The sequence below is a fragment of the Ranitomeya variabilis genome, chromosome 2 (assembly GCF_051348905.1).
Source record: "Ranitomeya variabilis isolate aRanVar5 chromosome 2, aRanVar5.hap1, whole genome shotgun sequence".
Taxonomy (NCBI): domain Eukaryota; kingdom Metazoa; phylum Chordata; class Amphibia; order Anura; family Dendrobatidae; genus Ranitomeya; species Ranitomeya variabilis.
The window spans coordinates 243,946,716-244,018,804 of record NC_135233.1 but is presented as its reverse complement, the minus strand read 5'-3'; the positions used below and the strand labels follow the sequence as shown (position 1 = coordinate 244,018,804).

The following is a 72,089-nucleotide window of genomic DNA, read 5'->3' as shown; positions in this document are numbered from 1 at the left end:
GACATGGCCGTTTTCCTCTGAAAAGTGATTGTAAAATTCATTGCAATGTTCTGTTTCAGATTTAAATCATTGGTTGCGTTGTTTTTAAATTGGTTTTAAATATGTCTATGTTTTCACATTTAAGATATAGGTGATTGGTGCACCTTGCTGACAGGAGGAGTAGCAGGAGGGGCAGTGCCTTTCAGCTAGCACTGATATGGACCCACCCTACTTCCTTTCAGTGTTTGGACCCGTTGAAGTGCTGAGGCACGAAACGATCGTTGTCCGCATTTTTTCTACACTCTCCGGCCGGCCTCACACTAGCGAGTTTTACGGACGTATGAGCGCATAAACTACGTCCGTAAAATACGCATTAAACATGGCCCAATGATTCCCTATGTCCCAGCTCCTATCTGCCGTATTTTACGGATCCGTAATATACGGTCTTGTACGGCCGTAGAAAATCGCAGCATGCTGCGTTTGTCACCGTGTTGCGCAAAAAAATCGCCAATGAAAGTCTATGGGTGCGTGAAAAATACGGATTACACACGGACCAGCAGTGTGACTTGCGAGAAATACGCCAGCCAACGCCAGGTGCAAGGAATTGAGCCAAGCCCTCAATCATGAATCCCAGACATGCTAATTAGCTGAAAACGCCACACAGACATCCCGGAAGTCTGGGGCTCGCCTCCACAGAGTTGCATGCATCATGGCCAGTCTAATTAATGTGGACATGCTCCTCATCCTGGTCCAAGAAAGGCCAGAAATATGGGACCAGCGGGATCCAAACTACTCCAACCGGGCCAGGAAAGAGGCAGCTTGGAGGGCCATCTGTGGCCTCCTATTCCCTGATTATGCCCAACGGCCACGTGCGGACCAGACAAGACTAAGTAAGTACACTCATGTATTCCCCAGATTTGACTTTACAAGATGCTTTCCCTACATGATGACTTGAAGAATCATTTTTAGATATCTGTGTCATTTATGTCCATTTTGTCAAATCCCAAAGCTGATTAACAAGGCCAAGTGTTTATGTACATAGGTAATCTTGATGTTGCGCGGATAAATATTTCTTGGTACTCATACCTCGCCCAGAGGGGTGTTGCCCCTTGTCTTTATTTGTCCTAAATTGTCACATTAGGCTAATTCTTGCAGAAGGCATTTTTATTTCACATTCACAATCCGACCTAATGTATGTTTGCAAGAACAGGGTTCTCTCCCCTCCCAGTCTGTGACTGTAAAGTTTCCAACTGTGACCGATATATAGACCACTGCATGTAACCCCTTTCACATCTGCTGCACCATGTAAATAATGGTGCAAGAAACCCCCCCCAAAAAAAAACAAACAAACAAAAAAAAATCAATGACAACTGTAAGAAGCTATGTTCCTACTGATCTTGCTCAATATTTTTGAACATGTAATTGCAGTGGATGATGTAATGACACGATGGCGCAGCATCCGGGACCAATACCGGCGTGAAAGACAGCAGCGGGCAAGAAGTGGGTCATCAGCCCCACTCAAGAAGCGGAAATATATCTACTATGACCGTCTTTCATTTTTGGATGTCAGTATGAATCTGAGGCAGTAAGTAATAACCTCTCCACACATTTTGATTGATAATCAATCTTATCTTGTTATTTTTACGGTTCTTACATTGCCAATTACATGTAAGGATGTGTAAATATAGTGCAAAATATAATGTAAACAAGGCTAAATTCAAAAAGGATCCTGGATGAGAGAGGACCCTGCCCGCCAAACATCACTACCTACTACAAGGGATGGATGAGAAGGTAGTAGGCGAGATTAGAAATGTTCATGCAGTGGTTTGTTAGTTGGTTTGTTACTGGATGTTCTGTGATTGTTTGAAGATGTGGGTCTTCCTGTTTTTGTTTGAGCTTGAAATGTTAGGCCACATTATGATGTGTTGTGATAGTGTTGTTAACCTTTGGTGTGATCCCACAGAAAAATCTGGTATATTCATGTGTGAATTTGAGATAAGAGTGGAGTAGATGTTGGTCTGATATGAGGTTGTGTGTATGTTTTTTGACACAATATAGCTCACAGATGTGTAATTAAACAATGGGCAAAAACTAATCCCTTTTTTTTTTGCTTTTTATTAACAGAACACAGTCTAACCTCACAGAGAGGGAGACCGGGTCGGAATCGGAGGCTCTGATCGATCCTGTAAGTGTTGATGAAGAGGTGGCAGGCCCATCTTTCCAAGCTTCAGCATCCATCCTTGAGGACCCATCAGCATCATCATCACAGCAGGCAGCAGCAAGTGAGGAAGATGCAGCAGCACCACCACCCTCAGCACCACATGATGCTGAAAGGCCTGAGGAACATGCCCAGAGCAGCAGCCCTCCACACCCACTGGTGTCATCCCCACAGGCAGCTGGGCCTTTACGGAGAGCCCGCCGAAGGAGAGAGCTGCAAGCAACAAGAAATGATGTTGACGCTGGGGTCCTCAATTATTTGGCCAGGGCAGCAACGGATGATGGAGAGGAGGCCTTTGCCCGCAGCCTTGCCCGTTACCTTAGACCCCTTCCCCGTGAGGTGAGGCTACGTGTGAGAGGGTGTATGCAAATCCTGATTGATTTAAGCACAGCTCCAAATAACCCCTATGAGGTGTTTGAATATCTTGAGCGAAGGCAGCTTTCCCAAACCAACCTCTTGCGCCTTCAATTCCCTCAACAGGAGCAAGATCAATCAGGATTTGCAGCACCTCCTCCACGTATGCCTCCACCTCAACCCCTCCCACCACCAAATATACAAAGGCCATCAGTCTACCAAATGGCAGCCTACAACCCCCAATCCCAATATGGCAACTTTTCCAGACCCAGTGATGTAGGCTGGTCCCAACCTGGGTTTGGACAACATGGCCATTTTGGGCTTGGGTATGATGCAAGCCAATATGTCCGTCAGCATGAGGCACAGAGACAATTGGCTTATGGACACCACCCAACTGGCCAATATGGACAAGGCCAGTATTCTGTGCCACAAGCCAGTGCATCCTCACAGGATGAAGTCACATTGGCCCAACAAAGGCCCCCTGACCAGGACCCAGAGCAGGCACCATCTCCCCCGCCAACTTACAGGGATTTGTAATGTATTGTTGTTTTGTGGCCTAATCTTTATATTTGTGAGCTGCCTACCATGGTTTTGTGTTATTTTTGGCACCATTTAACCTTTTCTGTTTTTTCTGGTTTTAAACTTCACCCTAAAAAAGGAAAACTAACATATGAAAAAAATATGTTAACAGGGAAACCAAAAAAGGCTGGTTCTTTAAGTAAAATGTTTTTGAAAAAGCTAAATGATGTTTTGGTCAAAATCATTATTGCATCACACACATATTCTAGAAACATAAACATAGGGTCAATAAGGAAACACAACACACACAGTACTTTTTCTGGGGCATAAAAAATTATATTTCACAAAGACATCAAGAAAATAAGAAAATTACAACTGAGAAACAGCATAATCTTGCCAGGGAGTAGAACCCTGAGGAGATACAAAATAATTTGTCAAAACATCCCTAACTTTGACTCCAGAAAGGGGACGGCGCGGAGGAGGGCCATGTGGTGTTGGCCTAATTACACTACGCAACATGTGTTCATCATTACCATCTGCAAAGCAATCATGTATGCGGGTAAAGTTGTGCAAAATGACTGATGCTTTGATAACTTCAGTGACGGTAGCCTCACTGAGCTGTATGGCAGTCTGGAGGACACGCCATTTTGCCACCAGAATACCAAATGCACACTCAACCAGTCTCCGCGCCCTAGAAAGGCGCAAATTAAATATCCTCCGACGGTGGTCCAGGTTGCGCCGGGGATAAGGCCTCATGAGGTGTCTGGTCAGTTGGAACGCCTCATCACCAACCAAAAAAAAAGGCATTGGTTCTGCAGTGGAGCCTGGGAGTGGTTGTGGTGGTGGGAGATGTAACTGGTTGTCACGTAGCCGCCGACCCATTATAGACGAATTGAATACCCTAGAGTCTCCAGTTCGGCCATAGGCCCCAATGTCTACAATTATAAACCTGTAGTTACTGTCAACTACAGCTAACAGTACTACAGAGAAAAACTGCTTATAGTTGTAGAATTGGGAGCCCGAGTTCGGCGGCTTACGTACCCGGATATGTTTCCCATCCACCGCTCCAATGCAGTTTGGGAAGTCACAATTCACCTGGAACCCATGGGCTATTTTGAGCCAATCAGCCTGTTTTGGCTCAGGCATCACAAGGTCCTTGAGTCTATCCCATATTTGCCGACATGTTAAACGCACATTGCCAGAAATGGTTGATTGGCCAATCAAAAACTCCAGGTGGAGTCCCGCAAATGACAATCCAGTGGCCAGGAATCTGAAAGAGAAACACATACCAAAAAATTACATATGGGTCAAGAGTGCACACAAAACATTTCTCATAAAAAAATCCCAAACAATGCTGGGACAAACCAAAATTACAAAGGGAGCTTAACTAAAATATTTTATGATCTTTGTCACATCTGCTTGTGACCTAATGTACACATATTCTGGGTCAAAAATAAAGGAAACAAACCCATAAATACAACAAAAGGTATGTGAGGATGTAGAATACATACCGTAATGTAAGGAGAAGACGTTCCTCGGCGGAGATGGCTTTGCGCATCATTGTGTCCTGAAATGTTATTCCTGGGCGTAATATCTCCAACAATCTGTCAAATGTTTGGATTGTCATGCGGCAGTAGAGATAGAACTTTTCTGGATGTGCCCGCAGAGCTGTATATAGCCGATGAAAATGGCCTTTAGTGAGGCGTTGGGTCAACAGAGGATGCACCCACATTCTTCTGCTCCTCCTTCGCGGATCCACAATCACAGGGTATGGCTGGCCAAACCGACGCGACAAGACCCAGTTAAACAAAACCCGCTGTGTTGGGGTGAACTGCAGGTGGTCAGACATGGTACAAATGTTAACCCAACACTCCAACAGATGGCAAACCACAAAATGACCATATGGGAGGGAGACACCTGTTGTAGGGGCCTTAAATAGGGTTGATGATGGTAATTTAAATCAAGTTCAGCCTCAAAAACCGTTAATTGTCCATTTTGTCAAGTTGCGTGAAAAAAACGCAATACGGTGGACATACGGATTACATACGCAACATTACCTGCGCAAAATACGCCACCACACCTTGCCTACGGAGTTCGTACGGATCACCGTATTTCGAAGCTTGAGGCGTATTACGGCCGTAAAAAACGGACCGTAATTTTATACGCTGAGTGTGAGGCCGGCCTCCCTGGCTGTTATTGTAATGTTGTCCGAATAAAGTTGTGACTTTTTACATACACGGGTAAGTGCACTTTTTTATCTTTCCATGGACTTACATTACAGGGTCTGCCTAAAGGGGTGCTGTCTGATACTACAGGGTCTGCCTATAGGGTGCTGCCTTATACTACAGTCTGCCTATAGAGTCTGCCTGTGGTTGCTGCCTTGTGCTATAGAGTCTGCTTATGGTTGCTGCCTTGTGCTAGAGTCTGCCTATGGGTGCTGCCTTGTGCTATAGAGTCTGACTATGGGGAGTGCATAATACAATATAGAATTTGCCTATGGGGAGTGCATTATACTATATGGAGGACTATCTGGTGCATTATACTAAATGGGGGCTTATGGGGAGTGCATTATACTATATAAAGGCCTATGGGGAGTGCATTATACTACACTTAGGACTATCTGGTGCATTATACTATATGGAGGCTATCTGAGGGGGCATCATACAGTGTGGAGATTAGTGAGGGGCCATCATACAGTGTTGGAGCCATCAAACAGTTTGGAGGCTACTAAGGGGTCAGTGTACTGTGTGGGTGGTACTATACAGTGAGGGGGCATTATACTGTGTATAAGAGAGCATCATGCTGTGTATAGGGGAGCTGTACAGGGGGGAGACTCGGGACATTATTAAATGTAAAGTGGGCACTATTGTTATAGGGGAACTCAGGTTACTGTGACTGTCAAAGGGCACACAGGGCAATATTACTTTCTAGGGGGCAAAATAAGAGCACTGTTTTCTAGGGCACTTACACCCGGGAATTACTATATTATAGAGGGTTGCTTTAGAATTTAGAAGGCACAGAGAACTACACAGCAGGTGCAGTAATAGGGACACATACGGCAGCAGCAGCTCAGTACTGGGGTATCAGCAGGATGAGGAGTTTGTGCAGGTTGGAGATAGATGGTGATGGCTGGAATATGAGACGTGAAATGTGTCTTTGTTGTAATCTCTGCAGACGAGTCCTGGCTGGAAGAAGTTGTCATGTCGGTCTGGGCCAGATGGGAAAGACGGGAAAAATGAACGATTCCATCAGAAAGAACTTCAGCGGTAAGACATTATCTGTAACTGTGCTGTGATTTGTTATATGTTCTATAGGACTGGTATTTACCACTGACCATATGGCGGTAATATCAATGTTGGTCGTTATATAGAGATTATCTTCAGTAACAGTGTGGTCATCTGCTGAGGTTCTCCTCCAGTATTAGGCCATGTGCACACGTTCAGGATTTTTCGCGTTTTTTTCGCGTTTTTTCGCTATAAAAACGTGATAAAAACACGAAAAAAACGCTTACATATGCCTCCTATTATTTACAGTGTATTCCGCATTTTTTGTGCAAATGTTGCGATTTTTTCCGCGAAAAAATCGCATTGCGGAAAAAAAAGCAACATGTTCATTAAAAATGCGGAATTGCGGGGATTCCGCACACCTAGGAGTCCATTGATCTGCTTACTTCCCGCACGGGGCTGTGCACACCATGCGGGAAGTAAGCAGATTATGTGCGGTTGGTACCCAGGGTGGAGGAGAGGAGACTCTCCTCCACGCACTGGGCACCATATAATTGGTCAAAAATAAAAGAATTAAAATAAAAAATAGTCCTATACTCACCCTCGATGTCTTCCCGCCTCACCGCTGCATGCTGCCGCTTCGGTTCCTATAGCTACTGTGCGGTGAAGGACCTGCCGATGACGTCACTGTCTTGTGATTGGTCGTGAGCGGTCATGTGACCGCTCACGTGACCGCTCACATGACCGCGACGTCATGGAAGGTCCTGCGCGCACACACCAGCTATAGGAAGAGGAACGGACGCCGCTGAGGAGATGTCTGGGTGAGTATAACCATTTTTTAAATTATTTTTAAACATTCTATCTTTTACTATAGATGCTGCATAAGCTGCATCTATAGTAAAAAGTTGGTCACACTTGTCAAACGCTATGTTTGACAAGTGTGACCAACCTGTCAGTCAGTTTTCCAAGTGATGCTACAGATCGCTTGGAAAACTTTAGCATTCTGCAAGCTAATTACGCTTGCAGAATGCTAAAAAAAACGTGAAAAAAACGGAAAAAAACCGCAAAAAAAAAATGCGGATTTCTTGCAGAAAATTTCCGGTTTTCTTCAGGAAATTTCTGCAAGAAATCCGGACGTGTGCACATACCCTTAGGGTGCGTCACCCAGTTGTAATCAAGGTTAGGGGTCCACTCAGAAGTTTCGTGTCCCCCCCCCCCAAACCAAAACCCTAGCTACGCCTCTGACTCCAGAATTGGTCTGCTCACCTCCCAGACGTTTACAGACTGTTGTAAAAATAAGAGTGGATGCGACACAATAGTGGACACTGCCTGGGCACAACTCTTTTTTGATGAGTTGCTGCCATCAATTTCTAAATGAGTTATTTTTTTTCAAATAAAATGAAAAATGTCTAATGTTCAACTTCTGATCTGTGCTTTATGTTCTGCTGTGAATAAATTATGGAGCTTTGAGATTTCCAAATCATTGCATTCTGGTTTTCTCTACACTTTATAGACCTACCCGACTTTGTTGGAATTGAGGTTGTAGATATCAGATTTTATAGAGAGATTTCAGGTACAAGGTAGATGTATTTTAGATGGATAGATTTTAGATGAATTGATATAGATAATTTCATTATCACTCCCCTCTCCTGTTTTATTTCCCATAGGAAGAGAAAATGATTCTGCGATGTATAAAGTGGAATTGTAAAGTGAAAATGATCATTAAACCATCATCTGAAAATGTTTATCGTGAAAGAGGAAGCAGAGATTTCCAAGAAGTTGCACAACAGTCCATAAGATCAATCACAACTGTGAGGACATGAAACAGACAACAAGCTAAACATAGGGCTTAAGGAACACATGTATCTATCTCTCTATATATAATTATAATATGTATATATATATATATATATATATATATATATATATATATACTAGATGGTGGCCCGATTCTATCGCATCGGGTATTCTAGAATATGTATGTATGTATGTATGTAGCAGCCACATAGTATATAGCACAGGCCACGTAGTATATATGAGCCACGTGGTATATAGAAGCCACGCAGTATATAACACTGCCCACGTAGCACAGTATATAACACAGGCCACGCAGTATATAACACAGCCCACGTAGTATATAGCAGCGTGGGCACCATATTCCTGTTAAAAAAAATAATAAAAATAATAAATAGTTATATACTCACCCTTCGTCGTCCAGCCAAGCTGTCCCGATGCGAGAGCGGCTGCCGCCAGCTTCCGTTCCCAGAGATGCATTGCGAAATTACCCAGATGACTTATCTGGGTGATTTCGCAATGCATCTCCGGGAACGGAAGCTGGCGGCAGCCGCGCACGCATCGGTGGACAACGGAAGGTAAGAATAGCAGTTTTTTTTTTTATTATTATTATTTTTAACACTAGATTTTTTTTACTATTGATGCTGCATAGGCAGCATCAATAGTAAAAAGTTAGTCACACAGGGTTAATAGCAGCGTTAATGGAGTGCGTTACCCGTGGCATAACGCGGTCCGTTAACACTGCCATTAACCCTGTGTGAGCGCTGACTGGAGGGGAGTATGGAGCGGGCGCCGGGCACTGACTGGACGGAAGTAGGGAAGGACTAATTCTCGGCCGGACTGTGCCCGTCGCTGATTGGTCGAGGCCTGGCGACCTCGACCAATCAGCGACGCGGGATTTCCGGGACAGACAGATTCTAACGCATCGGGTATTCTAGAATATTCATGTCCACGTAGTATATTGCACAGCGACGTAGTATATTGCCCAGCCACGTAGTATATTGCACAGCCCACGTAGTATATTGCCCAGTCACGTAGTGTATTTCCCAGCCACGTAGTACACTGCACAGCCCACGTAGTATATTGCCCAGTCACGTAGTGTATTGCCCAGTCACGTAGTATATTGCCCAGTCACGAAGTATATTGCCCAGTCACGTAGTGTATTGCCCAGTCACGTAGTATATAGCACAGCCACATAGTATATAGCACAGCCACATAGTATATTGCCCAGCCACGTAGTATATTGCCCAGTCACGTAGTATATTGCCTAGCCACGTAGTATATTGCCCAGCTACGTAGTATATTGCCCAGTCACGTAGTATATTGCCCAGTCACGTAGTATATTGCCCAGTCACGTAGTATATTGCCTAGCCACGTAGTATATTGCCTAGCCACGTAGTATATTGCCCAGCTACGTAGTATATTGCCCAGTCACGTAGTATATTGCCCAGTCACGTAGTATATTGCACAGCGACGGAGTATACAGCACAAAGCCACTTAGTATACAGAGCTAAAATAAAAAATAAACATAAACTCACCCTCCGTAGGCCCGTTGAAGTCCTGGCTCTGTGCGCGGTCAGGCGTCAGCTTCCGGTCCCAGGGTGTGATGACGTCGCAGTCACATGACCGTGACGTCATGGCAGGTCCTTCTCGTGCAGGACCTGTAATGACGTCGCGGTCACATGACCGTGACGACCGCAGGCGGCAGCTTCCGGTCCCAGGATGGTATGCCAGAAGGACCTTCCATGGCGTCACGGTCATGTGACCGCGACGTGATCACAGGCCCTGCGAGAAGGACCTTCCATGACGTCACGGTCATGTGACAGCGACGTCATGGAAGGTCCTTCTCGCAGGGCCTGTGATCACGTCGCGGTCACATGACCGTGACGTCATGGAAGGTCCTTCTGGCGTACCATCCTGGGACCGGAAGCTGCCGCTTGCATGGAGCAGTCACCGTAGCGACGCTAGGAGCGCGAAAGGCGGCGGATGGTGAGCATAGCAGGTTTGTTTTTTTTTATTATTATTTTTAACATGACATATTTTTACTATTGATTCTGCATAGGCAGCGTCAATAGTAAATAGTTGGGGACACACAGGGTTAATAGCAGCGGTAATGGAGTGCGTTACACTGCGGCCCGTTACCGCTGCCATTAACCCTTTGTGAGCGGTGACTGGAGGGGAAGGGGATTATGGAGCGGGCGCCGGGCAGTGATTGCTGGGGAGTAGGGGAGGGACTAATCGGACTGTGGCCGTCGCTGATTGGTCGCGGCAGCCATGACAGGCTGCTGCCGAAACCAATCAGCGACTTGGATTCCATGACAGACAGAGGCCTTGACCAATGAATATCCGGGACAGACAGACGGAAGTACCCCTTAGACAATTATATATATAGATATATATATATATATTATGTATGTGTATATATACATACACAGTGGCTTGCAAATGTATTCACCTCCTTGGCATTTTTCATGTTTTGATACCTCACAACCTGGAATTGTACTGTCTTTTTTAGGGTTTGCATCAGTTCATATAAAGACCATGCCTACAACTGTGAACATTTGATTTTTGCTTTATTGTGAAGCAAACAACAAATAGGACTAAATAACTGAAAACTTCAGCGTGCACAAGTATTCCCCCCCTAAAGTCAGTACCTTGTAGAGTCTCCTTTTGCAGAAATTACAGCTACAATTCACTTTGGGTAATTCTCTATTAGCTTTCCACTTCTTGCTACTGGGATTTTTTGCCCATTCCTCATGGCAAAACTGATCCCCTTCTTTCAAGTTAGATGGTTTTCTCTGGAGAACAGCAAACGTCAAGTTTGACCAGAGATTATCAATTGGATTAAGGTCTGGGCGTTGACTAGGCCACTCCAAAACATTTACACGTTTCCCCTTAAATCACTTGAGTGTTGCATTAGCAGTATGCTCTGGGTCATTGTCTTGTTCGAAGATAATCCTCACAGTCCCAGTCTCAAATCACTGATAGGCTGAAACAGGTTTTGCTCAAGAATATCCCTATATTTAGCACCCTCCATCTTCCCCTCGACTTGGACCATTTGCCTTGTCCATGCTGCCAAAAACCATACCCACAGCATAATGCTGCCACCACCATGTTTCACTGTGCGATGGTGTTCTTCGGTGATGAGCTGTGCTGGTTTGGCGCCAGACATAGCTTTAGCTTGGTGACCAAATAGTTCAATTTTGGTCTCATCTGACCACAGCGCCTTCCTCCATACATTTGGGGAGTGTCCAACATGTCTTTTAGCAAACTCAAGAAGAGCCTTACAATTTTTGTGCGTAAGTAAAGGCTTTTTACTGCTCACTTGTCCATAAAGGCCACCTCTATAGAGTGTATGACTTATTGTGGTCGTAGAGACAGATACTCCAGTCTCTGCTAGGGAACGCTGCAGCTCCTTCAGGGTTACCTTTGGTCTGTGTGCTGAATCTCTGACTAATGCCCTCCTTGCCTGGGCTGAGTTTTGATGGGCTGCCCTCTCTTGGCAGGTTTGTTGTGGTACCATATTATTTCCACATTTGATGACAATGGGCTTGATGGTGCTCCGGGGGATCATCAGAGATTGGGATAATTTTCTATAACCCAACCCTGACTAGGACTTCTCAACAACTTAATCCCTGACTTGTTTGGAGATCTCCCTGGTCTTCATGATGTTGTTTGGAGATCTCCTTGGTTTCCATGGTGTTGTTTGGTTAGTGGTGCCTCTTACTGATGTTACAGCCTCTGTGGCCTTTCAGAAAAGGTAAAGTGTATATGCTGACAGATGTGATAGATTGCACGCAGGTGGACTTCCTTTCACTAAAGGTACCTTCACACTGAACAACTTAACAACGATAACGATAGCGATCCGTGACGTTGCAGCGTCCTGGATAGCGATATCGTTGTGTTTGACACGCAGCAGCGATCAGGATCCTGCTGTGACATCGTTGGTCGGAGCTAGAAGGCCAGCACCTTATTTCGTCGCTGGCTCACCCGCTGACATCGCTGAGTCGGCGTGTGTGACGCCGATTCAGCGATGTCTTCACTGGTAACCAGGGTAAACATCGGGTTACTAAGCGCAGGGCCGCGCTTAGTAACCCGATATTTACCCTGGTTACCAATGCAAATGTAAAAAACCCCAAACACTACATACTCACATTCCGGTGTCTGTCGCGTCCCCGGCGTCCGCTTCCCTGCACTGTGTCAGCGCCGGCCGGCCGTAAAGCAGAGCACAGCGGTGATGTCACCGCTCTGCTTTACGGCCGGCGCTGACACAGTGCAGGGAAGCGGACGTCGGGGGACACGACAGACACCGGAATGTAAGTATGTAGTGTTTTTTTTTTTTTACATTTACACTGGTAACCAGGGTAAACATCGGGTTACTAAGCCCGGTCCTGCGCTTAGTAACCCGATGTTTACCCTGGTTACCCGGGGACTTCGGCATCGTTGGTCGCTGGAGAGCTGTCTGTGTGACAGCTCTCCAGCGACCACACAACGACGAAACAGCGACGCTGCAGCGATCGGCATCGTTGTCTATATCGCTGCAGCGTCGCTTAATGTGACGGTACCTTAAGAGTGTGACTTATGAAGGTAATTGCTTGCATCAGAAATTTTTAGGGGCTTCATAGCAAAAGGGGTGAATACATATGCACATGGCAATTTTCAGTTACTTGATCCCAAATATGTAATTTATGCCTGCATTTTTCTCACTTCACTTTACCAACTTAGAGTATTTAGTGCTGATGCATCGCGCACAAATTGGATTACAAAGATATTTAAACACAGGTTGTAATGCAACAAAATAGGTAAAAAGCCAATGGGGGGTGACTACTTTTGCAAGCCACTGTATATAATGTGCAAACGTTTTAAGCAGGTGTGGGAATAATGCTACAAAGTGATAATGTTTTCGAAAACACAAGTGTTAATAGATTAATTTTATCAAGTAACAAAATGCAAGGTGAATAAAAAATATATATAAATTACAGTATTTAGTGACAGCCCTTTGCCTGTCGAAAAAGCATCAGTTCTTCTCAGTCACTTGCTCACAATTTTTGAAGGAACTCGGCAGGAGGTTGTTCCAAACATCTTGGAGAACTGTAGTAGAAAACACCTCCGGCATGCCGATTCATCTTGTGACAGACATCCTTGATAAAGGCCTGAGAGCCGAAACGTCGGGAATTTTCTCTTGTCATATATCGGTCGTAAATAAAGATTCTCTTGTTACACAGAATATTCTCAAGAATTATCCCCTTTTTTTGAGTGGCGGAGGTGTTTTCTACTACTGTATATTGTTTTTCCTTCTGGGCACCTACACTCATTGAATTGAGTGCAAAAGCTTCTTACTACCTCTATTATCTTGGAGAACTGATCACAGATCTTCTGGTTATGAAGCGTATGCAAATCCTTCTGTCTCTTCATGTAATCTCAGAAAGACTCGATGTTGAGATCAGGGCTCTGTGGAGCAGGATCATCACTTCCAGTACTCCTTGTTCTTCATTACTGTCACGCTCACGCCCTGACTCGTGGGCGTGAGCTCGGCGGGTTTGTGGCCCTACTGAGCCACAAACCAGACTACCCTGGAAGGGGCGTGACTAGACAGCTGCCTGGGTTTTCACTGGAGCCTCTGATGGTGAGGTCAGGCTTGTGCAGCAGGCAGCTGCCAGGTGCTACTCCAGGGTGGTGTCTGGCTATGACTGCTGATCCCCCTTGGAGAACAGGAACACTGGGACAGGTGCGGGCAGGGCCGTATTTAGAGTTTCTGCTGCCCTAGGCACTTTTAGTGCTGCCTCCCCCTTTGGTGAGTATGACACTATCGGCAGTGACTTTGGCAAGGATCGCTGATGTGAAAGTCGCCTTTTGCAGCAGATACGGCAGTTTTTCTGCATCTGCCGCGTAACGGATCACTTACGGCAACACTGTGTTCGGCCTCATTCATTCCCTATGGGATTTGCAGCACTTGCCATGATCTGGCAAATGCGGTACCATACCTCCCAACTTTAGAAGAAGGGAAGGAGGTTTTAGGCCACGCCTCTGACCACACCCATTTCACAACTAGTCACACCCATATCCACGTCCAAACCACAGCCATTTAGCACTGATGATCACACTGTTTTATATACAATAATTATAAACAAAAAAAATATGGCCACAGTGCTCCATACTGTATAATGGCCAGACATGATGCTCAATACTGTATAACGGCCACCACACATGATGCTCCATACTGTATAATGGCCACACACAGTTCTCCATACTGTATAATGGCCACACATGATGCTCAATACTGTATAATGGCCACACATGATGTTCCATACTGTATAATGGCCCCACATGATGCTCCATACTGTATAATGGCCACACATGATGCTCAATACTGTATAATGGCCACCACACATGATGCTCCATACTGTATAATGGCCACACACAGTTCTCCATACTGTATAATGGCCACACATGATGCTCACTACTGTATAATGGCCACACATGATGCTCCATAGTGTATAATGTCCACACATGATGCTCCATACTGTATAATGGCCACACATGATGCTCCATACTGTATAATGGCCACACATAGTGCTCCATACTGTATAATGGCCACACATAGTGCTCCATACTGTATAACGGCCACACACAGTTCTCCATACTGTATAATGATCCCACATGATGCTCAATACTGTATAATGGCCACACATGATGCTCCATACTGTATAATGGCCATTGGCCACACATGATGCTCAAGACTGTATAATGGCCACACAGTTCTTCATACTGTATAATGATCCCACATGATGCTTAATACTGTATAATGACCCCCCTCCTGTATGCTTGGCTCATATTCCCCCCCTGTATGCATGGCTCATATTATTCCCCCTCCTGTATGCATGGCTCATATTCTGTTATGGACCTAGTGGTTAGGAACACTTGAGATGACCTGATAGGTAAACCAGAAATATAGGACAAGCTCTGGGGACGTGGAAACTTTACTGACCGCAACCCTGATCCTATCACACACACTATAGGCAGCCGTGGAGCGTACCTAACTCTCCCTAGACGCCTCTTCACAGCCTGAGAACTAGCTACCCCTAGAGAGAAACAAAAGCCTCACTTGCCTCAGAGAAATTTCCCCAAAAGTAAAGTCAGCCCCCACAAATAATGACGGTGAGTTCAGAGGAAAATACAAACATAGGAATGAAAACAGGTTTTAGCATAGGAGGCCCACTAGTACTAAATAGTAAGAAGATAGCAAGGGAACTGTGCGGTCAGTATAAAATACTACAAAAATATCCACGCAGAGAATACTAAAGACCCTCACACCGACTCACGATGTGAGGGAGCAACTCTGCTCCCCAGAGCTTCCAGCTAGCAAGAAAATTGTTGTGGATTCTGTTTTTGGGCTCCCTCTGGTGGTTACAACTGGTACTGGGTGACTTTGGTGGGTTGCGGTCTCTGGTTTCCACCTGTCCATCAGAGGCTGGGTGTTTCCTATTTAACCTGGCTTTCCTGTAATTCCCTTGACGGCTATCAATGTATCAGTGTGTCTCTGTTACATTTGCTACCTGCTCCTAAAGCCTTCAAGACAAGCTAAGTCTGGATTTCCCTGTTTCATGTTTGCTTTCATGTTTTTAGTCCAGCTTGCAGATATGTAATTCTCTGCTGCTGGTTGCTCTAGTGGTCTGAAATTACCACTCATGTACCATGAGTTGGCACATGAGTTCAAGTAATTTCAGGATGGTATTTTGAAGGGTTTTTAAGCTGACCGCGCAGTTCACCTTTTGTATCCTCTGCTATCTAGCTTAAGCGGGCCTCATTTTGCTGAATCTGTTTTCATAACTACGTTTGTGCCTTCCTCTCATTTCACCGTCATTATATGTGGGGGGCTGCTATTTCTGTGGGAATATTTCTCTGGAGGCAAGATAGGTCTGTGAGTCTTCTGATAGGGGAAGCTAGTTCTCCGGCTGGCGCGAGACGTCTAGGGGCCCCCCAGGAACGTTCCCCGGCTACTGTTAGTTGAGTGTTGAGGTTCAGGATCATGGTCAGCTCAGGTTCCATCACCCTAGAGCTCGTCCTGTTTTTGCCCGTGTTATGTTGACAAATTCCCTGCCATTGGGATCATGACAGTATAGCCGGCCCACAAAGTGTTAATTGTTTGGGCTGAAGCAGGAGAAAAAGAAGTGTTGAAGGGAAATTTTTTTATTTTTTTTTTCCCCTCAGAGTTTTGCTGCCTAGCCCTTAATTGCTGTCTAGCTGCTTCTTACCTCCTCTTAACCCTTGAATGGCTCTGACCTTAGCTGTTTAACATGGATGTCCAGAGTTTGGCTTCCAGCCTGAATAATCTTGCTGCAAGAGTTCAAAACATACAGGATTTTGTTGTTCACACTCCTATGTCTGAACCTAGAATTCCTATTCCAGAGTTTTTTTTCTGGAGATAGATCTACCTTCCTGAATTTCAGGAACAATTGCAAATTGTTTCTTTCTTTGAAATCTCGCTCCTCTGGAGACCCTGCTCAGCAGGTCAAGATTGTAATATCTTTCCTGCGGGGCGACCCTCAGAATTGGGGATCCTGCATTGCTCAGTGTGGATGCGTTTTTTCTGGCACTGGGATTGCTCTATGAGGAACCTAACCTGGAGATTCAGGCTGAAAAGGCTTTATTAGCCCTCTCTCAGGGGCATGATGAAGCGGAAGTATATTGTCAAAAATTTCGGAAATGGTCGGTGCTTACTCAGTGGAATGAGTGCGCCCTGGCTGCAAACTTCAGAGATGGTCTTTCTGAGGCCATTAAGGATATTATGGTGGGGTTCCCTGCGCCTACAGGTCTGAATGAGTCTATGACTATGGCCATTCAGATTGATCGGCGTTTACGGGAGCGCAAACCTGTGCACCAGTTGGCGGTGTCTTCTGAACAGGCACCTGAGACTATGCAATGTGATAGAATTCAGTCCAGAAGTGAACGGCAAAATTATAGGCGGAAAAATGGATTGTGTTTTTATTGTGGTGATTCAGCTCATGTTATATCAGCATGCTCTAAACGCACAAAAAAGGTTGATAAATCTTTTGCCATTAGTACTCTGCAGTCTAAGTTCATTTTGTCTGTAACTCTGATTTGTTCACTGTCATCCATTTCCGTTGATGCCTATGTGGATTCGGGCGCTGCCCTGAGTCTTATGGATTGGTCATTTGCCAAACGCTGCGGTTTTAGTCTGGAGCCTCTGGAAGTTCCTATTCCTTTGAAGGGAATTGACTCTACACCATTGGCTATGAATAAACCGCAGTACTGGACACAAGTGACCATGCGCATGACTCCCGTTCATCAGGAGGTGATTCGCTTCCTTGTACTGTATAATTTACATGATGTACTAGTGCTTGGTCTGCCATGGTTACAAACTCATAATCCAGTCCTGGATTGGAAAACAATGTCTGTGTTAAGCTGGGGATGTCAGGGGGTTCATGATGATGCACCTCTGATTTCAATCGCTTCATCTACTCCTTCTGAGGTCCCTGCGTTTTTGTCTGACTATCGGGATGTTTTTGAGGAGCCTAAGCTCAATTCGCTCCCTCCTCATAGGGATTGTGACTGTGCTATAGAATTAATTCCTGGCAGTAAATTCCCTAAGGGTCGTTTATTTAATCTGTCAGTGCCAGAGCATACTGCTATGCGGAATTATATTAAGGAGTCCTTGGAAAAGGGACATATTCGTCCATCTTCGTCCCCTCTGGGAGCAGGTTTTTTTTTTGTGGCTAAAAAAGATGGTTCCCTGAGGCCTTGTATAGATTATCGCCTTCTGAATAAGATTACAGTCAAATATCAGTATCCATTGCCATTAATGACTGATTTGTTTGCTCGCATTAAGGGGGCTAGGTGGTTCACTAAGATAGATCTTCGCGGTGCGTATAATCTTGTGCGGATAAAGCAGGGTGATGAGTGGAAAACCGCATTTAATACGCCTGAGGGCCATTTTGAGTATTTGGTAATGCCTTTTGGACTTTCTAATGCTCCTTCAGTCTTTCAGTCCTTTATGCACAATATTTTCCGTGAATATCTGGATAAGTTTATGATTGTGTATTTGGATGATATTTTGGTGTTTTCTGATGACTGGGAGTCTCATGTTCTACAGGTCAGGAAGGTGTTTCAAGTCCTGCGGGCCAATTCTCTGTTTGTGAAGGGCTCAAAATGTCTCTTCGGAGTCCAGAAGATTTCTTTTTTGGGGTACATTTTTTCTCCTTCTACTATTGAGATGGATCCCGTCAAGGTTCAGGCGATTTGTGACTGGACACAACCTACATCTGTTAAGAGTCTTCAGAAGTTCTTGGGTTTTGCAAATTTTTATCGTCGGTTCATTACTAATTTTTCCAGTGTTGTTAAACCTTTGACTGATTTGACTAAAAAGGGTGCTGATGTTGCTGATTGGTCTCCTGCGGCTGTGGAGGCCTTTCAGGAACTTAAGCGCCGGTTTTCTTCTGCTCCTGTGTTATGTCAACCAGATGTTTCACTTCCTTTTCAGGTTGAGGTTGATGCTTCCGAGATTGGAGCGGGGGCGGTTTTGTCACAGAGAAGTTCCGATGGCTCGGTGATGAAGCCATGTGCGTTCTTTTCTAGAAAGTTCTCGCCCGCTGAGCGCAATTATGATGTGGGTAATCGGGAGCTTTTGGCCATGAAGTGGGCATTTGAGGAGTGGCGTCATTGGCTTGAGGGTGCTAGACATCGTGTGGTGGTCTTGACTGATCACAAAAATCTGATTTACCTTGAGTCTGCCAGGCGTCTGAATCCTAGACAGGCCCGTTGGTCGTTGTTTTTTTCTCGTTTCAATTTTGTGGTTTCATACCTGCCAGGTTCAAAGAATGTGAAGGCAGATGCTCTTTCCAGGAGTTTTGTGCCTGACTCTCCTGGAGATTCTGGGCCTACTGGTATCCTTAGGGATGGGGTAATATTGTCCGCCGTCTCCCCAGACTTGCGACATGCATTGCAGGAGTTTCAGGCGGATAAACCTGATCGTTGTCCACCAGAAAGACTGTTTGTTCCGGATGATTGGACCAGTAGAGTCATCTCCGAGGTCCATTCTTCTGTGTTGGCTGGTCATCCTGGAATATTTGGTACTAGAGACTTGGTGGCCAGGTCTTTTTGGTGGCCTTCCTTGTCAAGGGATGTGCGCACCTTTGTGCAGTCTTGTGAAGTGTGTGCTCGGGCTAAGCCTTGCTGTTCTCGGGCCAGTGGGTTATTGTTATCCTTGCCTATCCCGAAGAGGCCTTGGACGCACATTTCCATGGATTTTATTTCAGATCTCCCTGTCTCACAGAAAATGTCCGTTATCTGGGTTGTGTGTGACCACTTTTCTAAGATGGTTCATTTGGTACCCTTGCCTAAGTTGCCTTCCTCCTCTGAGTTGGTCCCTTTGTTTTTTCAGAACGTGGTTCGTTTGCATGGGATTCCGGAGAATATCGTTTCTGACAGGGGATCCCAGTTTGTGTCTAGATTTTGGCGGATGTTTTGTGCTAAGATGGGCATTAATTTGTCTTTCTCGTCTGCATTCCATCCTCAGACGAATGGCCAGACGGAGCGAACTAATCAGACCTTGGAAACTTATTTAAGGTGTTTTGTTTCTGCTGATCAAGATGACTGGGTTGCCTTTTTGCCACTGGCCGAATTTGCCCTTAATAATCGGGCTAGTTCTGCTACTTTGGTTTCTCCTTTCTTTTGTAATTCGGGGTTTCATCCTCGTTTTTCCTCTGGTCAGGTGGAGCCTTCGGATTGTCCTGGAGTGGACGTGGTGGTGGACAGGCTACATCAGATTTGGAATCAGGTGGTGGACAATTTGAAGTTGTCTCAGGAGAAGGCTCAGCAGTTTGCTAATCGCCGTCGCCGCGTGGGTCCCCGACTTCGTGTTGGGGACTTGGTGTGGTTGTCTTCTCGTTTTGTCCCTATGAAGGTCTCTTCTCCCAAGTTCAAGCCTCGGTTCATCGGTCCTTATAAGATCTTGGAGATTCTTAACCCTGTATCTTTTCGTTTGGATCTCCCAGCATCGTTTGCTATTCCATCGGTCGTTATTGCGGAGGTATGAGGTGCCCGTTGTTCCTTCGGTTGAGCCTCCTGCTCCGGTGCTGGTGGAGGGAGAATTGGAGTATGTTGTTGAGAAGATCTTGGATTCTCGTGTTTCCAGACGTAAACTTCAGTATTTGGTTAAGTGGAAAGGTTATGGTCAGGAGGATAATTCCTGGGTGGTCACCTCTGATGTTCATGCGACTGATTTGGTCCGCGCCTTCCATAGAGCTCATCCTGATCGCCCTGGGGGTTCTCGTGAGGGTTCGGTGACCCCTCCTCAAGGGGGGGGGGTACTGTTGTGGATTCTGTTTTTGGGCTCCCTCTGGTGGTTACAACTGGTACTGGGTGACTTTGGTGGGTTGCGGTCTCTGGTTTCCACCTGTCCATCAGAGGCTGGGTGTTTCCTATTTAACCTGGCTTTCCTGTCATTCCCTTGACGGCTATCAATGTATCAGTGTGTCTCTGTTACCTTTGCTACCTGCTCCTAAAGCCTTCAAGACAAGCTAAGTCTGGATTTCCCTGTTTCATGTTTGCTTTCATGTTTTTAGTCCAGCTTGCAGATATGTAATTCTCTGCTGCTGGTTGCTCTAGTGGTCTGAAATTACCACTCATGTACCATGAGTTGGCACATGAGTTCAAGTAATTTCAGGATGGTATTTTGAAGGGTTTTTAAGCTGACCGCGCAGTTCACCTTTTGTATCCCCTGCTATCTAGCTTAAGCGGGCCTCATTTTGCTGAATCTGTTTTCATAACTACGTTTGTGCCTTCCTCTCATTTCACCGTCATTATATGTGGGGGGCTGCTATTTCTGTGGGAATATTTCTCTGGAGGCAAGATAGGTCTGTGATTCTTCTGATAGGGGAAGCTAGTTCTCCGGCTGGCGCGAGACGTCTAGGGGCCCCCCAGGAACGTTCCCCGGCTACTGTTAGTTGAGTGTTGAGGTTCAGGATCGCGGTCAGCTCAGGTTCCATCACCCTAGAGCTCGTCCTGTTTTTGCCCGTGTTATGTTGACAAATTCCCTGCCATTGGGATCATGACAGAAAATAGCATATAAGCAAACTGGACTGAACTTAACATAAACAGAGAAACATTTTCCAAAAGCAGTGAGCAAAAATGAACTAGCATGAACTTAGCTTCTCCAAGAGGAGACAGGTCACACGAGAAGTCCCAGAGAGATCTGAACCAATACTGAATACAACGACAGCTGGCAACAAGTAAAGATCTAGGTGGAGTTAAATAGGCAGCAGCACAGCAGAAAACGAGGCAGCTGGAGCCCAGCTAAAGACCAGCAGTATCACTCAAAGCCACCAGAGGGAGCCCACGAACAGAACTCAACAAAGTACCATTCATGACCACAGGAGGGAGCCCGAGAACGGAATTCACAACAGTACCCCCCCCCTGAGGAGGGGTCACCGAACCCTCACCAGAGCCCCCAGGCCGATCAGGACGAGCCAAATGAAAGGCACGAACCAAATCGGCAGCATGGACATCAGAGGCAACAACCCAGGAATTATCCTATTATCCTCCTGACCATAGCCCTTCCATTTAACCAAGTACTGAAGCTTCCGTCTCGAAACACAAGAATCCAAGATCTTTTCCACCACATACTCCAATTCTCCCTCGACCAACACTGGAGCAGGAGGATCAACAGAAGGAACCACAGGTACCACATACCTCTGCAACAATGACCTATGGAACACATTATGGATGGCAAAAGATGCTGGGAGGTCCAAACGAAATGACACAGGATTGAGGATTTCAGAAATCTTATAAGGACTGATGAAACGAGGCTTAAACAGTCAGAAGGCTCAACCTGCCCCGAGGAAAAACGAGGATGAAAACCAGAATTACAAAAAAAAGGCGAAACCAAAGTAGCCGAACTAGCCCGATTATTGAGGGCGAACTCAGCCAATGGCAAAAAAGTCACCCAATCATCCTGGTCAGCAGAAACAAAACATCTCAGATAAGTTTCTAAGGTCTGATTAGTTCGTTCGGTTTGGCCATTTGTCTGAGGATGGAAAGCCGAAGAAAAAGACAAATCAATGCCCATCTTAGCACAGAAAGATCGCCAAAATCTGGACACGAACTGGGACCCTCTGTCAGACACAATGTTCTCCGGAATACCATGCAAACGAACCACATTCTGAAAGAACAGCAGAACCAAATCAGAGGAGGAAGGTAATTTAGGCAAGGGCACCAAATGGACCATCTTAGAAAAACGATCACAAACCACCCAGATGACAGACATCCTCTGAGAGACCGGAAGATCCGAAATAAAATCCATGGAAATATGCGTCCAGGGCCTCTTTGGGACAGGAAAGGCAAAAGCAAACCACTGGCACGAGAACAGCAAGGCTTGGCCCGAGCACAAATCCCACAGGACTGCACAAAAGAACGCACATCCCGCGACAAGGAAGGCCACCAAAAGGACCTAGCCACCAAATCTCTGGTACCAAAAATCCCAGGATGACCCGCCAACACTGAACAATGAACCTCGGAAATAACTCTACTGGTCCATCTATCAGGGACAAACAGTCTCTCCGGTGGACAACGGTCAGGTCTATCGACCTGAAACTCCTGCAGCACCCGCCACAAATCAGGGGAGATGGCAGACAAAATCACCCCCTCTCTGAGGATACCAGCCGGTTCAGGAACTCCCGGAGAGTCAGGCACAAAACTCCTAGAAAGGGCATCAGCCTTCACATTCTTAGAGCCCGGGAGGTACGAAACCACGAAATCGAAACGGGAGAAAAACAGCGACCATCGAGCCTGTCTAGGATTCAGCCGCTTGGCTGACTCGAGATAAATCAAATTCTTGTGATCCGTCAAGACCACCACACGATGCTTGGCTCCCTCAAGCCAATGTTGCCACTCTTCAAATGCCCACTTCATTGCCAACAACTCCCGATTACCAACATCATAATTACGCTCGGCAGGCGAAAACTTTCTTGAAAAGAAAGCATATGGCTTCATCATAGAGCCATCAGAGCTTCTCTGAGACAAGACAGCCCCTGCTCCAATCTCAGAAGCATCAACCTCGACCTGAAAAGGGAGAGAAACATTCGGCTGACGCAAGACAGGAGCCGAAGAAAACCGACGTTTCAGCTCCTGAAAGGCCTCAACGGCCGCAGGAGACCAATTAGTCACATCAGCACCCTTTTTGGTCAGATCAGTCAAAGGCTTAACCACACTAGAAAAATTAGTGATGAAGCGACGGTAAAAATTAGCAAAGCCCAGGAACTTCTGAAGACTCTTCACAGATGTAGGTTGAGTCCAATCATAAATGGCCTGGACTTTAACTGGATCCATCTCGATAGTAGAAGGGGAAAAAATAAAGCCCAAAAAGGAAACCTTCTGGATTCCGAAGAGACATTTAGAGCCCTTCACAAACAAGGCATTAGGATGCAGGACCTGAAATACCATACTGACCTGCTTCACATGAGATTCCCAATCATCAGAAAAGACCAAAATATCATCCAGATATACAATCATGAATCTATCCAGATACTCTCAGAAGATGTCGTGCATAAAGGACTGAAACACAGAAGGGGCATTAGAAAGCCCAAATGGCATCAACAAGTACTCAAAATGGCCTTCAGGCGTATTAAATGCTGTTTTCCATTCATCGCCCTGTTTTATACGCACAAGATTATACGCTCCTCGAAGATCTATCTTGGTGAACCAACTAGCCCCCTTAATCCGAGCAAACAGATCGGACAGCAGAGGCAAAGGGTACTGAAATTTGACCGTGATTTTATTAAGAAGGCGATAATCAATACAGGGTCTCAAAGAACCATCCTTCTTGGCCACAAAAAAGAACCCTGCTCCCAATGGTGATGAGGATGGGCGAATATGTCCTTTCTCCAAGGACTCCTTTATATAACTCCGCATAGCGGCATGTTCAGGCACAGATAGATTGAAAAGTCGACCCTTAGGGAACTTACTACCAGGAATCAAATCTATAGCACAATCACAATCCCTATGAGGAGGTAGGGCACCGGATTTGGGCTCATCAAATACATCCTGGTAATCCGACAAAAATTCAGGGACTTCAGAAGGAGTAGAAGCAGCAATTGACACCAAAGGAACATCGCCATGTACCCCTTGACAACCCCAACTAGACACAGACATTGATTTCCAATCCAATACTGGATTATGAACCTGCAGCCATGGCAACCCCAAGACGACAACATCATGCAAATTATGTAACACCAGAAAACGAATATCCTCCTGATGTGCAGGAGTCATGCACATGGTCAACTGAGTCCAGTACTGAGGTTTATTCTTGGCCAACGGCGTGGCATCAATTCCCCTTAGTGGAATAGGGAACCGCAAAGGCTCTAAGAAAAAACCACAGCGCCTGGCAAAATCCAAATCCATCAGATTCAGGGCAGCACCTGAATCCACAAAAGCCATAACTGAGTAGGATGACAAAGAGCAAATCAAAGTAACAGACAAAATAAATTTAGGCTGTAAAGTACCAATGGTGACCGACTTAGCGAACCTTTTAGTGCGCTTAGGACATTCGGAGATAGCATGAGTGGAGTCACCACAGTAAAAACACAACCCATTCTGACGTCTGTGATTTTGCCATTCAATTCTGGTCAGAATCCTACCACATTGCATAGACTCAGGCTTCTGCTCAGAGAACACCGCCAGATGGTGCACAGGTTTGCGCTCCCGCAAACACCGATCAATCTGAATGGCCAAGGACATTGATTCATTCAGACCTGCAGGCGTGGGGAACCCCACCATAACATCCTTAGGGGCTTCAGAAAGACCCTTTCTGAAAATCTCTGCCAGGGCACACTCATTCCATTGAGTGAGCACAGACCACTTCCTAAACCTCTGGCAGTAAACCTCCGCTTCATCCTGACCCTGAGACAGAGCCAGCAAGGTCTTTTCTGCCTGGTCGACTGAATTAGGCTCCTCATAAAGCAATCCAAGCGCCAGAAAAAACGCATCTACATTTAGCAATGCAGGATCTCCTGGCGCCAGGGAAAATGCCCAATCCTGAGGGTCGCCACGTAACAAGGAAATAATAATTTTAACTTGCTGAGTAGGGTCACCAGAAGAGCGGGGTTTCAGAGCAAGAAACAATTTGCAATTGTTTTTAAAATTCAGAAACTTAGATCTATCTCCAGAAAATAAATCAGGAATTGGTATTCTAGGCTCTAACATAGGATTCTGAACTACATAATCCTGAATGCCTTGTACCCTTGCAGTGAGATGATCCAAACTAGAGGACAGATCTTGAATGTTCATATCTGCAGCTGAGTCCTGAACCACCCAGAGATTAAGGGGAGGAGAGAAGCAAAACACACTGCAGAGAAAAAAAAATGAGCTCAGAACTTCTCTTATCCCTCTTTTGTGAGGCATTAACACTTTATGGGCCAGCTGTACTGTTATGGACCTAGTGGTTAGGAACACTTGAGATGACCTGATAGGTAAACCAGAAATATAGGACAAGCTCTGGGGACGTGGAAACTTTACTTACCGCAACCCTGATCCTATCACACACACTATAGGCAGCCGTGGAGCGTACCTAACTCTCCCTAGACGCCTCTTCACAGCCTGAGAACTAGCTACCCCTAGAGAGAAACAAAAGCCTCACTTGCCTCAGAGAAATTTCCCCAAAAGTAAAGTCAGCCCCCACAAATAATGACGGTGAGTTCAGAGGAAAATACAAACATAGGAATGAAAACAGGTTTTAGCATAGGAGGCCCACTAGTACTAAATAGTAAGAAGATAGCAAGGGAACTGTGCGGTCAGTATAAAATACTACAAAAATATCCACGCAGAGAATACTAAAGACCCTCACACCGACTCACGATGTGAGGGAGCAACTCTGCTCCCCAGAGCTTCCAGCTAGCAAGAAAATAGCATATAAGCAAGCTGGACTGAACTTAACATAAACTGAGAAACATTTTCCAAAAGCAGTGAGCAAAAATGAACTAGCATGAACTTAGCTTCTCCAAGAGGAGACAGGTCACACGAGAAGTCCCAGAGAGATCTGAACCAATACTGAATACAACGACAGCTGGCAACAAGTAAAGATCTAGGTGGAGTTAAATAGGCAGCAGCACAGCAGAAAACGAGGCAGCTGGAGCCCAGCTAAAGACCAGCAGTATCACTCAAAGCCACCAGAGGGAGCCCACGAACAGAACTCAACAAAGTACCATTCATGACCACAGGAGGGAGCCCGAGAACGGAATTCACAACATATTCCCCCTCCTGTATGCATGGCTTATATTCCCCCCCTGTATGCATGGCTCATATTCCCCCCTCCTCCTGTATGCATGGCTCATATTTCCCCCCCTGTATGCATGGCTCATATTCCCCCCTATGCATGGCTCATATCTCCCCTATGCATGGCTCATATCTCCCCCTCCTGTATGCCCCTGTATGCATGACCAATATTTCCCCCCCTGTATGCATGGCTCATCTCTCCACCCCACCCCCCACTCCCATCTTGAATGGCGCGGCTTACCGTCCTCCTTCATCCCCCCTCCCCATCCCTCCGTCCCTCATACTTACCTGTTCCTCACCACTCGACCGCGCCGACATCCCTCTGGCTCTGTCCCGACTCCCGGCGCAGCAACTTCTTCCTGCGTGAGCGGTCATGTGATACCGCTCATTAAGGTCATGAATATGGGAGGTGACCCAGCTTTTATAAAAAAAAAAACAAAAAAAAAACAACAAACCTTGCTCAGGTGCCGCCCCCTGCATTGTCCCCGCCCTAGGCACGTGCCCTCACGTGCCTAGTGGCAAATACGGCCCTGGGTGCGGGCATCAGGCAGGACTGGCAGAAGAGCACGGCTGAAACTCAGACGAGTAGGCTGGCACGGCTGAGACACAGGGCTGGTAGAGACACGGCAGAGAACACGGCTGGCAGGCACGGCAGAGACACGGGGCTGGCAGGAACGGCAGAGACACGGGGTAGGTTGGTGTGGTGTATGAAGGAACAGGTAGGGACCTGTTCACACAGGAGGTGCAGGTATGGATATGTAGTATGAAGGAACAGGTTGGGACCTGTTCACACAGGAAGAGAACCGTAAGGCTGCAGTTAGGAATGGTAGAGCAGAACCGCAAGGAATGCAGATAGGAGCTGCAGCAAGAGATTTCTGCAGAAGCTAAGCAGAGCAGAGCCACAAGTAAGGTGGAGAGAAGCTGCAGCAAGAGATTACTGCAGCAGCAGAAGATAAGCAGAGCGGAGCCACAAGGAGTGTGGAGAGGAGCTGCAGCAACAGGTTTCTGCAGCAGCAAAGCAGAGCAGAACTGCAAGGAATGCGGAGAGGAGCTGCAGCAAGAGATTACTGTAGCAAAAGGAGCGGAGCAGAGTAGAACGGAGCAGAACTGCAGGAGTGCCACAAAGGTACAGAGCAGGCAGAGCTTCAAGAGTGCGGAGCATAAGCAGACCGAGAACACAAGGAAAGACACAACAGGGAAGGAAGCCACAGACAAGGAGACCGAGATAAGACTAAGTTCAGACAAGGAAATGGAACAAGAGAAGAAACAAGAACAAAGACACAAGGACCAGGATATTCTGCCTCCTGGAGGGCAGAAAACAAGATCAAGGCAAGGAGAAAAGCCTCTATAGAGGGAGTAACACAGAGCAAGGCCTGGAAACTCAGAAGCTAAGCACAAACTGAGCTAACACATTGCACAGGCCCAGTCCACTGGGTGGAGCTGCACTAAGCACTGGAGGCCTCTTGGTAATTGGTCAGGAACAGATTAGACAGGTGCACCTGATTCCTATAAGAACCAGAGAGTTCAGGCGCCTCCCCCCTATGAACACAGCCAGGAAGCATGCAGAGAGCAGAGGAACAGAATATGGAGCTGGCAAGAAACAGAAACCACATCATGGCCAGGAGCAGTGGGTAAGATAGTGTGAGAGATGAGAGGCCATGCCGTCATGCCAGCAGAGTTGTTACAATTACACTGAAGATATTTCTTAATTACATTGACTATATGTTAAGTTCTGAGCTGGTGGCACTGCTGGACATCCGATTTAAAAGTAAAGTAAAGCCTGATGTGTCTTTCATCAGCTGCACTAATTTTCTTTGGCCGACCACTGCGTCTTCAGTCCTCAATATTGCCCATTTATTGATGCTTCTTCAAAAGAGTTTAAACAGCAGTGGTCTCCGTCGATCCCACAATCATGATGTTAAGTCTATAACTAACTTAGCTACCAAATCTGGTGACATGGGTCAAGGACTGTACATGCAAATGTCGCCACTGAGGCCAGTTATTTCTGTGGTCCTTATGTGAACATTCAAATGCTCATAAATACCCATGTGCTACATGTAGGTTAATACATAAATCTGAGAAAGAAGGAATATAAACCAGCTCACCTGTGATGCATAAACCAATCTTCGGGAGCACGGACCCGCTGTGTCCAGGCGTATAAAGTCCAAAAAAGAAGAGAATGTCCAGCTTCACCGAGTCCGTAAAAAAAGAGTTTTCTTTATTCACAAACTTTAAACATGGAGGATATGTTTCTGGAGACTAAGCTCCCTTAATCATGACAGGTTTCATGTCATGATTAAGGGAGCTTAGTCTCCAGAAACGTGTTGAGATTCTTACCTATATGGTTCGTGCTGAAGTCTGTATCCTCCATGACAACCATGATACAGACACCTTTATAGCATCCCTTTAACTATGGCAACAGTGAACCAACCATAATAACATCTCCCAATGGTTTGGGGGTTGTAGCCATACTACAGAGTTAGCCTAAGGGTATGTGCAGACAATCCGGATCTGACAGCGCTTTGGACACAGCGCATGTTTGCTACGTCCAAAGCGCTGCTGTCTATAGAACACAGGTTAATCTGCATGTGATCACCGAATCTTGCAGATTCACTGAGTCCAATACATTGTCATGGTGAAATTTCTTTTGCGGAAACTCGCGTCTGCTCAAGAGAAATTGATCTGCTGTGGTTTGGAGAGACTCGCCGCATGTCAGTCTCCAAGGGTGAGCCGGGGGCGTCTGTGCACGCATAGTGTACAGGGGATTTCTTAAAATCCCATACACTATACTGTAACATCTGGACGCAGCAGTTTGGACTCTGAACAAGTACACAGCGTCCAACCCGCAGCAACTCCGGATTGTGTGCACATACAATAACTGATCAGTCTACAGAAACTTCTTTACAGTTTCCATCTAAGTGTGTGCATTTTGGTGAAATAAGAACTTTGTCAGGTTTGCCAGAAGCAGTGTCCCCTTTCCCTTTGGGCACTATGCTTTTGACCAGGTCGCAAGTGGCTCGGCCCACTTGTGTCATGAATGATGAGATTTACCCCTGTGCAGTCAGGATCTCTGCATGACATACCAGCTGCATGACATCCACTAAATGTAACAAGTGCAAATTTCCTTTATTACACAATGAGTAGGCGATGACACTGACCCTCCCCAGTGATGGGAATCCACCTCTGATGCACAGTCCTCCACTCAGCACAGCAAGGACTACAGCAGCATGAAGTAACTGGACGGGACTCCTCAAAAGCATCCTCCTGGACCTCACAACATGTCCACCATGGACAACAAACCTCTCCTGAGCGACCCCGAAAAATCAAATTATCAGTCTGTGGGAAAAGCCCTGAGGGAAGCTGAAAAGAAATATATAAAGTAAGTGATCAATCTATACATCCTATTTATCCACTTACCTTTTTATCTATCTACTTATGTATCCTATTCATCTATCTATTTTTCATCTATGTATTTCATATGTATCATTTATCCATCTTACATGTCTATTAACTGTGTAACAATATGTCACATTGTCATATCATTCTATTATCTGTCTAGTATGTTTTCTGCCTTCTATCCATCATATTTATATGTTCATCTTTGTATTATTTATATTTCTTATCTATCCTTAACTATCTTTCCATGTCTTTCTGTCTATTTATATTTATCTACTGTACATCTATCTATCTATCTATCTATCTATCTATCTATCTATCTATCTATCTGTGTCTATCTGTCTATCATCTATCTATTCACTCTTTCTATCTATCTATGTGTCTATCTGTCTATCTATTTATTATCTATCTATCTGTCTCTCAATCTATCCCTATTATCTATCTATCTATCTATCTATCTATCTGTCTATCATCTATCTATTCACTCTTTCTATCTATCTATGTGTCTATCTATTTATTATCTATCTATCTGTCTCTCAATCTATCCCTATTATCTATCTATCTATCTATCTATCTATCTATCTATCTATCTATCGATTATCTATCATTTATCTATTATCTATCTATTAATCTATTATCTCTCTATCATCTATCTGTCTATCTATCTATCTATCTATCTATCTATCTATCTATCTATCTATCTATCTATCTATCTATCTTTCTATCTATCCATTATCTCTCTATTATCTATCTATCTATGTTTTTCCAGAGTGAATTCTCATTTCTTCATTGTAGGCTCCAGACAGGATACAGTAATTGTCACTTCTCATTTTTGGAGATGTTACAACACTTCAAAATGTCACTAGAAATGAGCGCTTGCTGAATGGAAGTCACTTGAGTAATAGAATACCTGTACTCTGCGTGCACAATCATAATGCAATTTGTATTTTTAATTAATAATTTTATTATTGAACAATTACAGAACTGTTGGTCAATCCAAAAGGTAAATAAACCCAAAAACTTAATATTTAAGAAAGTAAAAGTGCAGTTTTGTCTTTCTTAGGAAAATATCTCTGTGTGCAGAATTATTATGCAATTATAAGAAAAATGTTACATTTCAACCTCAATTGTTTATTTTCATCTGTGAAAATGAGAATAATAACCAAACAACTCAATATGTACAAATATAAATGTCTTATATTTCCATAAAAAGTATTAGTGAACAATATAGCCGCCCTTCTTTTCATTAACAGTCATAAGCTGTCCATCTATGGAGTCTGTCAGTTTCTTGAAGGGATATTCCCATGAAGGAACTTAATTTTAATCAATAAATCTTGGAATAATAATAATTCCACAATTGGATTCGCGCTCATTGCGCGCACATGTCAGCTGTACAAAACAGCTGTCATGTCGCGGCTTTGAGGTAGGCTCATCGCCGGAGCCCACCTCAAAGCGGGGTTTCTGCCAGCTGACGTACTATTCCGTTAGCTAACAGAAAGGGGTTAAACACATCCAATGGTGGAAATCATCATTACAAGATCTATTACTTTAAATGTACTTTGTATGTGGTAAAACCCCTTTAATCTGTAGAAATCGCAGGGACGCAGGATGCAGTGATGAGCAGGAGGCAGAACAAGAGTTAAGGGGTTTATTACAGGGGATACTCCATGCAGGGAGAGCATTGATGATAAAGGGGTGAAAGCAAAAAGTATAAGCAGGGGTAAGAAACAGTTGGCTAAATAACAGGAAAATTATCAGTCTGAAGTTTTCAGGATGGTGAAGGCTTGTACTCCCATGGTGGCGCCTAAGAAAGTATGTGAAGTCTTTGGCTTGATCCTGAAGGAAACCGAGGCACTGTCTCCTGAAGGAAGCAGTGTGCCTGGGTTCTCTTGAGCGAGGTCCTACAAGGACGGAGCAACGTAAGCGAGGTCCTACAAGGACGGAGCAACGTAAGGGTCGTGTCTCAGTCTCTGGTTACGCTGGAGTGTTGTAGAGTTCAGTGGCAGAGACGGGATGTAAGCCAGCCAGCTCCGGTCCTGTCCAGAAGTGTGCCTGAGGAATGGCACGCGTGGTCAATCCAGTATTACAGATGGGTGAGGGAACACAGTCAATTCTCTCACGGTCAGCAGAGGAGCGAGGTAGCGAACGGCAGTGAGGGCCAGTGCTGAGGCGTCGTCTCACGGAGCGAGAGTTATCTGTCTCCTGCTGCGTACTCTTCCCGTCGAGTCACCCTTTTTCCCGTGCGCAGCACCTTTTATCTCTGTCCTGCCCCCTTCAGTCAAGTGCAAATGTCCTTCCAGGTCTAAATGCTTTTTCCCCTGCAACAATGGTGACAGTTCCGATGGTTCCGGGACTGGCAAAAGAGAGGCACCACCGGCCCAGTCCATCTTTCTACAGATTATCAACTTTTCGTGTCTGTTTTGCTTCACCATAAATCTCCTGTTTAAGAATGGCCCATAAGTGCTCAGTAAAGTTTAGGTGGGGTGAGGAAGGAGCCATGTCTTTATTCTTTCATCTTTAAAGCGTAACCGTCGTTTTAATTTTTATTTCATAATTCAATAGTACACATGAAAATAAGCAACTCTGTCATATATCTTATCAAAGAGATCTGCTTCTCTCTCTGCCAAAATTAATCAGTCATTATCAAAATTCTCAATTCTGAGGTAAAATCTGACTTTCCCATTACTGAGATAGGATATGGCAGCTGCTACTGATAATATTATATGTAGATGGGAAGAGGGGTCAGTTCTGTCTCTACCTCCTCCCTCCTCCCATCTACATATAATATTATCAGTAGCAGCTGCCATCTACCACAGTAATGGGAAAGTCTTCACTGAATACAGATTTTACCTCTCAATTGATATTTTTGATAATGACCAATCAATTTTGGCAGAGAGAGAAGAAAATTTATCTGATAAGTTATATGACAGAGTTGCTTATTTTCACGTGTACAATTGATTTATGAAATGAAAATTAAAACATTGGTTATGCTTTAAGGTCTTTACTGGCACACAAGCAGTGGAGATTTCATTGCTGTGATGGAGCATGCCCTGCATAAAAATCCCAGTTTTCTTGAAAGATGAAGACTTTTTCCTCCAGCACTGTGAGAAGAAAGTAAAATTGGCAGTAGGTTTGGGAGTTGATTTTGAGCCCATCTTTAACCCCAAAAGGTCCAATTAACTCATCTTTAATAATCCCAGCCCATAGCTGTTCCCCACTTCCACCTTGCTGGTGTCTGAGTGCATGTGGAAGTCTGTGTCCGTTACTGCTCCAGCCACGAGTCATCCATCTAGTCTGTCAAGTGTCATTCTCCTCTCATTAGTCCATAAAACCTTTGATCAATCTGTCATCAGATATTTATTGGCCCAGTCTTGACGTTCCACCTTCTGTGTCTTGCTCAGTGGTGGTTTGGTTCAGGATCATCACCTCGAACGTGTCTCTGAGCACTGCAAACCTTGCACTTCTATGTCTTGTTCAGTGATGGTCGAGCTAAGCCTCCTTACCTCGGCCGCATCTCTGAATCCTCCGGTGGGCCCCCATGCAGGATTGGGCCACCACATTCTTATATGAGCAGTACTTGTGACTATATACTTCAATCTCTATGTGCAGACAGTGACGGCATCTTAGTCATTTAATAATCTACCCAGATCATTATTATATAATTTGAGATGAAGGATAATGTCACATTTGTATGTAGCTGAAAAGTTGGGCCCTGGAGTTGGTAACTTGTGGGCCCTTGGCACTGTGTATAGTAATTCAGTAATATACTTTTTTTTACTTTCTTCTAGTCAGTTTTGCAACAGCAACAGCTACGGTGCCATAAGCCATTGATCCACATTGTATGCCCACAAAAAAGAGGTGCCCTTGTCAACAATTTGGAGATTATTTTCCATACCTAACTTCCACATATGTGGATAAACTGAGTATGAAGGACCCAGTCCTCAGAGTCTTACCCCCTTTTTCTCTCCAATGGCTGAAAATTTCAGCTGGGGGACAACCTCTGAGTCCTCTCGTCCACTAGGTCATGATTTAATGACAATCACTAAGTTGGGGGTCCCTATTTTGAAACTCTTCTTACCTCCTTCCATACAGAACACTAGACAACAAGAAGATGTTCTTGGCCGCCTTTTCCGCCGTTCTTGGTAACTTCTCCTTTGGTTACGGCCTGGTTTACCCCTCACCTGTGCTGCCAGTTCTGGAAGAAGATGTTGATCCAGTTTTGCACATTACAGATGCAGAAAAGTCATGGTTCGGGGTACAGATCTTTTCTCTCTTTGTATCAATCAATGAGTTCTGTGTGGTATTACAGCTTGGCTACATTGAAGTGAATATGACTAAGCTGCAATACCACACACAACCTGAGAGCAGCTGTGGTGCTTTTATTAGAAGAAAGCAGCCATGCTTTTCTAATCCTGAATAATGCTTATAATTTCTTTTTTTTTTTTTTCCCTGGACAGTCCATCTTTGCTCTGGGATGCTGTGTCGGGGGGATAAGCTCGATGTTCCTAAATGACCGACTGGGACGTAAACTGAGTATCATGTTCTCGGCTTTTCCAGCAGCGGTGGGCTTCCTGCTCATGGGCAGTGCACAACACGTCTCAATGTTACTTTTGGGCAGGATTCTAACAGGTCTGGCCGGAGGACTGACATCATCATCTATACCGGTAAGACTTGTCACTTGTGTATAGTAAAATCTGATTAATAATGCAGAGACATGTGATTAATAATACAGAAAAATCAGATTATTAATGCAGAATAATCGATTTATAATGCACCAAAAAATACAAAAAACAGTTGATTCCCTTCTCAGCAGGAGCCATGCCCAATTCCATATTACAGATCTAATATCAATATCTCCCAGTGTCTCCAATTTCACATGCAAAATTGTGTCATGTGGCAATGTTTGCCGAGTTATGGAGGTTTTCCCACCTGAAATCAACCGAGACAATGCACAGGGGTATGTGACTTAAGCTGGAGTCACACTAAACGACTTACCAACGATCACGACCAGCGATACGACCTGGCCGTGATCGTTGGTAAGTCGTTGTGTGGTCGCTGGGGAGCTGTCACACAGACCGCTTTCTCCAGCGACCAACGATCAGGGGAACGACTTCGGCATCGTTGAAACTGTCTTCAACGATGCCGAAGTCCCCCTGCAGCACCCGGGTAACCAGGGTAAATATCGGGTTACTAAGTGCAGGGCCGCGCTTAGTAACCCGATATTTACCCTGGTTACCATTGTAAAATTTAAAAAAAAAAACCACTACATACTCACATTCTGATGCATGTCACGTCCCCCGCCGGCGTCCACAGGGTTAAAACTGCTTTCGGCAAGAGCACTGCTAATGCACGCGCTGCTGCCGAGAGCTGCCCTGTGTCAGCGCCGGCAGTAACAGCGGTGACGTCACCGCTGTGCTCTGCTTTACAGCCGGTGCTGACACAGTCAGTGCAGGGAAGCTCTCGGCAGCAGCGCGTGCATTAGCAGCGCTCCTGCCGAAAGCAGTTTTAACCCTGTGGACTCCGGGGGACGTGACAGACATCAGAATGTGAGTATGTACTGTTTTTTTTTTTAACTTTTACAATGGTAACCAGGGTAAATATCGGGTTACTAAGCGCGGCCCTGCGCTTAGTAACCCGATATTTACCCTGGTTACAAGTGAACACATCATGACAGCGGGTGATCAGCGACCAAAAAATGGTCCTGATCATTCCCCAACGACCAACGATCTCCCAGCAAGGGCCTGATCGTTGGTCGCTGTCACACATAACGAGATCGTTAGCGGGATCGTTGCTACGTCACCAAAAGCGTGACGTTGCAACGATATCGTTAACGATATCGTTATGTGTGACTCAGCCTTAACTGGTTGCTTGCATTGACTCCTATGCTAACTAATGTGAGTCAGACTGTTTACTAAATTTTTGTCAGATAGCATGCCCATAGCCACTAGTCTGATTGATTACTGATATGACATGCAAACTACAAATCTAAAAAAACGCCTGGTTGCCTCAAAAGTGGAAAAATTACAACAATAATGCTTACACCTGGATTTCTACGGGAAAAAGTTAGCTCAACATTTAATGATATAATTTGGACCAAGGAGTTGTTATGAAACGGGCTTAGATCAACATGTAATAACATGGACCTGGTACCTCTAGTGAAACAGATGTAGATTAACATGTAATAATATAATGTGGGCCAAAGAGTTCTACTAAAATGGACTTAGAGAAACATGTAATAACATGGTCCGAGGACCTCTAATGAAACGGATGTAGAGCAACATGTAATGATATAATGAGGACCAAGGAGTTCTACTGAAGCGGACTTAGATCCACATGTAAATAATATAGACCAAGAAGTACTACTGAAACAGATTTATGATGTAATATGGATGTGACATTAATTATATTTTATGGTCCAAAGAGTTGTACTGAAACAGACTTAGATAAACATGTAATAATATAACATGTTCTATAGAAACAGACTTTTTTCAACATGTAATGATATAATATGGACTAAGAAGGGAAGGAAATGTTTCTGCCATGTGTTTTGTTGGAAGAAAGATAAAGGGATAGACGGAAAATAACATTTCTAAAGTCGCCACATGGAAATTACCACATTTACAATGACACTTGCAGTTGAAACAAGAAGTTTACATACACCATATAAAAATACACATCGCCATGTTTTTCTTAATATCTGACATGAAATCAGAATAAACCTTTCCTGTTTTAGGTAAATTAGGATTACAATAATTATTAATATTTGCCAAATGCCAGAATAATCAGAGAGAGAATGTTTTAAGGCATTTTTATGACTTACTGCAAAGTCAAAAGTTTACATACATTTGGGATATCCTTCCACAAGCTTCTCACAATAGTTGGCCGGAATTTGGGCCCACTCCTCTTGACAAACTGGTGTAGCTGATGCATCCAACTGATTTTATATAGTGTACGTTAACTTCTTGTTTCAACTGTATATGATAAATATATGGACACCTACTAAAATGAATGCATCTTATCGACACATACATTTTATGGTTCCCATATCCCACAATCGTCTCTCTGTTCTTCACACATACCGTAATATGGACATCCCATCACATACCGTGGAAATTTTCGTAAGCATGGGCTATGCATTCCAAGATTTCCACTTATTAGCCCTTTTGATGTACGTTCTACAGTGTGAGGACCGTAATCTATGGTATGTGTAAGCTGCTCTCCTCATATTTGGGGACAGAAGGGTCATTTATGGTGGTAACTGATCAGCATAACAGAGTTCATTACTATGCAGAAGTCCAATTTTAGAACAAGAACAACAGGATTTCTATGGATTTCCAAGTAAGTATTTGCCAATCCCACTGAAATGACTCGCCAGCTACTATTTATTGATTTCACGATTGTGTGTCAGTGTCGACTGCAGTTCTGGAATTCTGTTAATGAATCAGGTGACTCACGACTCACCATGCTAACATATGTGATGTTTTGTGTGTTCTAGGTTTATATATCTGAGATTTCCCACGCTGGTGTACGGGGGGCATTGGGGGCCTGTCCTCAGCTGATGGCTGTTTGTGGAGCTTTGGTACTTTATGCTTTGGGTAAGTGTAGCTGCTGAAGTACAGTTTTTAACCCCTCAACGATATATGATGTACAAATTACATCATATGCCATCTCCCTGACTTTGAAGCAGGCTTATAAATCAAGCCTTCATCTTTGCTGGCAGATGATGGCTGTGATAATCAGCCATCATGTGACTGTATCAGAGCTCTATCCACGGCTGTAAATCTATGACAGTGGCATTTACAGCACACTCGCAGGGAGTTGCACCGCTCTATGCATGATTGCAGGGACTGATGAGTTGCCATGATGGCCAGGGGTCTGCTGAAGACCCGTTATTGTCATGAAAGTTTTCCAGTGAAAGCCAGCCAGTGGCTGATGTTCATAGAAGACTGTGATTTTTGCTATATACAGCAATACTGTGGTATTTCTATATATAGTTGAGCGAGCAGACGAACGCAGACTTATGTGCCCAAAGGTGACTAACAAATACATTGAGAAGTAAAAAAATGTTTTAAAAAATATGAAAAATGAAAGAAAAAAATTAAAGTTGAAATCACCCCTTTTCTTCCATTAAAAATTAAGAAATTAAAAAATACACATATATCGTATTGATGCGTTCTTAAAAGTCCGATCTATCAAAATATAAAATAAATTAATCTTATTAATAGAAGGCGTCACGAGAAAAAAAATAAAAATTCCAGAATTGCAGTTTTTCATCTGCTGCAACAACAAAAAAAATGTAATGAGAGGTGATCAAACATCATATCTACTCCAAAATGATATGAATAAAAACATCAGCTCGGAGCGCAAAAAAAAAAGCATTCACCCAGCCCCATAGTCTAAAAATTGAAAACATTACGGCTCTTGGAAAATGAAGTCAAAGGCGGCTTTCTTTTTACAACTTTCTAAATATTTTTCACCACTTAAATAAAACAAAAACTATGCATGTTTGGTATCTCTGTTATCGTACTGACCTGGAGAATCAATTATATTGTCAGGTCATTTTTACCTTAAAATGAACGCTATAACTTAAAAATGAAATAATTGCGTAATATTGCTATTTTTTGCTATTAAGCCACAGTTGGAATTTTTTTCCCACTTTCCAGTACATCACATGATAAAATGGATCGCGTCATTCAAAAGTACAACTCGTCCCGTAAAAAACAATCCATCACGTGGCTATGTAAAAAGAAAAAAGGAGATGAAAAAATTTTATATTTTTGGGGTCCAAGGGACATTTTAATAGCTCTTTATTAGATGCTTTTGAAAGGAGGTTTGGAGACAAAAAAAAAAAAACGCCCAGCAATTTTGTAATTTAGATTATTGTTGCTTTATGGCATATGTGTTAAATAATTTTATTTTTATAGATCAGATTTTAAGAGATATGACAGAACCAAGTATGCTCCTTTTGGTTGTGCACTTCCTTAAAATAACAAGTTGGAAAAAGCGATCAAAAGAAGCTTCATATACTATCAACTGAAACATTAGTTCGACACGAAAAAAGGTGTCACACGGCACTATTAAATAAAAAAAATAATAATACAAAAATTACGGGTCTCAGAAAATGGAGACACAAATCAAATTTCTTTTTTTATGAAGTTCAGAATTTTCTTTGTACACTAAAATAATAATAAATTAAAAAGCTCTACAAGTTTTGTGTCGCCGTAATCGTACTGAGCTGAAAAATCATGTTTCCAAGTAATTTTTTATTAACAATTTAAGCCGTAAAAACGAAACCCTGAAAAACAATGGAATTGTGATTTTTTTTTTTCCCACCGCACTTGGAAATTTACCTTTGTTTTTCAGTACATTATATGGTAAAATGAATGGTGTCATTTAAAACTACAAGTCATCCAGCAAAAAAAACAAGCCCTCATATGAGTAAAAAAAGTTCTCGCTCTTGGAAGAAGTGGTGGAAATGAGAAAGCGCAATCTGACAGGATTAGTGCTGGCAGCCATCTTTGCTTCTTCTGGAATGAGTGTTCCTTTGGTTATCATGAGCAGCAGATTATTGAGGACACAGTCCGGCCATGTTTATGGCTACCCATGCTAGCTCAGAACAGTATTTCTGTCAGTATTTAATCACACCATGTCTGTCAGTCAGTGTGCAGGAGCGTCCCTGCCCTGTGCTCTCTCTGTCACTTTGTGAGGTAATTTTTTTTTACACCTATCTTTATTAACAACATGTCATTGCCTACGGACAGTCATGTACACAGCTATATACGGTAGTTATTACTATAACCACAGTCATAACATGTTAGCATGCAACTCTCTATTATACTTTGTGTTACAATTCTCCACCATGTTTAAGATCTCTGCTTCCCATTACTGAATGAAAACCAAAATGTCTTAAAGTTGGTGGAAATCGATTCACATGACCTGTCCATCAGCCATGATTGTAATGAGAACCGCCGTTTAACTGACGACATTCGCAGCCCTTCTTCTGATTAGCTGGCCTCGCACTGCAAAGATGAAGTTGCTCCAGGCTGGCTAATCAAAATGGCTTCCGTCTGATTGCCAGAGATTACTGACTTAGCCGATAAACCGAGTCATGCAAATTAATTTGCACCAACTCTAGTTTTCACCCCTTCCTGCAACAGCCAATTTTCATTTTTGAACTTTCAATTTTTTACTTCCCTTTTTCCTAAGAACAATCACGTTTTTATTTTTCCATCCCAATAGCAGAAAGAGGGCTCATTTTTCTTTTTTGGCTGGACGGGTTCCAGTTTTGAATTACACTGTTTATTTTACTACATAATGTATTAAAAGATGAGGGAAAAAATTACAAATGATAAGGTGCATTTTTTATGGCTGTCATTTTGCGGTAAAAATGACCTGGTAAGGCTATGTTCACACTTAGCGCTGTTGTAGCGTTTTTCATGCATTTTTTTTTTCATGTAAATTTTCAGCAGCTTTTCAGATCACCAGCAAAGTCTATGAGATTTCACAAATCTCATGCACACACCTTTTTTTTTTCCTGACTAAAATGTAGCAAGTCACTTCTTTCAGCATTTATTCACCCATTGCCAATGGGTGGTGCAAAAAAAGCTGCAAAAACACAGGTATCAGGTTTTGCTGCGTTTTTGAAGAAGTTGAATCAGATTTTTTTTTATGCACTAAACATTATCAGTATGCACAGGAGACAAATGTACCATGACCAAAACGTACTAAAAAACCCCACAGAGTAGCTTTTGTCTGCAGAAAAATAGACATAAAAACGCAACCTGTGAACATAGCCTAACATCATTCTCCAGGTCAGTGTGATTACAGCGATACCGAACTTGTACAGTTTTTTATTTTATTTAACTGATAAAATAATTAGTATTTTGCAAAATAAAGTAAAAATATAAATGTGCTTTGTGTCGCCATTTACTGAGCTACGTAATTTTTATTTTTTTTCGCTCGAGCTAAGTGAGGGCTTGTTCTTTTTGCTTTTTTGCCTTTTTGCGTGGTGAGGTGTACTTCTTATTAGTACCATCTCAGAGTACATATAATGTTTTAAAACACTTTTTTTCAAAAGTGGCCAATTTTTTGTTGTTTTTTTTCATTCCCCCTGCTTCACTGAATATTAATTTTTTAGAATTTTTATTTCACATTTTATGATTCATCCTCTGGGGCGTGTCTTTAGACTGCTATGCATAATTATCCTTCGCAAAGACAATAAAAATTAGCACTAAATGAAAAGGGAAAAGGACCATATCTCTGGAACCGTAAGCGGATATAAAAAAAAACAAACAAAAAACACAACAACCTGAATACTCAGGGGAACAGCAGGAATAAAATAAAAGTAAAACTGTCCACTTTTGAACTGGGGACAAGCTGTGACCTTTATGTTTTACTTCAAGAGGATAGAAATCAGTCTTATTCATGGGATCATTTCATTATGTTTTCTCCATCTCATTCTCCAAGGGCTCATCCTGCCATGGCGCTGGCTGGCAATAGTTGGTGAGGTGCCTGTATTCCTCATGCTCTTCCTTCTCTGCTTCATGCCTGACTCCCCCCGTTTCCTAATATCTAAAGGTAAGGATGAGCAGGCCCTTCAGGCTCTGGCCTGGCTCCGTGGCCCCAACACGGCATACAGAGGGGAGTTCCAGAGGATTAAAGAGAGCGTCCTGAAAGCGGTAAGGCTCCAATGGAAGTTATGGATGGATGGATGCTGGGAGCAGTGATTGAGATGATTGAAATTATTGTGGAAATGTATGTTTCTATCTTTTCAGAGCAGTACTCTCACCTGGAGTGAACTCTCCGATCCATACTACTACAAGCCCATCCTCATCTCCGTATTCATGAGGTGTTTGCAGCAATTATCTGGAATTAATCCAATACTGACCTACCTGGAGCCCATCTTTAACAAGACCAAAGTCATTCTGGTGAGGACTGTGGTGCTTTTGAGTTTTCCACTTACCAACGTCTCCAGTGCATATCCATTACCCTAAGTTCTTACAGCTGCTGCTGTTGTAAGTGACTTTTCCAGCCGTATGTAAAATACTACCATACAATGCCTAATTAATACCTCTATACGGTACTCAAACAATAATTCTACCTGATGGCGCTCATAAAACTGTCATACATTACCAACCCAATACTTATATTCAGTGCTCAAATAATACAGCCATTCAGTGTCCAGATTACAGCCATATAGAGCTTTGCAAAGTTACTGAGACTGACAATGATGCGGCACAATTTTGTCATTTAGCGCAGTAATAATACTCTCATTCACAAAAGCACGCCAGGAAAGGTGGCCATACACATCAGGTGGCTGTTGTCTGACCACTGCAAAAAAAAGGAAAAAATGTTCGAGCTTCTGGTAAAATTTTCAGCGCAATCTTTATTCCATCAAAAAACAATTTAAAAATATGGTGGACAGGAACAGAAGCAAACGACGCATTTGTGGCGCCCCAGGGTCCTGGTCGTCACAGTAACATTGCTTTCCTCACGGGGAGAGTGATGTTACGCTTGGAGGCAAGGAAGGATAACTTTCACCAGGTAAACACAAGCATGCAACATGTTCACACTCCAGGCCACAAGGGGGAGCTTTTGATCCTATTCCTAGGTGACTCCCCTATATATTGTGGTCTTGGAGGGAAAGTCCAGTTAGTTCGTGTCAGAGAGACAGAGGGGAAGGAAACAGAGGAGCCGTCCAGCCACAAGAAAGTGCTGTAGCTCCTGGACAGAGACAACACCGAAAGCCGAATATATTGCAGTTAGCGTGTAGGAGAGAGAAGCATAGGCGAGGACACCAGGGGGAGGACAGCAGGGAGCAGACTGTCTCACTGGCAAAGCGCAGATAACCGGTAGCCGGAACACCGAGGTTGTAAGGGACTCTAGGACTTACATCAGAGACCGGCAGGACAGCTGAATTGTAAGTTACCTGTCCGCCATACACACCTGAAGACACAGTAACGCATAGAGTCCGGGGCGTGATAGAGTCCCTCTAAAAAGGCTTGAGTTACCTGTCATACGGGTATTGTCCTATCCTATATGGGAGACAGAGATAAGAACTGTGAGGACCTTATCCGAAGCCATAGGCAGTAAGGGACTACAACAACACCGCGCTAGAGGGAAGGCTCTTAATCTCCACCTGGAAAAGGGGACTCCCAACTTGCCTACAAGCCGGCCGGACTCTGTCTGATTGCTCTGATAATTTTACCAGAAGCTGGAACATTTTTTCTTTTTTTGCAATTGCTACACATGAGTGGTTGGCTCGCGATTCCATGCAGGCTGGACTTCTATAACCTTCAACGGTGAGCTGGCATTATATTTTTCTGTTTTCAGCTGTTGTCTGAACATTTGTTCGGCAGAGGGATATCTCTTCCGACTTTCCCATTGACGTGAGCACTTGTCTTGTGTTTTCTACGTGAAGAGAGGAGACATTTGTTGGGGAAAGTCGGAAGCACCCATACACATCAGATGGTCAGGCAGTCCCATTAAAAATGGTGGTTTTGGCCGACTTTCATCTACTGTGTATAGTTTAAATGACCACTCTGCAGACTGCTAAAACTGGCATTGGTGCAGAATACTGGGAACCCATGGAAAAAGGAGGCCCGAAGCAGCTGCCCAATTCTGATTATCCAACCCAGTCATAGTAAATTAATAGTTGTTACTATTTTATAGTCCAAAAGAAGTAGACGGAGTCCAGCATCACAATCATGGTAAATACTGCATTCTCAGTGTGAACGAGTACATTGAGATACGTGAAGTTAAAATATCATGATAGAAAAATTCTATGAAAACTGTTGAAGGAAAGAGCGCAAATAGTGTCTTATCTGAGAAGGTTAAAAGGTTAATCCATAAGATTGCACTCACCAGATGTAGCTGAGTTGAAGCATTGAAAGGATTTGCTGCAGCAGATCCACGAGTCCAGGAAGGACCAGCCATTAGATACAGATTGGGAAAATTGTGGTAAATTTCTGCGCTGCTAAATCACTAGAATTCCATGATGTTCCTGTGGTGTTTCCTGATGGAGTCTTGAACTCTGAAACACGAAGAATAATAAAGTCACATGTACTAATAATTCTGGAATTCTAGTGATTTAGCAGCGCAGAAATTTACCACAATATTCCCAATCTGTATCTAATGATAGAAAAATTAAAATTCCATCTTTCTACTACTTTATAGTCCTTTGATCCTGAGGGCAATTGTTGGTATCTCAGTGAGTCTCAGATATCAGGGATATCTCTCAGACTAATGATAACATAGCACCTACCACAATAAGGACTGAGATATTGTATCTACAATGATTAAAAACACAATGCAGTGTGTGGGGACAGGGATGGTTGCGCTGATGATGTGTGAGGACAATTCCTACTCCTGCAAATGTTGGGAAATGTTATATGTTGGAGGGTGCCTGTAGGTGATCCTTGACCTGTGGCGTCTTCTTCTAGAGAGGCGGATATGATGCTGCCCTGGTTGGACTTGTGAGATTGGTTTCTGTGCTCGTGGCAGCTCTAGCAATGGATAAAGCTGGCAGGAAACTCCTCCTTTTTATATCTGGTAAGCATGTGAATCTAATCAATGCTTCTCCATGGACTCCACACATGGTGCCCTCCTCACCTGTCTCTTCTACCTTGTATGGCAGGTTCTCTGATGTTGGTGTCCTCGCTCTCCATGGGCTTGTACATTCATTTCACGGTAGACATGAAGAACAATTCCACCAACCTGACTGTAACTGCTAATGACCCGCACATTCATGATGCTCATGTTAACTATTTGGAAATCATCCCCCTTGTATGTATCATGTTGTATATATTAGGTAAGTGACCTGATGGAACGTATTCTCAACACCATGTGATACCATCCATAAGCAGGTGCGGCCCATCTTTTCTGTTCATGGCTCTATATACCTATCTGAGTCGCCCGCCAGGGCCGTGGGGTACTCAGTACCGGGTCCAGTACTTAACCCCTTCATGACCCAGCCTATTTTGGCCTTAATGACCTTGCCGTTTTTTGCAATTCTGACCAGTGTCCCTTTATGAGGTAATAACTCAGGAACGCTTCAACGGATCCTAGCGATTCTGAGATTGTTTTTTCGTGACATATTGGGCTTCATGTTAGTGGTAAATTTAGGTCGATAATTTCTGAGTTTATTTGTGAAAAAAACGGAAATTTGGCGAAAATTTTGAAAATTTCGCAATTTTCACATTTTGAATTTTTATTCTGTTAAACCAGAGAGTTATGTGATACAAAATAGTTAATAAATAACATTTCCCACATGTCTACTTTACATCAGCACAATTTTGGAAACAAATTTTTTTTTTGCTAGGAAGTTATAAGGGTTAAAATTTGACCAGTGATTTCTCATTTTTACAACAAAATTTACAAAACCATTTTTTTTAGGGACCACCTCACATTTGAAGTCAGTTTGAGGGTTCTATATGGCTGAAAATACCCCAAAGTGACACCATTCTAAAAACTGCACCCCTCAAGGTGCTCAAAACCACATTCAAGAAGTTTATTAACCCTTCAGGTGTTTCACAGCAGCAGAAGCAACATGGAAGGAAAAAATGAACATTTAACTTTTTAGTCACAAAAATGATCTTTTAGCAACATTTTTTTTATTTTCCCAAGGGTAAAAGGAAAAACTGGACCACGAACGATGTTGTCCAATTTGTCCTGAGTACGCTGATACCTCATATGTGGGGGTAAACCACTGTTTGGGCATACGGCAGGGCTTGGAAGGAAAGGAGCGCCATTTGACTTTTTGAATGAAAAATTGGCTCCAATCTTTAGCGGACACCATGTCGCGTTTGGAGAGCCCCCGTGTGCCTAAACATTGGAGCTCCCCCACAAGTGACCCCATTTTGGAAACTAGACCCCCCAAGGAACTTATCTAGAAGCATAGTGAGTAGTGTTGAGCGATACCGTCCGATACTTGAAAGTATCGGTATCGGAAAGTATCGGCCGATACCGGCAAAGTATCGGATCCAATCCGATACCGATACCCGATACCAATACAAGTCAATGGGACTCAGGTATCGGACGGTATTCCTGATGGTTCCCAGGGTCTGAAGGAGAGGAAACTCTCCTTCAGGCCCTGGGAACCATATTAATGTGTAAAAGAAAGAATTAAAATAAAAAATATCGCTATACTCACCTGTCCGACGCAGCCGGGACCTCAGCGAGGGAACCGGCAGCGTTGTTTGTTTAAAATTCGCGCTTTTACTTGGTTACGTGAGGTCCCGGCTTGTGATTGGTCAGGGCGGCCATGTTGCCGGGACGCGGACCAATCACAGCAAGCCGTGACGAAATTACGTCACGGCTTGCTGTGATTGGTCCGCGTCCCGGCAACATGGCCGCCATTAACCAATCACAAGCCGTGACGTCACGGGAGGCTGGACATGCGCGTATTTTGAAAAGCGCGCGTGTCCAGCCTCCAGTGACGTCCCGGCTTATGATTGGTCACGGCACCATGTTGCTGGGACGCGGACCAATCACAGCAAGCCGTGACGAAATTACGTCACGGCTTGCTGTGATTGGTCCGCGTCCCGGCAACATGGCCGCCATTAACCAATCACAAGCCGTGACGTCACGGGAGGCTGGACACGCGCGCTTTTCAAAATACGCGCGTGTCCAGCCTCCCGTGACGTCCCGGCTTGTGATTGGTTAATGGCGGCCATGTTGCCGGGACGTCACTGGAGGCTGGACACGCGCGCTTTTCAAAATACGCGCATGTCCAGCCTCCCGTGACGTCACGGCTTGTGATTGGTTAATGGCGGCCATGTTGCCGGGACGTCACTGGAGGCTGGACACGCGCGCTTTTCAAAATACGCGCATGTCCAGCCTCCCGTGACGTCACGGCTTGTGATTGGTTAATGGCGGCCATGTTGCCGGGACGTCACTGGAGGCTGGACACGCGCGCTTTTCAAAATACGCGCATGTCCAGCCTCCCGTGACGTCACGGCTTGTGATTGGTTAATGGCGGCCATGTTGCCGGGACGCGGACCAATCACAGCAAGCCGTGACGTAATTTCGTCACGGCTTGCTGTGATTGGTCCGCGTCCCGGCAACATGGCCGCCCTGACCAATCACAAGCCGGGACTTCACGTAACCAAGTAAAAGCGCGAAATTTAAACAAACAACGCTGCCGGTTCCCTCGCTGAGGTCCCGGCTGCGTCGGACAGGTGAGTATAGCGATATTTTTTATTTTAATTCTCTTTTTTACACATTAATACATTAATGTTGTTGCGATACCCGATACCCGATACCACAAAAGTATCGGATCTCGGTATCGGAAATTCCGATACAGCAAGTATCGGCCGATACCCGATACTTGCAGTATCGGAATGCTCAACACTAATAGTGAGCACTTTAAACCCCCAGGTGCTTCACAAATTGATCCGTAAAAATTAAACAGTACTTTTTTTTCACAAAAAAATTATTTTAGCCTCAATTTTTTCATTTTCACATGGGCAACAGGATAAAATGGATCCTAAAATTTGTTGGACAATTTCTCCTGAGTACACTGATACCTCACATGTGGGGGTAAACCACTGTTTGGGCACATGGTAAGGCTCGGAAGGGAAGGAGCGCCATTTGACTTTTTGAATGAAAAATGATCTCCATCGCTAGCAGAGACCATGTCACGTTTGGAGAGCCCCCGTGTGCCTAAACATTGGAGCGCTCCCACAAGTGACCCCATTTTGGAAAGTAGACCCCCCAAGGAACTTATCTAGAAGCATAGTGAGCACTTTAAACTCTCAGGTGCTTCACAAATTGATCCGTAAAAATTAAAAAGTACTTTTTTTTCACACAAAATTTCTTTTAGCCTCAATTTTTTCATTTTCACATGGGCAACAGGATAAAATGGATCCTAAAATTTGTTGGGCAATTTCTGCTGAGTATGTTGATACCTCATATGTGGGGGTAAACCACTGTTTGGGTGCACGGCAAGGCTCGGAAGGGGAGGCGTGCCATTTGACTTTTTGAATGGAAAATTAGCTCCAATCGTTAGCGAACACCATGTCGCGTTTGGAGAGCCCCTGTGTGCCTAAACATTGGAGCTCCCCTACACGTGACCCCATTTTGGAAACTAGACCCCCCAAGGAACTTATCTAGATGCATAGTGAGCACTTATAACCCCCAGGTGCTTCACAGAAGTTTATAACGCAGAGCCGTAAAAATAAAAAAATAATTTTTCTTTCCTCAAAAATGAGTTTTAGCCCAGGATTTTTTAATTTTCCAAGGGTAATAGGAGAAATTGGACCCCAAATGTTGTTGTCCAGTTTGTCCTGAGTACGATGATAACCCATATGTGGGGGTAAACCACTGTTTGGGCACACGGCAGGGCTCGGAAGGGAAGGCACGCCATTTGGCTTTTTGAATGGAAAATTAGCTCCAATCATTAGCGGACACCATGTCACGTTTGGAGAGCCCCTGTGTGCCTAAACATTGGAGCTCCCTAACAAGTGACCCCATTTTGGAAACTAGACCTCCCAAGGAACTAATCTAGATGTGTGGTGAGCACTTTGAACCCCCAAGTGCTTCGCAGAAGTTTATAACGCAGAGCCGTGAAAATAATAAATGTTTCCTTTCCTCAAAAATATTTTTTTAGCCCAGAATTTTTTATTTTTGCAAGGGTAACAGGAGAAATTGGACCCCAAAAGTTGTTGTCCAGTTTCTCCTGAGTACGGTGATACCCCATATGTGGGGGTAAACCACTGTTTGGGCACATGCCGGGGCTCGGAAGGGAAGTAGTGACGTTTTGGAATGCAGACTTTGATGGAATGCTCTGCGGGCGTCACGTTGCATTTGCAGAGCCCCTGATGTGCCTAAACAGTAGGAACTCCCCACAAGTGACTCCATTTTGGAAACTAGACCCCCCAAGGAACTTATCTAGATGTGTGGTGAGCACTTTGAACCCCCAAGTGCTTCACAGAAGTTTATAACGCAGAGCCGTGAAAATAATAAATGTGTTTCCTTTCCTCAAAAATATTTTTTTAGCCCAGAATTTTTTATTTTTGCAAGGGTAACAGGAGAAATTGGACCCCAAAAGTTGTTGTCCAGTTTCTCCTGAGTACGCTGATACCCCATATGTGGGGGTAAACCACTGTTTGGGCACATGCCGGGGCTCGGAAGGGAAGTAGTGACGTTTTGGAATGCAGACTTTGATGGAATGGTCTGCTGGCGTCACGTTGCATTTGCAGAGCCCCTGATGTGCCTAAACAGTAGAAACACCCCACAAGTGACCCCATTTTGGAAACTAGACCCCCCAAGGAACTTATCTAGATGTGTGATGAGCACATTCAACCCCCAAGTGCTTCACAGAAGTTTACAACGCAGAGCCGTGAAAATAAAAAATCATTTTTCTTTCCTCAAAAAAGATGTTTTAGCAAGCAATTTTTTATTTTCACAAGGGTAACAGGAGAAATTGGGCCCCAATGTTTGTTGCCCAGTTTGTTGTGAGTACAGTGATACCCCATATGTGGGGGTAAACCACTGTTTGGGCGCACGTCAGGGCTCGGAAGGGAAGTAGTGACATTTGAAATGCAGACTTTGATGGAATGGTCTGCGGGCGTCACGTTGCATTTGCAGAGCCCCTGATGTGCCTAAACAGTAGAAACACCCCACAAGTGACCCCATTTTGGAAACTAGACCCCCCAAGGAACTTATCTAGATGTGTGATGAGCACATTCAACCCCCAAGTGCTTCACAGAAGTTTACAACGCAGAGCCGTGAAAATAAAAAATCATTTTTCTTTCCTCAAAAAAGATGTTTTAGCAAGCAATTTTTTATTTTCACAAGGGTAACAGGAGAAATTGGGCCCCAATGTTTGTTGCCCAGTTTGTTGTGAGTACAGTGATACCCCATATGTGGGGGTAAACCACTGTTTGGGCGCACGTCAGGGCTCGGAAGGGAAGTAGTGACATTTGAAATGCAGACTTTGATGGAATGGTCTGCGGGCGTCACGTTGCATTTGCAGAGCCCCTGATGTGCCTAAACAGTAGAAACACCCCACAAGTGACCCCATTTTGGAAACTAGACCCCCCAAGGAACTTATCTAGATGTGTGATGAGCACGTTCAACCTCCAAGTGCTTCACAGAAGTTTACAACGCAGAGCCGTGAAAATAAAAAATAATTCTTCTTTCCTCAAAAATTATGTCTTAGCAAGTAATTTTTTATTTTTGCAAGGGTAACAGGAGAAATTGGACCCCAACAGTTGTTGCCCAGTTTGTCCTGAGTACGCTGGTACCCCAAATGTGGGGGTAAACCACTGTTTGGGCACACGTCGGGGCTTGGAAGGGAGGGAGCACCATTTGACTTTTTGAATGCAAGATTGGCTGGAATCAATGGTGGCGCCATGTTGCGTTTGGAGACCCCTGATGTGCCCTAACAGTGGAAACCCCTCATTTCTAACTTCAACACTAACCCCAACACACCCCTAATCCTAATCCCAACTGTAGCCATAACCCTAATCCCAACCCTAACCCCAACACACCCCTAACCACAACCCTAACCCCAACACACCCGTAACCCTAATTCCAACCCTAGCCCTAATTCCAACCCTAACCCTAAGGGTATGTGCCCACGTAGCGGATTCGTGTGAGATTTTTCCGCACGACTTTTGAAAAATCTGCAAGTAAAAGGCACTGCGTTTTACCTGCGGATTTACAGCAGATTTCCAGTGTTTTTTTGTGCGGATTTCACCTGCGGATTCCTATTGAGGAACAGGTGTAAAACGCTGCGGAATCCGCACAAAGAATTGACATGCTGTGGAAAATACAACGCAGCGTTTCTGCACGGAATTTTCCGCACCATGGGCACAGCGGATTTGGTTTTCCATAGGTGTACACGGTACTGTAAACCTGATGGAAAACTGCTACGAATTCGCAGCGGCCAATCCGCTGCGGATCCGCGGCCGATCCGCTGCGGATCCGCGGCCGATCCGCTGCGGATCCGCGGCCGATCCGCTGCGGATCCGCGACCGATCCGCTGCGGATCCGCGGCCGATCCGCTGCGGATCCGCGGCCGATCCGCCGCGGATCCGCTGCGGATCCGCTGCCAAATCCGCACATGCCATAACCCTAACCCTACCCGTAACCCTAACCCTAGTTCTAACCCTAACCACAGTGGGAAAAAAAAAAAAAATATTTTCTTTATTTTATTATTGTCCCTATCTATGGGGGTGATAAAGGGGGGGGTTTATTTATTATTTTTTTTATTTTGATCGCTGTGGTAGAACCTACCACAGCGATCAAAATGTACCTGTAAGGAATCTGCCGGCCGGCGGGCGTACTGAGCATGCGCCCGCCATTTTGGAAGATGGCGGCGCCCAGCGAGGAGACGGCCGGACACCGGGAGGATCGGTAAGTATGAAGGGGTGGTGGGGGGGTGGATCTGAGCACAGGGGGGGTGATCGGAGGACAGGGGGAGCGGACAGCAGGACGGGGGAGCGGGCAGGAGCACGGGGCAGCGGAGCACAGGACGGAGGGGACCGGACCCCATAACGGAGCGGTGGGGGGGCGATCGGTGGGGTGGGGGGTGGTCACTTCAGGTTTTCCAGCCATGGCCGATGATATTGCAGCATCGGCCATGGCTGGATTGTAATATTTCACCTGTTTTTTAGGTGAAATATTACAAATCGCTCTGATTGGCAGTTTCACTTTCAACAGCCAATCAGAGCGATCGTAGCCACGGGGGGGTGAAGCCACCCCCCCTGGGCTGAAGCACCACTCCCCCTCTCCCTGCAGATCGGGTAAAATAGGAGTTAACCCCTTCACCCGATCTGCAGGGACGCGATCATTCCATGACGCCACATAGGCGTCATGGGTCGGATTGGCACGGGTTTTCATGACGCCTATGTGGCGTCATGGGTCGGGAAGGGGTTAAAGGGGATGTCACGGTGGCTGCGACCCGGTTTGTGGCCCTGGGTGCCCAAATAAAGGGGAAGGTCTATTAAGGGTTTAATAAAGTTTGTGTTCGTGACGCCACCTGTGGTATTCGGTCAGTGGGGCCCGACGCTGCTTAAAGGGGTCGTCTGGGGTGATGTTATGGCAGCTAGATGGTATAACTTCCCACAGGTGAAGTGGGTCCCCAGGGCTCCCGGTGTGTAGATGAAGATGATGCGTGGTGCAGTAAAGAACGAGGACACAGGTTTGCAGTCTCTTTACCTGGTTTACTGTAGCTTCAGGCAACCGCAGTCCAGGGCACCAGATCATAGGTACAGGCAGAATCCGTCCGGCTTGGAAGCAAATCCAGAATCCCCTTTACCAGGTGGAGATGAAAGCCTTCCTCAAAGCGCGGTGGTATTGTAGTCCCTTACTGCCTATGGCTTCTGACAAGGTCCTCACAGTTCTCCACTGTCCCTCATATAGGTTAGGACACAAACCCGTATGACAGGTGGCTCGAGCCTTTTTACATGATCTCTATCACGACCCGGGCTCTATGTGCCACTGTGCCTCCTGGGTATTAAGGCGGACAGGTGATTTATAATTCAGCTGTTCTGCCTATTTCTGCTGAGCGTCCTAGAGTCCGCCACAACCTTGGTCTTATGGCTACCGAAATCTGCGCTCGGCAGGGAGGTAGTCCAAACGCTGCTATTCTCCCCTGGTGTCTCTCTCCTTTGCTTTGCTCTCCTGCACACTTTCTACAAACTGTCCTTTCCTTCTTAGTTCTCTTTCTCCAGGAGCTGCAGCAACTCTGGCAACACGGCCCCTTCAGTCTTTCTGACACTCACTGTCCGACTGCTCTCTTCTCTGTCCGCTGACTGACTGACTTCCTTTCCCTCCAGACCAGAATATAGGAAAGTTTCCCTTAATTCGGGTTCAGAGCTCCCCCTTCTGGCCTGGAGTATGAACATGTTGTGTGTATATGATTACCTGATAAAAGAGATCTTTCATCGCTTCCAAGCATGACATCACTCTCTCCGTGAGGAAAGCAATGCCACTGGGACATCCAGGACCCTGGGGTGTCACATATCCATGGAGAGTAACTTGCCTCAATATGACCACTGGGGTCCGACATGTATGGGGTCCAACATTGTTGGACACCAACAGGTGCCCATTAGATGTCTGTGCGCCTCTATAGAGTCTAGAAGTGTTAATGCATTTCTTATGAAGTTATGGATAAACTTGTTATACTCTTTTGAGCCAAATTTTTTTTATCTCCGCTCGGTGATCAAAAACACATTAAACTGTCCCTACTTGTAAAAAGAGACCTTCGATGACGTATCTTCTTGCTGGAACCTCTACCTATCATCTGTAAACTTTAGCAAAACTATTCAATTTCCATTCAGTTCCTTTAGAGGGGATTGGAAGTATTATACGATGCCTATTTTTTATTTTGTGGATACCTGTGTGATGCAGGGTTCTCCAGAGAAAGAGACATTCCTTTGTAACCACTCTCCTCTTTGGCCAAGAGATGAGAATTCTGAACAGAGGGGTCCCCTTTTTATTTAATCTGAATTAAGTAATGGGGTTTATAAAAATGCATTTTCGAAATTGCACAACCCCATTAAGTGCACGCTCTATGAGCAGTTGAGTAATCATAATTTTCAGTACCTGTTTCATTGTGCTAACACTATCTCCTTTTCAGGTTATGCTTTTGGCTGGGGACCAATCACCTGGCTTCTCATGTCTGAGATCCTACCACTGAAAGCCCGAGGAACGGCTTCAGGCCTCTGTGTGATGGTCAGTTGGATCACCGGCTTTGTTCTCACCGAAGCTTTCCTGCCTGTTGTGGTGAGTACCAGTGAAGGAACGTGAGCCATGCCATGGGTCCTACTTATACAGCACAGTTCTGTCTGGTTGGTGGTTGGGTTGAAGTCTAATCTATGAAAATTTGGGCAATATCTTCTTACGTTGCAGGTGGCTTGTTCATTATGAGACCTATGGGCCCTGATTTTCAGAAGGGACATCTTGGTTCCGCTGGTTGTGTCAATGGTCAACACACTCATCATGTAAAGAACTGGGATATCCGAACATAAATTTGTCCAAACACCTTCAATAGCTGTTGACTCCCTATATACGGTACATGCTTTCTTGACTCAACCGAGCATGCATGTGTTTTCAATTTAGAGAGACAGTGACTTTACCCTCCTCCAAGTCCCAAAAGGATCAAGCATTAAAATTTAGCTTCTTTAGCTTGGCATCTGCCACTAGGGGAGAATTGGGAGACCTGTATGCCCAAAAATTAACAGATTTGGCTGACTTTTCTCTAATGTATATGGCCTTAACTCAACCAACGGCTCCAATATCCAAGTCCTTGTCTTCTAGGATAGGTAATGAGATGGCAGTGTAGTGTAGATGTCGTTATGTTTTTCTGACCTTGGGTCTCATTAGAAAGTCTTACACTTGATGCCGTAATAAACTAATTAGAAATTTTCATCTTTTCACAGAACGCCTTTAATCTGGAGACTCCGTTCTTCTTCTTCACCATCATCTGCGTGTGCTGCATCATCTTCACTTATTTCTATGTCCCAGAAACCAAGGGACGGACTCTGGAACAAATTGAATCGTACTTCCGGACTGGTCGACGTTCCTTCATCAAGTAGCCACCGGAGCGGCTGGTAGACCGCCATTCTGGTTATATACCAAAAGCGGAAGAGGCAGTGTACCTTGGAATGGCCCTTTAAATGGAACTGGATGTGTTTTACCCCCAATAATCTAATATTAGTGGCCTATGCATAGGGTAGTCCTTCAATTTCAAAGGACCAGGAGAGCCCAGTTACGCCGATGATGAGCAGGAAATTTCAAATATACGAGTAATTTGACCTCACTAACAAAGGAGGTTTTGTCACTGGCAGTGGCTAACTTTATGGCTTCCATGAAATCACAGTTAACTCTGATTATTTGCTGGGGGCTGATGGCAGAAGCATCGCTCACATATAAGGGTCATTACAATATGCGAAAAGACGCTCTTTACCACAGCTGATGTGGCAACAGGAAATTTAACAACAAAATAAAAAACAACAACCATATACAAATCTGATCTGTAATGTACTACCTGCAAGCCACAGGATAACTACTATAGATATATTATCCTCTTTAAAGGGCAAGTACAGCTTACATAATTGGGGACAATTAATGAAGACTGGTGCTGATGCCCATAACAACCAGTCAGTATTGATGAATGAGTATACTCGTTGCTCGAGTTTTCCCACGAGCACGCCCGGGTGATCTATTTTAACTGCTCAGAGATTTCATTTTCCTTGCCGCAGCTGCATGATTTGTGGCTACTAGATAGCTTGATTACATGTGGGGATTCCCTAGCAACCAGTCAACCCCCACATGTACTCAGGCTGGCTAGTAGCTGTAAATCATGCAGCTGTGTCAACAAAAACTAAATCTCTGAGCAGTTACAAATACTCTGAGGCCACTCGAGCGTGCTGGGGAAAACCCAGGCAACGAGTATACTCAATCATCACTACCAGTCAGGTCTCAGTTCCACTTGATCTGAACATTGGAAGCAGCAGAAAGAGAAGCTAATCGTGGCATAATTGCATATATGCAAATTGCATATGACGAACCAGCAAGCACAAAGGAATCCTGACAGTGTTCATGTTACATACTGTTTGGACTTGGCATCATACACTGCCTGACAAAAGTTAGCCCTGGCCCAGAAAATATAAAATGTATAAGCAAATACAGTGACTCCTCGGTGTTACTTTCTATCATTGAAGTTGTTCACTTTTCCTTTTATTGTCTTTAAAATCCAGACAGACATGACGACTTTTTCCATCCAAGAACCGTCCATGCAGAATGCAACACAATTACATCTTTAGCACATCACTTTTCCAGCACCTTCCCAACTTTTTCTCACCCCCTGTGCAGACCTCAACTGCTTCCCATATCCATAGTGCCATAGACAGTAACAATATCACTTATCTGCCCTTCACAATCTAATTATCAAACCTCAATATTCCCTGCTTTGTGCCTCCGCACTGTAATACTGCCCCCTGTGCCCAGATATGGTAATTGTACTCAGTCTGTCTCCTTACATGATGAAAGTGCCTCCTTTGTGCCTCTCTATGGTAATTATGCCCTCTTTGTGCCAAAATTACCTCACTCCACGTTCAAACATAAATTTGCAAACAAAGTTTTTGGTTACCACATTTCCCTATAAATAATGTTTTGGCTACTGAACCTCCCTACAAAAAAAATGCTATAAAAAACTATCAAAATGTTGTATGTAATCCTATATGGTACTAATAATAACATCTGTTCCCCAGGCAAAAAAATTGTGCCCACAAAAAAATGTTACAAAAATTTATGGGTGTCAGAAAATGGTGGCAAAATTCTAAATTTTGTTTTTAAAATGTTCTACATTTTTTACCTACTAAAATATAATAAACACTTATATGAGTTTGGTATCATTGTAATCATGGTGAACTGGAGAATTTTGTTGACGAGTCATTTTTATTGCACATTGAACGCTTTAGAAACATAATTCAAAAGACAATGGCGGAAGTGCGGGAGTTTTGTTTTCTCCTTTTCACCACACTTGGAATTTTTTTTCCTATTATTGGCTACATCATATGGTTACAATAAATATTATCATTCAAAATGATGTCTATGGGGACGGAAAAATAAAAAAAGTTATGGCTCTTGGCAAGGAAAAATAAAAAGTATAAAAAAAGAATATGTGATCCTATGAGAAAAGGTAGTAATGAGAAGAATATGTAGGAATCCACTGAAAGAAAGGGACCTCCAGGGTCATCGTGTCCAGTGGTGTAACTAAAGTCTGAGGACCCCGGTGCAACATTTGGGCTGGGCCCCATATATATATCCTCCATCCTGGTATATATGTCCCTCCTACTGGTGTATACTGTATATATATATATATATATATATATATATACCCTCTATCCTGGTATTTATGTTCCTCATCCTGGTATATGTCCCTTATCCTGGGTCACATCCTGGTATATGTTCCCCATCCTTGTATATGTCCCCATTCTGCCACTATTCTTTAATGTATAGAAAAAAAATTATACTCACCAGGGGCGTACATATATGTCACGTTTTATAATCTGAACATACATGAGCAATTCTGTTCTTATGCTGAATATGGGCAGAACTTACCGTATTTTTCGGACTACAAGACGCACTTTTTCCCCCCCAAAAAAGGGGGGAAAATGGGGGGTGCGTCTAATAGTCGCAATGCAGGCTTACCGTGGCGGCAGAGGTGCGGCGGCAGAGGTGCGGGGATGAGGAGGCGCAGTGAGCGGGGTCCCTTTCCCCGGTGAGGTGATGCAGCAGCCCGGTAATGCAGCAGAGCCGGGTGAATCCTGTTGTTACCGGTGGTGGCGGCCATCTTCCTGAGGCCGCGCGTGCGCAGATGGAGCGCTCTGCTGCCCGGGGCTTCAGGAAAATGGCCGCGGGATGCCGCGCGTGCGCAGATGGGGATCGCGGCGGCCATTTTCCTGAAGCCGAGTTCGCATCTCGGCTTCAGGAAAATGGCCGCCGCGATCCCCATCTGCGCACGCGCGGCATCCCGCGGCCATTTTCCTGAAGCCCCGGGCAGCAGAGCGCTCCATCTGCGCACGGGCGGCCTCAGGAAGATGGCCGCCACCACCGGTAACAACAGGATTCACCCGGCTCTGCTGCATTACCGGGCTGCTGCATCACCTCACCGGGGAAAGGGACCCCTCTCACGCCATACCTCTCACTGCTCCTCCTCATCCCAGCACCTGTGCCGGTAACCACTGCTGCAACCCTCCCATGGACACCAGGCCGTGGCGTCGCCCACCTAAGCAGGAAGGGACCCTGCTCAGGTGCACGCCGTACCGCATCACCCCACCTCTGCCGACACCATGCCTCTTGTGACCCTGCTCTGCCACCGCCAGCCCTCAGGTAAGATACTGTAAATTCGGACAATAAGGGCTTGTTTCCACTTGCGAGAAACACGTCCGTGTCTCGCATGTGGAAACCAAGCTGTGGCGCCGACACTTGGGAGCGGAGCGTGCGGCCACATAGGAACACATGGAGCTGCACAGCTCCGCTCCAAAGTGCCGGCGCCAGAGCTTGGTTTCCACATGCGAGACACGGACGTGTTTCTCGCAAGTGGAAACAAGCCCTAAGATGGACCCCCATCTTATAAAAAATCTTTTTTTCTGCAATTTTCACCCCAAATTTGGGGTGCGCCTTATGGTCCGGTGCGTCTTATAGTCCGCGAAATACGGTATATGTTTTGTAATTTGAGTTTCAAATGGAAGTAAACCCTGGCGGCAGCTGTATTTGCAGACATAATGGTAGTCACCCATCTTTGCAAGCCTGTGATCAGCTGGAACTTGAATGCTGGTTGCTTGGCATATGCTACTGACTGTACCCAGCAATAGTAGTGTAGAAATGCAGAAGAATGTATGACACCAGGGGGTACTTGTGAAGACTGTAATGATAGACAACCCGTTCATCTGGTTACGATGACAGGAAAAAGCCTGGAATTTAGAAAAATAGACCTCCCTCCCCGGAAAAACTAATATAAAACTTTGTCACAATTTGCCCGATTGGTCCGAAGATTACCCTGTATCTTTCAGGTTACATCAGGGGCTTATCTGCAGCATTACAGAATGCCCCCTAAGCCCCTGATGGCAGTGGCCGCAGCTTATAGCCAGAAAATGAGGTGACAGATTCCCTTTAAATGAAATGGAAAAATGTCCAGCGTTCAACTTGTGATCTGTCCTATGTTCTGCTGTAAATGGAATATGACGATAAGAGATTTCCAAATCATTGCATTCTTGTTTTCTTTACATTTTACACAGTTGCCCAGCTTTTTGGGAATTGGGGTTCTATCTATCTATCTATCTATCTATCTATCTATCTATCTATCTATCTAGCTATCTATCGCATTTTTGTTTTATTTTCCTGAATTACAGTAACTGTGGTAAAGTGCATTACACAATTTGCCTACTCTCCCTTAAATAATGGAAATGGAGAAGCAGTGACGATCTATTTTAGGTCTAAAGGAGGATCTGAAATGAAACGAGCAGATGTTTTTTTAAGAATTCTCAAAATTTCCATTATAAAGGAAACCACTTCTCAGTAATCGATTCATGAAGGACATTAACCAGTGAAGTACCACCAATGGTGGCAGGCCACATGGCCGTGACACAGGGTGGCCCGGTGCTGGAACTGGAACCCCCCTGCCCGTCATTGTATGTTCAGTTGTATTGGCATTTTCGATGCTGATACAGTTGAAAGCATTGATGCAGGAGGGAGCATCAGCTGACATTCCCTCATCCATCATTCTTCCTCTGCGTCTAACGTCTCGATGCAGCAGGCGCGGCAATGCCACTACATGGCACTCACTGAACTGAGATGTGCAGCACTTCAGAATGCTCGCTTCATATACCAGAGCAGCAAGTGGATCAAGGAGAAGAGGTGGAAGAGACGTGACTAAGCAGCTACCTTGGTGTTCACTCAGAGTCGGACTGGAGCACCTTGGGCCCACCCAGCGTCGGACTGGAGTAGTTTGGGCCCACCAGAGAAAATCATTCTAAGGGCCCACCATGCTTAAGGGGTACTAGCTGCAGAGTCTTCCCTCTTTCACTGGATCCTGCATAAAAAAACGGTCCATCGGGCAGAGAAACGTCGGAAAATCGGTCAGCGACGCATCCTGCGCTGCCCATCACTGGCTACAATGGAAGCCTATGGGCGCAGGATGCGTCGCTGCCTGTGAAAAGCAGGAATCCAGCAACTGGTCCCGTCTTTCAAAGAGAGCATGCGTGGAAGAATTTCCCGTCGGGTAAATTCTCTCTCGCTCTCTCTCTCTTTTTACTATTGATGCTGCCTATGCAGCATCAATAGTAACAAGATATGTTAAAAATAATTTAAAAAATAAAAAATCGCAGTATTCTCACCTACCGGCGTTCATCAATGCTCCCGGCAGCTAGTGTTCCTAGTAATACATTGCGACTTCTCGCGAGATTTCGCAATGTATTACTAGGAACGCTAGCTGCCGGGAGCATCGCTGCGCGGGAACGCCGGTAGGTGAGAACACTGCGATTTTTTTTTTTTTTTACCTGGTTTGTGTTGTGTATGCGTTTTCGCAGCGGAAATCGCTGCGAAGACACATACACAACAGGTGCACATAGCCTCGACGGGTCCGTCAGAAAGACGGGCCCAGTGCACACGTTTTCCACAATCTGCACAGGATCCGTCATTTCAACGTCTTGACGGATCCTGTGCAGATTTTGAAGATGGAAGTGTGAAAGTAGCCTAAAGGTACCGTTACACTAAGCGACTTACCAACGATCACGACCAGCGATCGTGATCGTTAGTAAGTTGTTGTGTGGTCGCTGGGGAGCTGTCACACAGACAGCTCTCTCCAGCGACCAACGAGGGGAAAGACTTCGGCATAGTTGAAACTGTCTTCAACGATGCCGAAGTCCCCCTGCAGCACCGGGGTAACCAGGGTAAACATCGGGTTACTAAGTGCAGGGCTGCGCTTAGTAACCCGATATTTACCCTGGTTACCATTGTAAAAGTAAAAAAAACACTACATACTCACCTTCTGATGTCTGTCACGTCCCCCGGCGTCCACGCGCTGCTGCAGAGAGCTTTCCCTGCACTGAATGTGTCAGCGGCGCCGTCAGTAACAACGGTGACGTCACCGCTGTGCTCTGCTTTACGGCTGGCGCTCACAGTCAGTGCAGGTAAAGCTCCCTGCAGCAGCGTGGACGCCGGGGGACGTGACAGACATCAGAAGGTGAGTATGTACTGTTTTGTTTTTTTTAAACTTTTACAATGGTAACCAGGGTAAATATCGGGTTACTAAGCGCGGCACTGGGCTTAGTAACCCGATGTTTACCCTGGTTACAAGTGAACACATCGCTGGATCGGTGTCACACACACCGATCCAGCGATGACAGCGGGTGAGCAGCGACGAAATAAAGGTCTGGACTTCTAGCTCCGACCAGCGATATCACAGCAGGATCCAGATCGCTGCTGCGTGTCAAACACAACGAGATCGCTATCCAGGACGCTGCAACGTCACGGATCGTTGTCGTTCTCGTTGAGTGTGACGGTACCTTTAGATTCCATCTAGTTAAGCACCCTTATCAGCAGCAGATAATTTTGTGTAAACAAGACAAGTGCTGCCTAGAACAATGATATTCTATAAGCCCAGAAAGATTTTATTATTTAGACATGTGCCACATACACACAATAGACATGACACATACACACCAGTCACATGCTAGACACAGGATACATACATGTGACACACACACCAGTCACACGCTAGCCACATGACACACTCACGCACCATACATACACCAGTCACACACTAGACACAGGATTAGAGATGAGCGGACCCCTAGATGTTCGGGTCCGGCCGAACAGTTAAAAATGAGTCCAGGTTCGGGTACCAGAACAGTACCTGGACCCTATTCATTTGAATGGGGGGCCAATACATCCAGTGTTTACCACTCTGTCAGATGCAAGACAGAGCGGCAAACACTGCTTCTGATCGGCTGTAAAATCATTACCGCCAGTCAGACAGCTGATGTTCACACGCTGTCAAATGATCTGAGCCCGCAGCTGTGATCGGAGGTATAAAGTTTACCTCTGGTCACTGGGGTCGGCTAACCACATCGAGGTTATGGCAAGTCATTGAGGCTATGTTCCCAGGCAGGCCCCTGAACTACGGTGACCTTGGTGAGATCCCCACTAGCGCAGTGAGAAAGTCCCATGGTGCAGAGGCAGTGAACTCACCAATGGGCTTTTTCTCACTCCCCCCTCTTCTCCACACAGCCCCGGATCACCTCTTTTTCCACAAAGCTCATCATCCCCCCTTTTCCACACAGCCCCCTCATCACCCCCTTTTCCAAAAAGCTCATCATCCCTCCTTCTCCACACAGCCCCTCATCGTCCCTCCTCCACACAGCCCCCTCATCATCCCTCCTTCTCCACACAGCCCCTCATTTTCCCTCCTTCTCCACAGCGCCTTCAGCATCCCTCCTTCTCCACACAGCCCCTCATTATCCCTCCTTCTCCACACAGCCCCCTCATCATCCCTCCTTCTCCACACAGCCCCCTCATCACCCCCCATTCATCACACAGCCCCTCATCATCTCTCCTGCTCCACGCAGCCCCTCATCATCCCTCCTTCTCCACACAGCCCCCTCATCTGCCCTCCTTTTCCACACAGCCCCCTCATCATCCCTCCTTCTCCACACAGCCCCCTCATCATCCTTCCTTCTCCACAGCCCCTTCAGCATCCCTCCTTCTCCACACAGCCCCTCATTATCCCTCCTTCTCCACACAGCCCCTTGTCATCCCTCCTTCTCCACACAGCCCCCTCAGCATCCCTCCTTCTCCACACAGCCCCCTCATCATCCCTCCTTCTCCACACAGCCCCTCATCATCCCTCCTTCTCCACAGCCCCTTCAGCATCCCTCCTTCTCCACACAGCCCCTCATCCCTTCTTCACACTGCCCCCTCACCATCCCTCCTTCTCCACACAGCCCCTCATCATCCCTACTTCTCCACAGCCCCCTCATGATCCCTCCTTCTCCACACAGCCCCTCATCATCCCTCCTTCTCCACACAGCCCCCTCATCATTCCTCCTCCACACAGCCCCCTCATCATTCCTCCTTCTCCACACAGCCCCTCATCATCCCTCCTTCTCCACACAGCCCCCTCATCCCTCCTTCTCCACACAGCCCCCTCATCATCCCTCCTTCTCCACACAGCCTCCTAATCATCTCTCCTTCTCCACACAGCCCCTCATCATCCCTCCTCCACACAGCCCCCTCATCATCCCTCCTTCTCCACACAGTTCCCTCATCCCTCCTTCTCCACACAGCCCCCTCATCATCCCTCCTTCTCCACACAGCCTCCTAATCATCTCTCCTCCACACAGCCCCTCATCATCCCTCCTTCTCCACACAGCCCCCTCATCATCCCTCCTCCACACAGCCCCCTCATCACCCCTTCTCCACACAGCCTCATCATCTCTCCTTCTCCACACAGCCCCCTCATCATCCCTCCTTCTCCAGACAGCCCCCTCATCATCCCTCCTTCTCCACACAGCCCCCTCATCATCCCTCCTTCTCCACACAGCCCCTTTCAAGTTACATCAAATAAATACATCCTCTGACCACTCACACTGAATGCTGGGTCTTCATTCCTATCTGTGCAAGGGTCCATTGTGCAGACCCTCATTCCTCTCCTCACACAGTTCCATAGTGCACTGCAGCCCCCTCAGTCCTAGTAGTCACAGGGCTCCAGCAGCCTCAGTGAGCACAGCGCTGCTTCCTGCTATCAGGTCACTGGTCTGATGGAGGCCCCGCCCCCTCCAGTGACATCATGCCCTCAAAAAATCAACTCCGTTCTAGACGCTGTGTGCAGTGTCTCACAGCCTGTGGCTCTGTGCTGTGCGTGGTGCTGTGCGTGGTATTCTATACCCGGTGCTGGCCACCTGCACGGCTCAGCACCAAGTGATGTGAGGCGAGAGCTTTCTATCACCTGCTGCTGCCGCTTATATTGATCTCATGAGCACTGCGCAGCTGAGAGAGCGGCGCCAACACATCAGTAGAAGCCGCAGCAGGTGATGAGAAAGCTCTCACCTCACCTCACATGTTACTGAGCAGTGCAGGCGGCCGGCACCGGGTATGGAATAACACTCACTGCTGGGTGCATGCAATCACAATGCGCTAAATACAGGACAGAGCAGGAGTCTGGTGAGGGGGAGGGCCCTCTGGGGGGCGGGCCCACCGGAGGATTCTCCGATCTCCTGGTGGGCCAGTCCGACCCTGGGCCCACCAGAGAAAATCATTCTTGGGGCCCACTATGTAGCTACATAGAAATAGATACAAGACCACCAATTGTGCGGTAAAAATCGCTAATATCAGGGTATAATATAAGGTAGTTCACGTCTTAATTATGTAGCAAGGGTTGGGAAGCCCCCTCACAGAATATAATGTAGCCCATTCATAAAATATAATGCGATCCGCTCTCAGAATATAATGCAGCGCCCCACAAAATATAATGCAACCCCCTCAGGTATGACGCAGTCCCCACCATAGAATATAATGTAGCACCCCCATAGGGTATAATGCAGCCCCCCTCATATAGTATAATGCAACCCACCACAGAATATAATGTAGTCCCCTGAGAGAATGCAGTTCCACCACAGAATATAATGCAGCCCCCCCATAGAGTATACTGTAGCCCCTCATATAGTATGATGTAGCCCCCCATAATATAATGTAGTCCCCTGAGAGAATAATGCAGCCCCACCCCAGAATATAATGCAGCCCCCCATAGAGTATACTGTAACCCCTCATATAGTATGATTTAGCCCCCCATTATATAATGTAGTACCCTGAGTATAATGCAGTCCCCCCACAGAATATAATGTAGCCCCCCCAGGGCCGTATTTAGAGTTTCTGCTGCCCTAGGCACTTTTAGTGCTGCCTCCTCCTTTGGTGAGTATGACACTATCGGCAGTGACTTTGGCAAGGAATCGCTGATGTGAAAGTCGCCTTTTGCAGCAGATCCGGCAATTTTTCTGCATGTGCCGCGTAACGGATCACTTACGGCAACACTGCGTTCGGCCTCATTCATTCCCTATGGGATTTGCGGCACTTGCCATGATCTGGCAAATGCGGTACCATACCTCCCAACTTTTGAAGAAGGGAAGGAGGTATAAAGTTTGCGGCGCGTGTAGTGCGCTGCGGCAAATTTTAGGCCACGCCTCTGACCACACCCATTTCACAACTAGTCACACCCATATCCACGTCCCAACCACAGCCATTTAGCACTGCTGATCACACTGTTTTATATACAATAATTATAAACAAAAAAAAAATATGGCCACACAGTGCTCCATACTGTATAATGGCCATACATGATACTCAATACTGTATAATGGCCACCACACATAATGCTCCATACTGTATAATGGCCACACAATTCTCTATACTGTATAATGGCCACACATGATGCTCAATACTGTATAATGGCCACACATGATGCTCCATAGTGTATAATGGCCACACATGATGCTCCATAATGTATAATGGCCACACAGTGCTCCATAATGTATAATGGCCACACAGTGCTCCGTACTGTATAATGGCCACACAGTACTCCATACTGTATAATGGCCACACATAGTGCTCCATACTGTATAACGGCCACACACAGTTCTCCATACTGTATAATGATCCCACATGATGCTCAATACTGTTTAATGGCCACAAATGATGCTCCATACTGTATAACGGCCACACACAGTTCTCCATACTGTATAATGATCCCACATGATGCTCAATACTGTATAATGGGCACATGATGCTCCATACTGTATAATGGCCACACATGATGCTCCATACTGTATAACGGCCTCACATGATGCTCCATACTGTATAATGTCCATTGGCCACACATGATGCTCCATACTGTATAATGGCCACACATGATGCTCAATACTGTATAATGGCCACACACAGTTCTCCATACTGTATAATGATCCCACATGATGTTCAATACCGTATAATGACCCCCCCTCCTGTATGCACGGCTCATCTCCCTCCCATCCCATATGCATGGCTCATATTCCCCCCTGTATGCATGGCTCATATTCCCCCTCCTGTATGCATGGCTCATATTCCCCCCCTGTATGCATGGCTCATATTCCCCTCCTGTATGCATGGCTCATATTCCCCCCTGTAATTGTAGCGCCCCCACTGCCGCAGGGCCGAGGGGTACCCGGTACCGGGCCTCTGAGTCTCTGCTTCTGGGGTTGTCACGGCGGCTAGGCCCCGGCCCGTGACCCTGCCGTGGGGCGCACAGTGAAGGATAGGTGTGGATGTTGGTGGTGCAGTTGTGGGGTGCAGGTCGCGGTAAATAACGAGGACACCAGGTTGCAGTCTCTTTACCTCTTTACTGGAGATCTCTGAGTCCTCAGTCCAGAATACGGTTCACCAGGCTGCGCAAGTCCGGCCGGTCCAATGGCACCTCCAGAGTTCACTTCACAGGTGGAAATCGGTGCCTTCCTTCTTAGCGCTATGTGTTGTAGTCCTTCCCTGCTATGCTTACGGAAAGTACCCCACAACCGTTGTGTCTGTTTCTCGTGTTCCCTCACAACTCGATTAACTGATCTTCTGCTAATCTTCCGTCCCTTCCTGATGTTACAGTTAGAACGGCACCCGTTTGTCGGGTAGGCCTGGAGTTCTTCCGGGACCCTAGAGACGCCCCTCTCCCGCAATTGCCTCCCAAGACTTCATAGGTGATTTAGGTGAGACAGCCCGCCTGAGACTGACTGTCCTGCCGCTGTTTAGAGTATTGCTTGAAGCTGTCTAATGAAATACTCCCTCGGCGTTCCGGCCGCCGGTAGTGCGCCTCAGTAGGATGTTGCTCCGGTCTTACAGCACGACCCCTACTGGTATTCTCCTATTGCTTGATCTCGTTTCTCACTCAGCACAATCTATCTCGCTTCTAGTCCTTTCTTGGGTCCCGCCGCTTCCCGGAGCTGGCGCGGACCCGTTACGTTCTTTTCAATGCCAAGCCTCTGTCAGGATCCCACCCCTGACAGAGACCCTACTGTCTCTTCCTCCACAACACCCTCTGCCACTAGGTGTTGGTTCGTCCAATCCAGTCAGCTTTCTCCTCTAACTTCCTGCCTGACCCCCAGTTTACCCACTATGGTGGGGAGTGGCCTAATGAATAGAACCCTTAGCTCCCCCCGGAGGCCCAGCTGTGAAATCTATTGGTGTCTGTGATACCTGATCAGATGAACTCCTTCAGTGCCATCAGACGCACCATGGCTCCCCATAGTGACGGAGCCACAGTACTGCAACGACCAGGACTCTGGGGCGCTGCACTCCCCCCTGGTTAAACACAGTACTCCGGGACTGGGAAGAAAACAACAATACAGGTTAGCAAAAAGACATACAATTTTTGTTGAGTGCAAATAATAATAAATATACTTGAACAGAGCTTCCCTTTATGGGAGGTGAGGACACTTGAACGTTACAAACATGGTTAACATTATAAATTACAGGCTATAAATAACTCCTGTTACCCAACCGGGTATTCTACTAAGTACAAAATTGTTGAACAATAATTTAACATTGCCTTTAAGGATTCACACTCTAAATCCACTAAAGACCTTCCTATAATCACATTATAAGGTATTTTAACTTTCCCATTCGCCTTCTTTAAATCTGCAGGACCGCCTGTCCTATCGGCACCAGACCTACTGCCTCTCCTTTCTGTTACAGGACCGCCCCGTTCAGCCAGGGCCTACTGCCTTTTCAACTACTATACACAGTATAGAACATAACATTACTTTCAGTTTAAGAGCACTAAGTCATCTCTACATGACTCCTATGAGGACTCAGGGTTTACCTTCTATCCTAACTATCTATCAACATTATCTAAACATCTTCTATCGAACATTAAGCCTTCTCATTATCTTTCTTCCTTTCTTGCATGCTGGACACCACATCTATCTCTACGGGCCCACTGCATCCTTCTTCTATCTTTCACCTTTTAATTCTCAGAGCACATCATCAGTATTTCTTCACATTTAACTAATTAAACACATATAACTTTCTCGTACAAACATTATCATCACTTTTCTCTCATCATCATTATTGCTACTTGTCTTAAGCAATATTACTATCGAAACGCGACAAATGAACATCCCCTTTAAGAGGGGACCAAGTCTCTGTGAGGTAGCGCGTCTTCTCAAGCTACCAGTCCATACTCAGCAAAGGTTCCAGTGCGGTATCTTCGCAAAGAGTCTTTCTTTAAGTAAAACCAGTAGGGAGCGCCTTTAATAAGGTGCAAACTATATACAAAAAGTTCGGATCATGCACTGTTCATGATTTCAGCAGTTCTGTAAACTTTGTGCAAAAACTTGGAAAACAAACAAGAAAACAAAACAATAGGGATCCCGGGTCAACAAAGGGATCCCTTTAAGAGTTTACCCTGAGCGGGTTTAGCAGCAGGAAATAGTAACTATATACATACTCATGGTATCGAGGTTTATCTTCATAGTAAATCACAAGACATCAGCCGAAAGTGGGTACCTTCCGACTGTGCAGACTGTGATCCTAGGTCAGCAGCTGATGCCGCACCAGTATCACCAATGGATTTCCCTGGTGCAGTCAGACCACCCGATGTCTGGACCCGAAGGCGGACTCTAGCCGCCAGCTCAGTCGCTGCAATGAGACGTACGGCGGCAATGTTGGTAAGATCCGTTACGTCTGGTTCCATCATGGTGGAAGTACCAGACGACGCTCCCCCAAGCTCACAACGGCGCACGTCCCGGGCATACCACCCGTATGCATTCCGATGACGGGTGTAAGTCACCGGATCTCCCCTTTGTAGCGGATCACCCCTTCGGCCACAGCAGGGGGCCCTCACGTTGCAACTGGCAACGAAGATGTCGGTTGGCAGTCCCGGTTCCTGTATGGAGCCCCATCCTCTCTTCGGGTGGAAGGCCAATACAGTGCCCCTCCTCACCATGTCCCGGTCATCACATGCAGGCGGTGATTGTCGTACCCTCGGTGGGGCAGTCAGCTCTGCCTCTTTCTGCCTTTTCCAATGTAGGATCAGGCATTGTTTGTATTGCTCCCAGGTAAGCACAGCAAGGGTGAATCCTTCTTCCCGAACCCCATCTGGCCCAACCCAGGGGGTGTCCCACTGGAGGGTCACCCCATCTGGGCCTACGTCTACGGGTTCCCCCATCCTAGTCGGCAGCGGTGGCACCAGCTTCCCCATTGCATCGGGGGGTAACACCACTAGCTCTGCCGATAGTAGGCGGCTTTTACTGGGGTGAGGACCGGTCGCGGGAGCGGGATCGAGCAGGGGAGCAGGGGCGTCTCCCATACCTGCGCCTGATGTGGTTCCACCGATGTCGATCCGGTCCATTGACGAGAACGCTGGAGTCGGCCGCAGCCCGGACCGCGGCTCCTCCAATGGGGTCCCCGGGTGCGGCTCCGCCCACCATGGTTCCTCCTCCGCTGGCTCCGAGGACAGGATGGGTAAGCTCAGCTCCGCGGCCGGTTCCAAAGAATTCGGATCTTTCCGCTGCAGTGGACATAGGTCCGGCTCTGGTGAAGGAGGGCAAGCCGGAATCGCTTCTTCCTCGTTCAGGTACTTGCTGCTCGTCATCGCTGCCTGATAGTCGGTGGCAGTGCATGCACCTGACTCCGCCATTTCTCCTGGGCCGGGCTTCTCCATCTCCTGCTTCCCGCCGTTGCAAATCAGGGGGTGGTCTTGTACTCCGAGGCAGGTCATCGCTTTGCAGCCAGAAACACAGGGGGCGGTAGCCATTTCTCGCGCCACTCTGATAGTCTCCTCCCATGGCACGCCCTCCTTCTTCTCTGGCGTAGCAATGGCGGCGGCTTTTGGCGGGAACTTCTCTTGGTCAATGGCAGTACACAGTCTCTCAATAAAGTACAGTCCAAGCACAACAAATTACAGTTCCAAGGCACACATGACCCGATTCTTCAGGCTTAAGTAGATCCTGTTCGTGACGCCAAGTTGAAGCGCCCCCACTGCCGCAGGGCCAAGGGGTACCCGGTACCGGGCCTCTGAGTCTCTGCTTCTGGGGTTGTCACGGCGGCTAGGCCCCGGCCCGTGACCCTGCCGTGGGGCGCACAGTGAAGGATAGGTGTGGATGTTGGTGGTGCAGTTGTGGGGTGCAGGTCGCAGTAAATAACGAGGACACCAGGTTGCAGTCTCTTTACCTCTTTACTGGAGATCTCTGAGTCCTCAGTCCAGAATACGGTTCACCAGGCTGCGCAAGTCCGGCCGGTCCAATGGCACCTCCAGAGTTCACTTCACAGGTGGAAATCGGTGCCTTCCTTCTTAGCGCTATGTGTTGTAGTCCTTCCCTGCTATGCTTACGGAAAGTACCCCACAACCGTTGTGTCTGTTTCTCGTGTTCCCTCACAACTCGATTAACTGATCTTCTGCTAATCTTCCGTCCCTTCCTGATGTTACAGTTAGAACGGCACCCGTTTGTCGGGTAGGCTGTTATGGTTCTCAATGTCAAGAGAACATAGCCCAGCAAACATAAGTACTAGCTCTTGGAAGGATGGAAACTAAACTGACCATGAACTAAACCTGCCGCACAACTAACAGTAGCCGGGTAGCGTTGCCTACGTTTTTTATCCCTAGACGCCCAGCGCCGGCCGGAGGACTAACTAATCCTGGCAGAGGAAAATATAGTCCTGGCTCACCTCTAGAGAAGTTTCCCCGATAGGCAGACAGAGGCCCCCACATATATTGGCGGTGATTTTAGATGAAATGACAAACGTAGTATGAAAATAGGTTTAGCAAAATTGAGGTCCGCTTACTAGATAGCAGGAAGACAGAAAGGGCACTTTCATGGTCAGCTGAAAACCCTATCAAAATACCATCCTGAAATTACTTTAAGACTCTAGTATTAACTCATAACATCAGAGTGGCAATTTCAGATCACAAGAGCTTTCCAGACACAGAAACGAAACTACAGCAGTGAACTGGAACAAAATGCAAAAACAAACGAGGACTAAAGTCCAACTTAGCTGGGAGTTGTCTAGCAGCAGGAACATGCACAGAAAGGCTTCTGATTACAATGTTGACCGGCATCGAAGTGACAGAAGAGCAAGGTTAAATAGCGACTCCCACATCCTGATGGAAACAGGTGAACAGAGGGGATGATGCACACCAGTTCAATTCCACCAGTGGCCACCGGGGGAGCCCAAAATCCAATTTCACAACAGTACCCCCCCCTCAAGGAGGGGGCACCGAACCCTCACCAGAACCACCAGGGCGATCAGGATGAGCCCTATGAAAGGCACGGACCAGATCGGAGGCATGAACATCAGAGGCAGTCACCCAAGAATTATCCTCCTGACCGTATCCCTTCCATTTGACCAGATACTGGAGTTTCCGTCTGGAAACACGGGAGTCCAAGATTTTTTCCACAACGTACTCCAACTCGCCCTCAACCAACACCGGAGCAGGAGGCTCAACGGAAGGCACAACCGGTACCTCATACCTGCGCAACAATGACCGATGAAAAACATTATGAATAGAAAAAGATGCAGGGAGGTCCAAACGGAAGGACACAGGGTTAAGAATCTCCAATATCTTGTACGGGCCGATGAACCGAGGCTTAAACTTAGGAGAAGAAACCCTCATAGGGACAAAACGAGAAGACAACCACACCAAGTCCCCAACACAAAGTCGAGGACCAACCCGACGCCGGCGGTTGGCAAAAAGCTGAGTCTTCTCCTGGGACAACTTCAAATTGTCCACTACCTGCCCCCAAATCTGATGCAACCTCTCCACCACAGCATCCACTCCAGGACAATCCGAAGATTCCACCTGACCAGAAGAAAATCGAGGATGAAACCCCGAATTACAGAAAAAAGGAGACACCAAGGTGGCAGAGCTGGCCCGATTATTGAGGGCAAACTCCGCTAAAGGCAAAAAAGCAACCCAATCATCCTGATCTGCAGACACAAAACACCTCAAATATGTCTCCAAGGTCTGATTCGTCCGCTCGGTCTGGCCATTAGTCTGAGGATGGAAAGCAGACGAGAAAGACAAATCTATGCCCATCCTAGCACAGAATGCTCGCCAAAATCTAGACACGAATTGGGTTCCTCTGTCAGAAACGATATTCTCCGGAATACCATGCAAACGGACCACATTTTGAAAAAACAGAGGAACCAACTCGGAAGAAGAAGGCAACTTAGGCAGGGGAACCAAATGGACCATCTTAGAGAAACGGTCACACACCACCCAGATGACAGACATCTTCTGAGAAACAGGAAGATCCGAAATAAAATCCATCGAGATGTGCGTCCAGGGCCTCTTCGGGATAGGCAAGGGCAACAACAATCCACTAGCCCGAGAACAACAAGGCTTGGCCCGAGCACAAACGTCACAAGACTGCACAAAGCCTCGCACATCTCGAGACAGGGAAGGCCACCAGAAGGACCTTGCCACCAAATCCCTGGTACCAAAGATTCCAGGATGACCTGTCAACGCAGAAGAATGAACCTCAGAAATGACTTTACTGGTCCAATCATCAGGAACAAACAGTCTACCAGGTGGGCAACGATCAGGTCTAACCGCCTGAAACTCCTGCAAGGCCCGCCGCAGGTCTGGAGAAACGGCAGACAATATCACTCCATCCTTAAGGATACCTGTAGGTTCAGAGTTACCAGGGGAGTCAGGCTCAAAACTCCTAGAAAGGGCATCCGCCTTAACATTCTTAGAACCCGGCAGGTAGGATACCACAAAATTAAACCGAGAGAAAAACAACGACCAGCGCGCCTGTCTAGGATTCAGGCGTCTGGCGGACTCAAGA

General features: G+C 45.7%; 2 protein-coding genes across 2 annotated transcripts; both read left to right on the top strand.

Annotated features, from left to right (window-relative positions):
* The first annotated feature begins 294 nt into the window (after positions 1-294).
* LOC143805252 (uncharacterized) lies at positions 295-3,783 on the top strand. Its single transcript, XM_077284341.1, has 2 exons — positions 295-1,564; positions 2,104-3,783. Exons 1-2 carry the CDS (start codon positions 1,362-1,364, stop codon positions 3,086-3,088), a joined length of 1,188 nt encoding a protein of 395 aa, XP_077140456.1. The 5' UTR covers positions 295-1,361; the 3' UTR covers positions 3,089-3,783.
* A 25,672-nt stretch (positions 3,784-29,455) lies between these two features.
* On the top strand, positions 29,456-56,141 carry SLC2A6 (solute carrier family 2 member 6). Its single transcript, XM_077284342.1, has 10 exons — positions 29,456-29,752; positions 33,862-34,024; positions 34,227-34,433; positions 37,265-37,364; positions 41,236-41,447; positions 41,544-41,696; positions 44,211-44,319; positions 44,405-44,578; positions 53,357-53,502; positions 54,159-56,141. Exons 1-10 carry the CDS (start codon positions 29,652-29,654, stop codon positions 54,312-54,314), a joined length of 1,521 nt encoding a protein of 506 aa, XP_077140457.1. The 5' UTR covers positions 29,456-29,651; the 3' UTR covers positions 54,315-56,141.
* The last annotated feature ends 15,948 nt before the right edge of the window (positions 56,142-72,089 follow it).

Bases quoted from the DNA above. Each gene is read 5' to 3' on its own strand.
- LOC143805252 (XM_077284341.1), top strand. From the start codon at position 1,362: ATGTTCCTACTGATCTTGCTCAATATTTTTGAACATGTAATTGCAGTG. The intron at 1,565-2,103 runs GTAAGTAATAAC...TTTTATTAACAG, and splicing joins GTCAGTATGAATCTGAGGCA to AACACAGTCTAACCTCACAG.
- SLC2A6 (XM_077284342.1), top strand. From the start codon at position 29,652: ATGTCCACCATGGACAACAAACCTCTCCTGAGCGACCCCGAAAAATCA. The intron at 29,753-33,861 runs GTAAGTGATCAA...CCTTCCATACAG, and splicing joins GCTGAAAAGAAATATATAAA to AACACTAGACAACAAGAAGA. The intron at 34,434-37,264 runs GTAAGACTTGTC...TGTGTGTTCTAG, and splicing joins TGACATCATCATCTATACCG to GTTTATATATCTGAGATTTC.